At 44.2% G+C, this 72,089-nt stretch overlaps 1 long non-coding RNA gene and 1 pseudogene across 1 annotated transcript in view; both read right to left on the bottom strand.

The window, feature by feature from the left end:
* Positions 1-49,923: 49,923 nt before the first annotated feature.
* LOC125450272 (U2 spliceosomal RNA) lies at positions 49,924-50,083 on the bottom strand (annotated as a pseudogene).
* Positions 50,084-63,406: 13,323 nt separating this feature from the next.
* LOC132207638 (uncharacterized) overlaps positions 63,407-72,089 on the bottom strand; it is a 12,086-nt gene continuing 3,403 nt past the window's right edge. Inside the window, exons 2-3 of the long non-coding RNA XR_009443655.1 lie at positions 66,384-66,497; positions 63,407-64,060 (exon numbers count right to left, since the gene is read on the bottom strand). This is a non-coding gene — a long non-coding RNA (uncharacterized LOC132207638). The remainder of the gene's footprint in view (positions 64,061-66,383; positions 66,498-72,089) is intronic.

The raw sequence follows: 72,089 nt of genomic DNA, 5'->3' as shown, positions 1-72,089 counted from the left end.
TCAATGAACTACCACAGTAAATCTGTACTCCGCAACTTAAAGGGCCCTCGTATCTTTTCTGACCAGAATTGGATGCACTGATTGACTGTGACCTCACCAGATCTTTATCAAGGTTCAGCATCTTTTCCGTGAGTGTGTTCTCATTACCTCTATTATTTCTTAAAGCCAGAGTCATAGAGCCTTCAGACCCTCTAGAAACAGACCCTTCAGTCCAAGCTGAACATAATCCCAAACTGACCTAGTTCTATCTGCCTTTTCCTGACCCTTCAAACTTTTCCCATTCATGTAGCTATCCAAATGCTTTTTCAATATTGTGATTATACTTGCATCCACCACACCCTTATGAAGTTCATTCCACACACAAACCACCCTTTGTGTTTTTAAAAAAAGCCTCGTGACTTTTTAAAATGTTTCTCCTCTCACCTTAAAAGTATGTCCCCTAGTTTTGAAATTCCCCATCTAAAGACAACTACCATCAACTCTATCTATAGCTCTCATTATTTTATAAGCTTCTATCCGATTGCCTTTCAACCTGCTACACTGCAATGAAGAAAGTTCCAGCCTATCTTTATAGTTCAATTGTTCCATGTCAGGCAACATCCTGGTAAGTCTGTTCTGAACAATGTACAGTTTGATAATATCCTTCCTATAACTGGACACAGTATTCCAGAAAAGGCCTCACCAATGTCCTGTACAACCTCCAAGATAACATCCCAACTCTTTATACTCCAAGGGCTGAGCAATGAAAGCAAGAATGCCAAATGCCTTTTAACCACCCTGTGGGTATATGTGATGCAATCTTTTAAAAAGAAATGTACCTGCACCCCTAGGTCCCCTGTTCTCAAACACTACCTAAGGCCCTACCATTAATTGTACATGTCCTGCCCTTGTTTGTTACACCAAAATTCAACACCTCACATTTATTCAGATTGAATACAATATGCCATTTTTTGACCCCATTTGATCAAGATCCCTTTGTAATCTTAGATAACCTTCTTCACTGTCTATTATGCCCCTATTTTGGTGTAACCCATAAACTTACTAACTGTACCTTCTATATTCTCATCCAAATCATTTATATAAAATGACAAAAGAGGATCCAGAATTGATCCTGCTGGTCACAGGCCCCCAGACTGAAAAGCAACCCTCTGCCATTACTCTCTGGCTCCTGCTGTTATGCACACACACACCCCCTTTCTATTGTTCCTACATCACCTAAAACCTAGAACAGTGAGCTGCCGGTTTTGTCCATCTCTCAGACAAGTTTCTGTCATAGCTATGAGTTCATCAGCTTTAACTTTAAGACTCGTTGCATTGAAAAGAAAAGTTCTTCAGAGTTACAACATACTCTGATTCTCTCGTCTTTCTTTTGTAATTGCTGTGCTCTCCTCACATTCAGAACGTTCCTCATCAATCCTTCTGTTTACGCAGGTACGTATAATTCCCCCACTCCCCATCTCTGTCAGTATAAAGTCTCCTTTAATGGAATGAGCAAAGCTCCTTGCTGAGATATTGATCCCTTTCCAGTTTACATTAGACCCATTCTTTGTCTTTTCTACCCCAAAAGACATTCCAATTGTTCAAAAACCTGAATCCCTGAACAATACGCGAGATCTTCACCATCGATTTGTCTCCTTTAACCTTGTTCTCCCTACCTCGTTTGGCATTGGGATTAAACAAGAAAGTATGACTCGTCAAGTTTTTTCTTTAAATATTTTACCTAACCGGTCAAATTCACTTTGTAGTGCTTTTAATCTTTTCCCTAAAAATGTCATGGCTATCAATGTGTACAATAATTTCTGGCCTCTCAGTCTCGCCTTTGACAAGAGATTTGAAATGTTCAGAGACGTCCTTAATCTGAGCACAAGGCAATTAACAAACCATCCTAAATTTACACTCACTGCTATAGAATTTCCTGTTTAAGCCTCTGACAGGAGAGTCCCCTACAAAAATAATTCTATAAAATCTCCTGAAATTCTGCATAACATAAGAATCATTCCAAGTGTCGAAAAAGTGACTGGCCATTGCGTTTTCCTCAGAGAGACCACGTCCTTCAACAGTTCCAAAAGCTGAATATCTGGCAGAGGGATAGCCACCGGAGACATTCTTACTTATCTCCTAACAGTGCTGGGTCGTATAGCCGAACACATGTCGAACTGTGATGAAACTGCAGGTTCCATTAATGAAGCCCAAGATCCCATACAGTCTCCTCAATGCATTTTAGTTATGTTCTCTCTCTGATAAAGATATGTACATAGTAACTTCCCGCTCCCTGCTCTTTGCATCCGTGCCATTCAAATATATATTCCCCTTCCACGTTGTTTCCCTCAAGATGCATAAACTCACTGTGTGTTCTAAAGAAGAGATGTTTACTCAAAATATTAACTGTGGCTCCACTATTCCTGCCACTTGGAAAACAGGACAGTACAGCACCGGAAGAAGCCCTTTGGCCCACCACATCTGTTCTAATATAGATGCCACTCTGAAGTAATACAATCTGCCTGTACATGATCTATATCCCTCTCTTCCCTGCCTGTTCATATGTCTGCCTAAATGCCTCTTAAATGTCGTGATTGATCGTTTCTGCTTCTATCACCTCCCAAGAGAGTACCTTGTGGCCGCCTCTCACTTTCTGTATAAGAAACGTGCCTCATACAACTCTTTTTAACTTTCCCCCTCTAACCTTAATCCATTTGCCCCTAGAATTTGTCATTTTCACCTGAGGAAAAGGGCTGAGTGTCCACTGTCTCCCTTTCAGGTCGCCCCTCAGCCCCTTGCTCTGTGTGGTGATAACGATCCAAGTTTGTCCAAGCCAGGCAAAATCCTGGCAAACCTCTTCTGCAACCTTTCCGAAGCCTCCACGCCCTTCCTGTAATGTAGTGATCGAAACTGCACACATCACTCCAAAGGTGGCCGAATTACAACTTTCTATTCAGCCCCCTGACAGAAGAAAGCCAGCATGCCATAGTCCTCCTTTACCACTTTATGCATAGGTGTTGCCACTATCAGAGACCAATGGACTTGGACCGACAGATCCGTCTGTATATCAGTGCTACTCAGGGTTCTTCCATTCATGGTTTACACTCCCCTTGCAATTGGCCTCCCAGAATGTATCACCTCACAGTTACGTGTGCGTGCGTGTATGGTCTCAGGTCTGATCCTTGTGGGACAGCGCTAGCCCTGACCTTCAGTCAGAAAAAACACACTCCACAACTGTTGACGGGTGAAATATCAAACAGGAGTCTTGTGTTCTGTGTTCAGCAGCACGGGCAACCTTTATGTGGAGCTCCTTAGCAATTCATTGTGGGAGATTTTCTGGTGCTGTCTCTCTTCCCCCCAACCAAGTGTAACATTTTTATGCATTTCACATTACAGCAATGACATGGAATGTTATAATGTAATTGTTAGTCACATTTGCCGAAGCGATACATCCAGTCCAGTAAACACATGGTTAATGGCTCTACAGAACTTGGTGCTCCCACAGTCTGTTGATGTTTACCTGATTCCTTTATTATTTGCCTTTAGAATACCTGTTGTTAAACCACATTTCAATCCTGACAGTTTTATAATCCTTCCCAAACATTTACCAGCTGCACCACATTAATTACGAATAACCTCAATACTCCCTTATCACTGAGGGCTCTTGCAAATTTTGTTGGTCTTTATTTTCGCTGTTAACCCGAATTCATAAGATTAGAAATGATATTAATTTCTACTACTTATTGTAAGTTCTTTAAAATAAACGCTAACGTTACTACAGTTCTGTGACAGCTGACAGATTGGGAACAGCCGCTCTCTCACTTGGCCTGAGAAATCAAACAAACAGTCTCTCTAAATTGCAGTTCCAGTTACAAGCCCCAGCACTCAGATGTGGCCAGTGAGTTTTGAATCAGTATTTAACTCATGGATAAATCTTTACTGCCTCTTCTCGAAACGCTCTGCATCACTAATTTTCTTTATTTAGTGAGACAGCATCAATTAGAATTCCACAGATGAGAGTGAAATTCAATCTCTTCACAAATTTACCAAGTCACTAAAAGAAACTTGTTTATATTCTTCAAATTTCTAGGCGACATAACCGCATCTTCACTCTACTTTGTAATCTGTTTCTGCCACTTTTCCGTTGATCAATGGGTGGTTATACTTCTGCAGTCCTATTTACTGCGTTTTGACATGCCATCTTTTGTCCCCACTCCTGGCTATGTAATGAGAAGGTTACATTGTGAATTGTGTGCAGCACATGACCCTAGGAGTGATAGTGATAGAAATGGGCTTCGTGGCAGTGTGGAAAGGGAAGGGGTGAAGCTGGCTGTGGCAGGCATGCAGCAAACTGAAATAAGAATGAAAGTGAATTGATTAATATGGACCCCAATAGGTATTACATATAATCAAGCCTGAATTATGGGATTAGGACAAAGGCCAGTGAGGTTTGAATATGAATAATTCCAAGCGGGTGATAGCGGTGGTCACCAGCCTGTAAAGAACAGGAACCCAACACAACTTGCCATAAGGGTGAACGATCGTGTTTGGACTTTGTGTAACTTCACTTGGGACCACTGCTTCCACTTTGGCCCCTACTTTTTAAATATCTCCAAGAGTGCATATCTCACTGTAATAATCACCCAGTAGGGTCTGACCCATCGTGGTCACAGTGCCACATGATGGGATAATACTTTCACCAGGACCTGATCTCCTGGATTAGGAATGCCAGCTCGGATGTTGCTATGCTCCCTTTCCCAATCTCTGATTCTCTGTCCGTCTCCAACTTACCCTCTCAGCTCATGCAGCTGTTTTGCCAGTTCTCTCTCAATTGTTTCACCCTATTATTTCCATCGTACATTTCCAGTCGTTCTCCTACCACACCCTCCCGCAGCTGCATAGCCTGTCTAGTCACAAATTCAAAAGGGGGTCAACCTCAGCGGCTTTGCTAGGGTTAACCTCAGTTTCATTAGAATGGTGGGGTGTACTCTAAACCATCCTTGCCTTGTCTCTGTCAGGGTCTCAGACCAGTTTCCAGTGTTCGGTTAATTTGTTCGATGTGAACTTTGGGGCTGGTACGGGAGATGGAATCTCCGTTCAGTACCTAACAGCACACATACTGTTTAATTACTTTCCCTGTAATTGTGTCCCTTTTTCAGAATTTGCAGGGGAATGCTTCCACCCACCCAGTAAATCTCGGGTGAGGCAGCCATGCAAAATTACTGATAGCGTGCGGGGATGTGCAGGCTCAATCGGTTAACCATGGTAGTTGTGGGGTTACAGGGATAGGGTGGAATGGGTCCTTCTTCAAAGGGTCAGTGTGGACTTGATGGGCTGAATGACCCATCCCAAATGTAGGGATTCTACAATCTACGATCTAAGGAAAGACTGGATCAGCTGGGTTAGAGACCGGATCGACTGGGTGTATACTCATTGGAAGTTAGTAGAATGAGGGGGGATGGCATAGAAACATAAAATTCTAATGAGCCTGGATGGGCTAGGTGCAGGAAGAGTATCCCAGATGATGTGGAAATCTCAAACTGGGGGTCACAGTCTAAGAATAAAGCCTTCGGGACTGAGATGCAGAACAATCCCTTCACCAAGAATGTGAACCTGTGGAATTCTCTCCCACAGAAAGCTATTGGGGCCAATTAATTAGATATATTTGAGGGGGAGCTGGTCATTTCCCTTATGGCTAAAGGGAGGAAGGAGTATGGAGAGAGGGTAGGAATGTTCTGCTGAGATTACACAATCAGTCATGACCATACTGAATGGTTGTGCAGGCTCAAAGGGTCAAATAGCCAACTCCTGCATCTACTTTTCTGTTTCTGTATGTTTAGACATTCAGCATTTATTTTTCTGGGGTAGGGAACCCGTTGAATCCATCTGCAATTGTTCCCATGAGCCCCCTGGGTTATGTCTGCTGTCTGCATTTAATCTTTTCCCTGACACTGTGTGTCCAGAGTCTTTGATAACACTTTATTATATCATCCCCTACTCCAGGCCACCACCAGCAATGAGGCATCTGATGTTGAATTTTATACCACCCAGCATGGGCCAGCCGATGGTATGTGGTGGCACTGTCTGATCCTCTGTCTTCCTGATTCCATCTTGTCCTTTCGTTGTCCCACCCTTTTCCCATTCAAATTTCTCGTGTTGTGGGGCTGTTTCTTGAAATGTCTTCAAACTTTCTTCTCTTCCTCCAGTAACTGCTGCCACTGCCACTTCCTCAAATATCTGTACTGTTTCAGTAAGTATTTTAGCTGCCTGACCCACATACTCATTGCCCTGTTGTTGTGGGGTTTCTACTTTCCTGTGAGCTCTAATCTTCATGACTGCTGCTTCAGTCACAAAATTAGCTGCTTCCATCAACTCTTTAATCTGTTCTTCGTGCTGTATGTGGCCCCCAGGCAAGGTGACGTACCCGCGCTGAGGCCAGGCCAATATATGGTCGTGAACTGTACCAAAGACGTCAGGACTGTCTGTGTATATGTTGACTCTCTGGCTCCTGGCTGATGTCAGGGCTTTTAGTCGTTGTGCCAGTTCTGAACATTTTCTGCATAATTCCTACAATAATTAAACAACCCTCAAGTTTGCCTTACTCCTTATACGGTGTGTGACTGGGTAGTTTAAAATCGCATTCTTTTGTGTTTACGGGACTATCCTGTGTCCCTACCTGACTGATATCCCAGACACATCGCTCCCTGTCATTCCAATTTGCTTTCTGTGGTTTAATTTTAAGCCCTGCATGGCAGATGTGTTCAGGGAGGTATAATCAATAGGGAGGCAATCTGAGTCATCAGGCTTCAGTGAATTCGTTTGGGATGCTGTCGGTCTGACCATTACCTGCTTCAACCAATTGTTCATGATCACAATTGCTGCCTCCTCAGCCCCAGCTTTGATGGGGTACTGTTTTTGTGGTGGAATGAGAGGGCCCTTGATCCTTTCCAGGGTTTACAGATAATAGCCCATGTTCCTGCTTGTGATTGGGTCCCAGGTGTAACTTCCCAGATTGCCTGACTGTCCCAGTCTCCCTACAGTGTCGCTACTCTGGACATGCAGCCTGTCGTTTTCTTCCTTCCCATGTCCTGATCGGAGGGTCCCCCGTCGTAGTTCGGGAATCTACAACGTGAGATGCTCCTCATTGTTTTCAGAGATCAACCCCCAGAATGTCACATTCCCAATCTGCATCTGAAAAGGTTCACTTCATCTATCACTGAGTCATCGAGATGTGCCACATGGAAATGGACCCTTCAGTCCAAGTCTTCTATGCCAAGCAAACATCCTAAATTCATTAAGTCCCATGTGTCAGCATTTGGCCCACATCACTTTAAACCGTTCTTGTTCATATACCCATCCAGATGACTTTTAAATGTTGTAATTCCACTTGCATCGACTGCTTCCTCTGGCAGCTCATTACATACATGCACCATCCTCTGTGTGAAAGCATCACCCCTTAAATCCCTTTTAACTCTTTTCCTCTCATCTTAAACCTATACCCTCCAGTTTTGGACTCCTAACCCTGGGAAAAAGTTCTTGACCATTCACCCAATCCATGCCCATCATGACCTAGAAGCCTCCGTAAGCACTGCCTCCCCCTGCCCCTCCACGCACCCCCAACCCCAGCCTACAACATTCCAGGGAAAATAGCCCCAACCTATTCAGCTTCTCCCTTCAGATCAAACCCACCAATCAGGGCAATGTCCTTGGAAATATTTTCTGAACCTTTCAAGTTTCACAACATCCTTCCTGTAACAATGAGATCAGAATTGAATGCACAATTCTAAAAGTGGCGTAAGCAATGCCCAATATGTCTGCAACGTGACGCACTAACTCCTAGATTCAAGACGCTGACCTGTGAAGGCAAACGTACCAAATGCCTTCCTCACTCCCTTGTCTACCTGCAACTCCACTTTCAAGAAACTATGAACTTGCACTCCAAGATCTCTTTGTGCAGCAACACTCCCAGGGCCTTCCCATTAAATCCATAACTTCTGTGCTGATTTGCCTTCCTAAAATGCAACACCTCACATTAATCTAAATTAACCTCCATCTGCCACTCCTCAGCTTGTTGGCCCATGTGGTAAAGGTCCGATTGTATTCTCGAAATAACTTTCTTCACTATCCAGTACACCACTACTTTTGATGTTATCTGCAAACTTTACCTCCTATATTCACATGCAAATCATTTACACAAATGACAAAAAAACAACGTCCTTTTGTCCGACACTGTCTGTCTAAGGTTTAACTTTGATCCACATCCGTGCCATCGGTACTGCCTTCTCATACTTCCAGGTCATCCCAGCCATTGTTGTCCCTCTGCGCATAAGTGAGTGTTTTGTCATCCAACCCATTTGAGTCAGTGTCATCGTCCTTCCCTTCCTATAAACTACCATCATGCCCTTTCGCTTTAAGCCCTCGTGTAAGATCTGCCACCTTTGCTTGTTCCCAATTCTCATTGGTCATATTTCTGATGGAGGCTGTCAGAGTTACAGCTGCCTTCTCATATTGGCATATTTTTCTTGTCCATTCCACCAGGGTCTGCTCTGATTTTAGGGCGCCCAGGTCTTAACCCTTCCTGATCATCTTCATGATCAGTTTCTTTTTGCAATCCAATACAATTTGTAACAACCACCCCTTGAGGCCTTTTTGTTGTTGTTGTTGTCCTTAGATAGGGCCCGTTCAGAATCCGTTTTGGCCGCCTTGGGCTTATGCTTCCCCTCGTGCCCCACTTTTCCACCACGATGTCCTGCTGTGTGGTTCAACCCCTCCCAGGTGTGGCCGAGGTCTGTCAATTGTCCACTGAATTCAGCACAGCTCCCTTCTCCCTCATTGCTCTGATTATATTGCCAAGAGCGATTCTGGGCTTTACTGTCTGCCTAAAGTGTGGTAAATATTGAAGATACTTACGTGATTAGGATCCACAGCTGATCATTGACTGGTTTAATATTCTGCTCACAATGCAGAATGTTGGAGGAGAAACATAAAAGAGGGGTCGAGACGCAATGAGTCGATATTCGTGGTGCCTGTAGAACTGTACAGTGAAATATATTTACTTTGATTCGTGGATTTGATAATAATGAAACATATTCTGTGATTATTAGAATACAGAAGAACAAAGTGTGACATTTTAAACTTCACTTAATAATAACTTGACTTTCATTTTATATATCTACAGAGCTGAAAGTAGACTGATTATTAAAGTGATATTAATGTGATCACAGCAAAAAATATCATTAGGAGCTAACAATAATTAATAGAATAAGCAATATGATTATTTGCACTAATTCTTGTATTGAAAATCCAGCCTTGTTTAATGCTTCTAAAATATTACGCTAGTCATTGTAATTCAAGAATACAGTAGCAATGATGTCAATTAAAAAAGACTTTAATTTTAGCTTCACTGTGATAATGGACCAATGCAATAATTGGATGACTGCACTGTAAACTGGAAAGATATATATCGGCTCTGATGAGAAAAAATAATTTGGTTTACAAGGTGTTCTGTACTCGGAATAATTAGAAATTAATTGTGGTTATGAATGAGCCATTTAAAAGATCATTACTGTAATTGGCTAAAAATATTTACATTTTGCTAAGATAATTGGACCAAGGAGCATACAGGTTGAAAATGTGTTTATTCAACAGAATACACAAGAGAGAGTTTTCCCCAGGAACTAATTGTAAATACACAGCTCAAAGCAGCTTGAAAATGATATAGAAGCCAAATGATCACTGAATTGAGAAAAATTGCGCAGTTATAACTGACAGTTTAAAAGTCCAAGTATTTTGGCTACATGTTCATGTTGTTCATAGAGGCAACATGTGGATCAAAGTTAAACCTGGATGGACAGTCGGGGACAAAAGGACGCTGCTTTTTGTCATTTACATCAATGGTTTGACTGTGAATATCAGAAGTAGGTTTGCAGATGACATTAGAATAAGTGGCAGATTTTCATGTTGGGATTCTTGTCTGTTTAACTATAATCTGTTCTGTTCTCAGTGTAAGAGGCTCTTCTTGTGCATGATGGGCTGTCACTAACAGTGTAATTTCCCTGAGAGTCCTGGGATCAGGTTTCCTTTGCCTGCAAATCAGGCGGCCAGTAAACTATGCACCGGCTTTTCTTTGGTGCAGTAGAGATTCATTTCTCAGTGAATAAGTGTTTGATCACAAAGTTATTTCACTCAGAACGGTTTCTAGCACACACCATCCACCAGTGTATCTGGAAAGTTTTTTTTTCTGAACAATTCCAATCTCTACCTGTCGATCTGATGGTACTTGTCAGTTTTATGAGAATTCAACCCTTTGTTGCCGAGCTATTTTTGTAAATGATTCGGTAAATCTATTGCTTCACTGTGGAGTCTGAAGTCGTTATGAGCCCGTTTCACCAGTTCGCCACACTAACTTACCCCGTCTGTCTGTATTATACTTTTTTTAGCATTATCTTATCAGCAAATTCTTTCATTAAAGTGACGAGGAGTGTTTTTTTTTAAGATGACTATTTTTTCTGCTTAGCATTTTGATTTAAAACATAAGACGATGGCTTGAATTTGTGAGGGGGTGATATTGCTGTGTGCAACAGCCTGTCATTATTGGGATTATGTTCCCTAGAACACAGTGTTCTTTTGTCTCCAAATTACACATGATGTTACTTGAGCACCTGGAAAAAGGATGTTTTCATTGCAGTGTGAATTCCATCAATGCACTTTGTGGAACCTTCTGAAGCCAGAGATACACAAATGTGTGCAGATTTGTTTTCCACACTTCAGGAAGCAATCATTAGCATTTGAGTGATTGTAACACGGGACACCAGACTCATTCTTGCAACTGGAGATTATAATGAGTTGCGACGGAGTAGGCTAGATCTGGATATCCTGTATTGCATTTGAATAAAGAGGTCTTCTCTTTGCACTGTATGTTATTACCAAAGACAGTGACAGGATACATGTTGGCAGCTATCTTTGCTGATAGGAATGTAGCGTAATGGATCAGTCTTAAAGTGGTAGAACAGCCTGAGTGCCTGAGATAAGCAGAAATATCTTCAATCAAGTACCTGTGAATCTGTGATCATTTCCACCTCAAGAAGTGGATCTCTGACTACATTCCAGAAAATGGTTTGCAATGTTTGTGATGCTAAAGGGATCAAAAAATGTTGCAAAAACTGGATGAGTGCTGAGAAGTCACAATGATGTGACTCAAATGAAGTGTGGATGCTGGCAAATTGAAACAAAACAGAAAACGCTGCAGAAACCTCGCCGATCTGGCAGCACATGTGGAGAGAGAAACAGAGTTCAAGTTTCAGGTCTGATGTGACTCTCCTTCGGAACAAACAGTGTTGTTAAACTGCAAGTCAGGCTCCAGGTGTGAAATAATGTAAATCTGACTCAGTCTCTGAAGAAGGGCCCAGGCCCGAACCGTCAGCCTTCCTGCTCCTCTGATGCTGCTGTGTTCATCCAGCTCTACACCTTGTTATCTCTATCTCTGAAATTCTTTTTCAGAGAGACAATCTTGCCGTTTGTTTGATCGTGGCACTGAGAGTGCACTAGTGAAACAGAAAAGACACTTTCTATGTCTTGGGATAAATTAGTGTCTGTTGTTCATCGCTGAGACTGGACGGGAGTTCTGATACTCTGGAATCTTCAATTGAAAATGCTGTTTTTTTTGTTTGAAGATCAGGAAGGCTTTCTCCTACGCAGGGAATCAGGGCATGATAACTGATCCTCACTGACCATGACAGGACTCATACCTAGAGGTTATTTTTGTGATTAACACAGTCAGATGTGCTCGACTGTACTCAAACAGTCCTGTCTTGCCCCACACCCCAGCTTCATGATTCTGAGTAAGAGGATCTCAATGTAAACACATTCCCTATATATGGGACAAACCAGCATAGACCCACTATCCATATTTTCCCTCAGAACACATTCCTGACAAAATATTTAGTTATAGTGAGGTCTAGACTGCTTGAAGTGCCGTCACTGTTCTCGCAGAAGTAATTGAACTGTGTTGTCTGGATTGTTCATTTTAATCATTTATGGATGTGCCTGTAGTTTTCATTTCAAGTGGGCGCTGGAATGTATCAGTCTTTAGAGGTGTTTCTGAGGAAACATGTCACTGTTTTCAGGGAGCTCCTCGGGAAATGTATCAGTGTTTTCTCGGAGTTTGGGGGGGGGAGCGGAAATGTCAGTGTTTACGGGGACGATCAAAATGTGCCTGTGGAAAGGTGTCAGTGTTTATTGAGAATCTCCAGTGAGTGTATGAGCATTAACAGACTGTCTGTGGGGAATGAGTATCGGATTCTGGTTTGCAGAACTTTCCTGATGTCTCGGCGGCTTCCAAACCTGTGATTCTGAACACTGGATTTATTTGTGGGGATGTGAATGAGGAGACTTTAGACAAGTATTTAAGGGTAAAGGAATCTCTTTTTATTTAGTAGCAGAAAGGTAATTAGAATTTAAGAAATGGGTATCTCAGTAAATTCTATGAAGTTAATACAATACACTATGGAAAGAGACCACCACTATTAGACATTATTTACTGACACACAGAAAACAAGCATTTACACTGTCTGCCTGAATTGCTCCCAATAGGGTCCCAATGCACTGCCACCGATGTTGGAATTTGGGATCTCGGGGTTTATGCTCCCATCCCAGAATGTGATTTTTGAAGTCCCGGCGGTCCCTCTGGATTACCACACCTAGAGCCTGGATGAAGACTTAGGAATGTGTGGGTTTGTACGTTTGGGTTGAGTCGGCTGATGCGCAAAGGTGTGTTTTGGTGAGTAGCCATTTCTCTTCACCTTTTGGGTTTTCACCTCAGGTTGTGACTGAGGACTCGTGGCTTCGGTGAAGTCAATGATTGCTTGTGCTAGTCAGTGTCTGGTTTGGATGGCCTGGGTCAGGTTTTTGCCGTTGGTGTTCTCAGTTCAGAAAGTTTGGATCCCGTGTTCGGAAGCTCTTTGTTCAGTTTCCTCCTCCCATAAGATCAGGGCTGGCAGTTATACTGACTGAGAGTCCCATTATCATCACACCATATCTGTAGTTTTCACTCTGCTCTTGATGTTCTTTTCTGAGGTTATTTAGCTTTCCAATGGTTAGAGTGTGTGTGAATGGATTGGAATGTCAAGTATCTCTGTCGGCGCTGTCCCGTCTGTGCTGCATAGCCCGAGGTGTAAAAGCTGTCTTGGATCAGTTCCTTTTGGATCAGGGTCTGTTGGCTTCGGTTAATTGTCCTTTGAGTGAGGAGGTGCAACGTGGGATTCCAGGCCGAACAATAATTTTCTGAAGAAGGCTCTCGGCCCGAAACGTCAGTTTTCCTGCTCCTTTAATGCTGCTTGGCCTGTTGTGTTCATCCAGTTCCACAACTTGTTATCTCAATAAACCCACACAGCAATCTCTGTTCCCAGGCATGATTATTGTGTTGTGTATTTCTCGCAGATTCAGTCCAACTGTCTCTTTGAAAAGTTTGGAAGTCTAGGATTCTGCCTAAAAACGCAGGATTGTTAAAATGTTTTACTATTGGTGATTTTTAAAAATATTATTTATTTTACTGGGTCCTGCTTGAATCAGTACTTGTGCAGGTTTCCCAGTGAGTGTGTCAGTATTCACAGTGAGCCTGTGGTTAATGAGTCAGTATCCATAGACTTTTTCCTGTGATTGTGTGGGGTGCTATTTACAGAATGATCACTTGGAACTATTTCCGTACCCCAAGGAGTTGCTGGGGAGTTTGTCCTCACTGCAGTGAGTGAACGATATTTAAGGTGTCCTTGGGGAGTATGACAGTATTGGCAGTGTGTCTGGGGTATTCATTCAGTATTTACAGTGGGTCCAAAGGGACTTTGTCATTATTTACTTGGGGTGCCTGGTAGTGTATCACTATTTACAGGGGGGTGTTCGTTGAGATTCTGATGTTAATACAGTATCCCTGGGGAGTGCGTCAGTATTTACTGGGAATCGTTACAGCATTTTGATGGATCCCATGCAGAGCAGATTGAGGGGTAACCCAACAGGTTTAAAAGTCCTGAGCGGTATTGATAAAGTGAATGGCAGATTGCAATTCAAGAGGGTGGGGATTTCAATGCTGGGTCACACTCTCCAGGGGAGAGGAGAAAGATTTTAATAAATGCATGGAATTTTATTTTTGTTTACACAGGGTTCATGTATGGGATGGCCTTTCGGAGGAAGTACTGGGTGCGGGTACAGTTACCGCATTTAAAAGGCAGTTGGGTAAGTACACGAATAAGAAATATTTGGAGGGGCATGTCTCACCTTCCTGTGCTTGGCCCCAGTTCAGTTTGGGTTTGTGGTCGGCTTGGACTGAAGGATCTGATTCTGGGCGATGTGGCTCTGTATCTCGAAAAGCAGTATCCACAGAGAATCCAGGATCTGTGCGTTAATATTTACAGGGGTTCCAGAGGGGATGCATCAGTATTTACAGCATGTCCTGGGAGGATTTTCAGCATTTCCTGGGTGTTTCTGGGGAGGGCGTTAATATTTAAAGTGCATTCCTGAGAAGTGTGACGGACTTTTACAGGAAATCCCAGGAGAGTGCATTAATATTTACAACAAATCCATTGGGAGTGTGTTAACATTTTCTGGGAACCTGACTGGGAGTGTTTCAGTGTTTACAGGAGGACTGGGGAGTGAGTAATGTTGACAGGGAATTCGTGCACGATATGTTAGTATGTTGAGGGGTCTCTGGGCAGTATATCAGTATCTGCAGCGAATCCAAAGGGAGCGTGTCAATAATTACTGGGTGTTCCAGAGGGAATACAACAGTATCTGCAGTGCATCTCCAGGGAAGTCTGTCAGCATTTACAGCCGGTCTAGAGTGACTCTGGTGATAACACGATGTGAGGCTAGATGAACACAGCAGGCCAAGCAGCATCCGAGGAGCAGGAAAGCTTGATGTTTCAGGTTGGGACCCTTCTTCTGATGTTGTTTACTTGAGTTCAGTGGGACTGTCAGTATTTTAAAAAGTGTTCCAATGTAATGAGGTAGAGTTCACAAGGAATCACCAAGAAGTGTGTCAGTTTGTTGAGGCTTCTCACAAGGAAATTGTTAGTATTCGCCAGGATTCTCTCAGGGTGTATTTCACAGAATGTTGTTGACAGTGTGTCATCATTTACATAAGATGGTGTCCACGTTTGCATGGGTCCGGGGGTGGTGTGTCTGTGCAACAGACTTGCACAGTGAGTCTCCAGTGACTGACCATAATTTTGAGATGAGTCCAAGGACAGTTTCAGGAATTTGTGCCTTTGGGAGTGTGTTCATAATTATAAAGGATTTGTGGGGTAATGAGTCAGTGTGTATAGAGACTCCCCAGTGAGCGTGTTCGTATTTAAACTGGGTGCAGGTGCAGCAGGGGTTGAAGAAGGCAAATGGTATGTTGGCCTTCATAGGGAGAGGATTCTGGGAGATCTTGCTGTATTTGTGCAGGGCCATTGTGAGACTGTATCTGGAGTATTATGTACAGTTTTGACTTCTGTTATCTGAAGAAGGATGCCCTGACCATAGAGGCAATGCTTACCAGACTGAGATCAGGTTGGACTGACATATGAAGAGACGTTGGATTGATGAGGAGAGCATTCACTGTCATTTATGAAAATGAGGGTGGATCTCATGAAAATGTATAAAATTCTAACAGGTCTAGACATAATAACAGTAAGAGCAATATTCCCGGTGACTAAAGAACCTGGAAGCAGGGCTTCCAGTCTGAGGACACAGGATAGGCCACTGAGAACTGAAATGAGGAAAAATGTCTTTGCCAGAGATTTTTTTTTCACTCATTCATGGGATGAAGACGTCTCTGGCTAGGCAGCATTTATTGCTCATCCCTAATTGCCCAAAGGGCAGTTAAGAGTCAACCACATTGTTGTGGCTGTGGAATCACATGTAGGCCAGCACAGTTCTCCCAGGGCAGAAATGGCTAGCACGGGGGGTCATAGTTTTAAGCTGGTTGGTGGAAAGTACAGAGGGGATGTCAGAGGCAGGTTCTTTACGCAGAGAGTTGTGAGAGCATGGAATGCGTTGCCAGCAGCAGTTGTGGAAGCAAGGGCATTGGGGTCATTTAAGAGACTGCTGGACATGTATATGGTCACAGAAATTTGAGGGTGCATACATGAGGATCAGTGTTCGGCACAACATTGTGGGCTGAAGGGCCTGTTCTGTGCTGTACTGTTCTATGTTCTAAGTAAGGATGGCAGTGTCCTCCCTGAAGGACATTAATGAACCTGATGGGTTTTTTCAATGATCAACACTGGACTCATAGTCTTCATTAAACCCCAAATTCCAGGTATTTGTTGAATTCGAATTCCACCCTGTGCCATGGTGGGATTTGAATCCAGGTCCCCAGAACCCATATTCCCCAGAATATTATCTGGGTCTGTTGTTTAATAGTCCAGTAATAACGCCACTCGGCCATCGCCTCTGAGTCTGTGGAATTCACTGCCACTGAAAGTGGTTGAGGCCAAACCATTGAATGTTTCCAAGAAGAAGTTTAATCTAGTTACAGGAATAAAGAGAGCACATGATACAGGGAGTCAGCTAGATCAGAGGACTGAGTTTGAGAACCAGTCATGGTCATAGTTATTGGTAGCACAAGTTTTGAGTGGGCAGATATCTTCTACTTGTGCTCCTCATTCATATTTATGTTCTTACATATGTTTAGGGGCCTCAGTGAGCCGGCCAGGATGTAAAAGGGACCATGGGGAATGTGTTAGTATTTACGGTGGGTCCCATGGTGTCCTGGGGATTGCATCAGTTTTTACTGTGGGTCTCAGGTCGTGCGTTGGTGTTTCCATTGGGTTCCAGGGGTCCTGGGCATTGCATCAGTATTTATGGCGGGTTCCAGGGGATGCATCGGTCTTTCATGGGTATGTACAGAGTGTAGCACCATGTTGGATGAACTGAAGCTGTTTCCACTTTTTCAAGGGTCTCAGCTCGTGGTAGGTGGGTGTAGTGTATGACTTTAAAAAGGTTATTTTGTCGTTTTTTTTTGAAGATTGCTTGTAAAGGCAGAAGTGCGAAGTGTTCAGGGGTTTTAGGAGGCCTTTGGGTTTTTTGTTTTAAAAGCAACTTAACAATGGAAGAGGAGTGGCCAGTTCAGGCTCTCTAGTTATATTTCAGCTGTAGCAGCCATGAGATTTGTGCGTCCAGAAGGTTTGCAAGCTTCAATAAATAATTCGTAACTGGCTTTCTCGGAAATCTCTCTCTGGATGTTGTTCCCTCCTGCCTTTAAGAATCTGTGTTTGAAATTACCTTTTAGCCAACGGGTGTGTTTATGGGATGTGACAAGATTGGAACAGTTAATTCGTAATAGTTACTGTATTGGGTGTATTAGGCTTTCCGATATTTTGTTATTCTAAATTCCACTTTCTTCTGTTCATGTTTTAATTGTTGTGTTTAAATAAATTTGTTTTGCTTCAAACCAAGTGCATCATACCTAGAACACCCACATGACATTTGCCTCTTAAAATAAAAAAGTTAGGGTCGAAAGGTAAGTGTGGAGTTGGAAGAACACAGCAGGACAGGCAACATCAGAGGAGCAGAAAAGTTGGCATTTCAGGTTGGAATAATGGGAACTGCAGATGCTGGAGAATCCAAGATAGCCAAGTGTGGGGCTGGATGAACACAGCAGGCCAAGCAGCACCTTAGGAGCACAAAAGCTGACGTTTTGGGCCTCGACCCTTCATCAGAAACGGCCCCTTTTCTGATGAAGTTTCTTGTCCTGAAACGTCAGCTTTTGTGCTCCGAAGATGCTGCTTGGCCTGCTGTGTTCATCCAGCCCCACACTTGGTTATCTTTCAGGTTGGGACCCTTCTGACTATCTCAAAATTAGGGTCCAGGCTACTTTGTTAAAATCTTGTGAGGAAATTCCCGCCTGGCCCATAACAGATTGGGCGCTCTTGCCACAATAATTCTACAATTCCACTTTGGGTTTCGGGTTAATTGACTCCAAGGTGGTGAGTGGTTGTTGTTAGTGTCTTTTGGTTCGGGTGTTGCATTCCCTTGGTTTAAACAGGGTGTGCCTTGTGTAGGAATGGCTCTTTCAGTCATCACTCAGATTTCTGGGGGTGGAAGCAGTGACTTCGGCGTCTTTGCAAAAAGTGACCACGGCAAAGCTGTTGGAATTGGCAGACAGGCTGGAGTTGGGGTTACCCTCGTCTGTGAGGAAAGGAAAGGGACTGACAACACTGTTTCGAAATGGCTAGGATTCAGTATTTACTGTGGAGAAAAACATAGCACCTCAGGAACTTGGTGAAATAAATAGTGAAGACTAGCAAAGAGTCCACAATTGAGACAATGAGGTGTTAGGAGTCTTAAAGTGCACAAAGGCAGATAAATCCTCAGGCCTTGATCAGGTTTATCCCAGGTCATTCTGGAAGGCTCGGTAAGAAATTGTGAGCTGCTCCAGCAAGATATTTATATCATCAACAGCCACAGTGAGATGTCAGAAGACTGGAGGGTGGGTAATGTTGTTGCATCACTCAAGGGGCTGCAAGGCCAAGCCTGGAAACTACAAACCAGTGACACTGACGTCAGTGGTGGGTAGTTTGTTGGGGGAGATCCTGAGAGATTGGATCTTCATGCTTTTGGAAAGGCAAGGCTTGATTAGGGCTCGTCAGCACAGCTTTGTGTGTGGAAAATTGTGGCTTTGAAAGTTGATTGATTTTGCTTTGAGGAGGTAGCCAGGAGATAGATGAAGGCAGAGTGGTACTTGGTTCTCAGAAAGTTTAGATCACATGGCATCCGATGAAAGCTTGCCAGTTGTGTACAAGATTGGCTTGACAGTGGGTGCTGGCAGAGGTTTGTTGTTCTTCCTGGAGGCCGATGCGTGTGCCACCAGGTTCGGTTATGTTATGTGTCATTTATATTGATGATTTGAATGAGAATATAGGAGTCATGTTTAGTAAGTTTGTGGGTGACAGTAAAATTGGTGGTATCATGGACAGTGAAGGAGGTTATCTAAGAATTCAGTGAGATCATGATCTATCAGGTTGATGGGATGAGTAATAGCAGATGGAGATTGAGGTGGATAAATGTGAAGTGTTGAATCATGCAAAAACAAACCAGTGCAGAACACACACAGCTAATGTTAAGGCCCCAGATGGTGTTGTCAAGCAGGAGACTTAGGGGTGCAGATACATAGTTCCCTGAAAGCGGTGTCACAGATAGATGGGGTGATGAAGGTGACATTTGGCATGCTTGCTTTCATTGGCCAGAGCATTGGGAATAGGAGATTGGGATATCATGCTGTGGCTGGACAGGATATTCATGAGGCCACCATAAAAGCATTCTTAATTATCAGGAAAAACTTAACTGATTCACTTGTGTCCTTTAGTGAAGGACATCTGACATTCTTAGCTGCTCTAGCCGACATGTGATTTCAGACCCACAGCAATATGGCTGACTCTGAGCTGTGCTATGGCAGTTAGTGATGGGCTATGATTGCTCGACCAGCTGGTGACATCCTCATGCCATGAATGATTTAAATAAAAGTACATATTTCCGTCCCTACCTCTACAGACACCTCCAGATCTGCAATTCCTCCTGGATTTGTAACATTGTTCAGGTCCTTGCCACTTTCCATAACACAGTCATCACCTCCAGCACCTTCAACTTTCCCTGTTCCTATCATCTCAATAAATCCCGACAATGTTTCATGTTCCTACTGCATTCCTCTGCTAGGAAATCCCTTTAATACCTGTGTCCATACTTTGGTAGCCCTCTTTTGCTGAACAGTCTCTTTCTTCTGATTTTGTTCTGTTTTTTTTGTCGTCTTCTAGGACTCTTTCAATTGAATATATTCCTCTACACCCTGAGTGAGACACAGCTAGGAATTTCTTGCTAAGCTTTTGTCAATGGAATGCCCTTTTAGTTGGATATTTTACAATGTTCTTTCAAATGTTTTCCACTGTTCATTTGCATTTCAGTTAGTTTACTCTGTCTACACTGGTCACTTCCCCTCTCAATGTCATACAATTGGCTTTGTTTCTGTTTCTAATTGTTGCTTGTTCTTTGTCTGGTCACATTAAAACTTCATTATACCTTTGAATTCCACTTTTTTTCATAATTTCCCTTTGGATCTCTGTGTGACATGACTCATTTATTCAGCTTCATCACATGTCCCTAGCCAGTTGCACAACATGTTATTCAAAGAAACACTGACAAAAATATTCTCCAAGCTCCTCTTCGAATGCCACCATTTTATTGCACATACTTTGAACATTCCAAAAAGTAACATTATCATGTACTTTATACTACAATTTCCTGTCACAAACTGATGTATAGTTTCTGTGAAGCTCTGTGCTTCCTGTCCCTTTCTGCTTGTCTTCAGCCACATCACCATGCTGTTCCAATCACATTTTCTGTTTGGATTTGGACATCTCCTTTCCCCTGAACCCTGTCCCTGCATCCTCTCTGTCAGTTTAAAGCCCTGTCCATAAACATTATAACATGATTGCCAGAACACTGGTCCCAGCACGGTTCCAGTTATTATTTATTCACTTGTGAGATGTGGGTGTCTCTGGCTGGCCAGCATTTATTACCCACCCCGAGCTACCCTTGAACTGAATGGCTTGCTGTGCCATTTCAGAGGCTGGTTGTGAGTCAACCACATTCCTGTGGGTCTGAAGTCACATGTAGGCTTGACCAAGTGAAGGTGGCAGATTTTCTCCCCTAGTTACAATCGGAATCAATCACTCATCATCGTGGGAGGCCTACTTTCAGCTTTGTGATACTGTACCTTCTGAAGACGACAGAGGAAGTTCACAGTTATCAATCCAGGCCTGTGCTGTCTTTGTGAGGATCAGCCCAACAGAAGTGAAAGCAATTCTCCCACGATAGGGCGGTAATGCTGTCTCTGATCTTCCTGTGCTGTGCTGTGCTTTCCCTCCATGACTGAGTCTGTGTCATGTCTTGTGTCTGTGAAAGGCATCACAGATTGCCTTTCAGATTGAAGATTGAATGATCTTCAATCATTCTAACTCCTATTTCTATCACCACCTCTCCTCTCTGCAATCCCTCCATAAATTTGAGACATATTCCAATCCTGACCACCATCCTGATCCCTGTAAATTGCTTCAGTCTGTGCAATATGCCTTATCTCAGGTGTCTCCTCCTCCAGTAACTGGAGTCATTGAGTTGTGAAGCACGGAAAGAGTCCCTTTGGCCCAACTCGTCCATGCTGACCGGGTTTCCCGAACTGAACAAGTCACATTTGCCTGCATTTGGCCTGCATCCTTACAAACCTTTCCTGTCTGTGTGCCTGCCCCAATGTCTTTTCACTGTTGTAACTGTACATACCTCCACCACTCCCTCGGCACATCATTCCATATTTGCACCATTCTCTGTGTGGAAAACGTTACCCCTCAGGTCTGTTTTAAAACTTTCCCCTCTCACTTCAAGCCGATACTCTGTACTTTTGGACTCCCCTACCCTGGGAGCAAAGACCTGTCTATTCATCTTTTATATGCTGTTCAGGCATTCATGAACCTCGAAAAGGTCACTCCACAGCCTCGTCTGCTTGGGGGACATATCTATGCCTGGGTTCCCACAAATTCAGCCCTGGTTTCCCAAACGTCCTCAGATACACTTCATCAAGCTTTTCTTGACCTCCAGCAGCACTCTTCTGTCGTGTGGACTCTTTCAAGGCATTGCTCTTTATTTCCCTGAATTTACTAGTCCTTCCGTCTCGATAAGGCAGAGGGTGGTGGGTGCCTGGAACGTGTTGCCAGCGGAGGTGGTAGACGCAGACACGTTAGCGTCTTTTAAGATATATTTGTACAGGTACATGGATGGGCAGGGAGCAAATGGACACAGACCGTTAGAAAATAGATGACAGGTTAGACAGAGGATCTTGATCGGCGCAGGCTTGGAGGGCCGAAGGGCCTGTTCCTGTGCTGTAGGTTTGTTTGTTTCTTTATGCACAGTAAGTACTGATGAGAAACTGTTTAGAATCTCAAACACCTTGCTTCTCCATATCTGTTCTGGGACCTGTGCACTTTATGAATGACTTGAGTGAGGAAGTGGAAGGGTGGGTTAGTCAGTTTGTCGATGATACGAAGGTTGGTGGAGTTGTGGACAGCATCGAGGGCTGTTGGAGGTTGTAACAGGACATTGACAGGATGCAGAGCTGGACAAAGAAGTAGCAGATGGGATTCAATCCAGAAAAGTACAAAGTGATTCATTTTTAAGGTCGAATTTGAATGCAGAGTGCAGAATACAGGCCAAATGGCAGGATTCTCGGCAGTGTGGGGGCATAGAGGGATCTTTGGGTCCATGTCCATAGATCCCCCAAAGTGGCTACCCAAGTTGATAAGGTTGTAAAGGTGACATATAGAGTGTTGGCTTTCATTGAGCTTAAGAACCGTGACGTTAAACGGCAGGTCGATAAATCTCTGGTTAGACTACACTTGGAATATGGTGTTCAGTTCCGGTCACCTCATCAGTGGAAAGGTGTGGAAGCTTCAGAGAGGGTGCAGAGGAGAATTCAGCATTCTGCCTGGACTGGAGGCCAGGTCACATGAGGAAGGATTGATGGAGCTACGGCTGTTATCATTGGCGTGAAGAAGGATGAGAGGTGACTTGATAGAAGTGTGCAAGATGATGAGAGGCAAGAGAGAGAATGGATAGTCAGAGACTTTTCCCCAAGGCAGAAATGACTATTATGAGGGGGCATGATTTTAAGGTGATTGGAGGAAGGTATAGGGGAGATGTCAGAGGTAGATTCTTCACACAGAGTGTGGTGGGTGTGTACAATGCGCTGCTGGCAATGGTCGTGGAGTCAGATAATTTAGAGACTGTTCAGTGACTCTTGGATAGGCTCATGGAGGATTGTAAAATGTAGGATATGCAGGGGAGATTGATCTTAGTTGGATAACAGGTTGGCACAACATTGTTATCTCGTGTCCCGTTTTTGCCCTCCGGATTTCCTTCATAAAGTGTATTTCTAAACTTACATACTCCTCAAGGGATGCATTGATCCAGTTGTGTCCCCTCTTTCTTGACCACAGCGCCTCTATCACTAGTCATCCAGTGTTTCCTATTTCTGTCAGCATTGTCCATCACACTAACCAGAACATGCTGGCCCTGATCTCTCGTTTTATCTCACTTTTTAAAAGCTTCCAACTTGCCAGATGTCCCTTTTATCTGCCAATAGCCTCCCCAATCATCTTTTGAAACTTCTTGTCAAATACCATCAAGATTGGTCTAACCCCAGCTTATAACTTTAGCTTGTGGACCAGGCCAATCATTTTCCATAGCTATTTTCAAATTGATAAAATTGTGGTCAGTTTCCAAAGTGTTTCCCTAATAACACCACAGCCCTTGCCCGACCGTGTTTCACACGTACAGGTCAGGTTTTGTCCCTTCTCCAATCGGGCCATCTACTTATTGTTTGAGAGAGTTTTCTTGAACACGCTTAACAAATTCCTCCCATCGAAGCTCTTCACACTTTGGCAGTACCAGTCTAGGTTTAGAAAATTCAGAATCCGTGACCATTACACCCTTATTATTCTCACAATTATCTAAGATCTCTCAACATATTTGCTCCTCAATTTCTCACCGACTGTTGGGGGCCTGTAGGACAATTGCATCAAAGCGATCACCCGTTCTAATTTTTCTGTTTGCTCGTATAGCTCCACTGGGTAAACCCCAGGAATATTCTCTAAGCACTGTCATCATGTTTTCCTGATTCCTCCTATCTTGCCTCTTCTTCTATCCTTCCTGTAGCGTCTGTCCCCTGTAGCATTGAGCTGCTTGTCCTTTCTTTCTTTCCCTCAGCTGTGTTTCTGTAATATATTTGATAACCCAGCCCCATGTCCTCATCCGTGCCCTTAGTTGATCTGCCTTACCTGTCAGGTCCATTGTGTTGATATAAATGCAGTTTAATTCATCAATTTTCCCTCATATCCTGCCCTGCTCTTCCCTACCTTGTCTATTTAAATTGCTGTGTTGAACGTCTGTGCCAACCTCTGTTTTGCCTCACTGCTGTTTAGGGTCCCACACCCCTGACAGACTGGTTTCAATACTTTCAATGCCTCACACTATTCACCTTTCCAGAACATGTGATCCCCGAACCCCTGTACAGGGGCTTTCACCATCAACCCTCCCGTCTATCTGTGCTGACACCTTCAGTGATCTCTGGACTTATGTGCCAAGGTCCTTTTTGTTTTTCACTATTCTGTGTGTACCTACGGCCCATTATGTATGTCCTTCACTGAGCATACCTCCCACAGTGTATTACCTCACGCTTCTTAGAAGTAATGTCCATCTACCATTACTGTGCTCAGTTTATCAGTTGATCAATATCAGACTGTAGTCAGAGACCATTCACCTCACTCTGGACAACACCCCCAACTTTTGTCTGAACACGTTCTCGATCCTCAGCATCCTAACTGAAATCCACGGCTACAACATGTTTCTCCTTTGTGAGCACAGATGAGAAGTGTTCATTCAAGACCTCACCTACTTCTTCTGACTCTATGACAATTTGCCCCTTTGGTTTCTATAAGGCTCCACTCTCCTTGGTAATTCTCTTACTCTAAGTATATGTATAAAATACCTTGTGGCTTTTTTCCTGAACAGTACCTGCCAAAGACATTTCATGGCCATGGTTTGCTCTGCAATTTTAAGGACCTCATTTTGCAAACTGTATAATTTTGAAGGGCTTTACCCTTTTTCATTGTGCTATATTTTCTTTATGAAACTCATGATATCGCTGCCTTTGTCATTCATGCTCATTCATCCTCATGCCATTCATTCATGGAACACAGTGACCCTGAATTCCCATTGTATCTCTTGAAAATAGCCTCACTTTCCAAAATAGAATCACTGCAAACAGTTCCTCCCCTAGTCTATATGTGCCAGCTCTTGCCTCGTGTGATAATGTCAAGTGATAGAAGTGGTGTAATGATAGGGGGCTTTCCTCAAATTTAGACACTTCTGCTCTATCCTTGTCGCTTTCCATAATGACATTCAAACTTCGAGTTATTATCTCTATCCCCAAAAAAATTGGAGGTAGGAGAAAACTTTATATGACTTTTAAAATGCATCTTAACAGGGTCCCACTGAAGAAGCAAATCAGCATATTTGACCACATGGACTTGGAAGTGATGTGCTGGCATGCGTTGAGAATTGTTTAACAGACAGAAAAGCACATGCTAATAAATTGTTGATTTGTGAATTTGCAGGTTGTACTTTGTGAATTTGAGGAAGGATTCATGTTTGGGCTCCAGCTATTCATAATCTCTCGACCAATGAGATGTACAGATCAAAACTAATGTTTCTGTGTTTATTGATGGCCACACCATAGATGGGATTGTGAGCTGTGCAGATAATGCGAAGAGCATGAAGGGGGACATGAATTGCCTGTGTTTCGGCACACATTCATGCATGTGATGTGGACATAAGTGGCTTGGCCAACATTTACTTCCCATCTCTAATTGCCTGGAGAAGGTGGTGGTGCTTCTGAGCAATGTTAACTTTGGTTTCTTTTCACATGTTGAGCTTTTCCAGCAACTTCTGTTTTTAGTTGTGAGCTGCCTTGATTGACCCACTGCAATGTGTTGGGAGTGCGGACAGCCACAGAGCTGGTAGGAAGGAGCATGGCTTGGAGGAGCCCTTGGAAATACTGCTCATGTCATACACCTGTTGTTTTTCTTCCAGGTTGTTTGTGGTCTTGTGAAAAGCTGCAGCTACTGAACCTTGTAGATTGTAGCCACTGCTGCCACGGTGTGTTACGAGTGAAGTGAGTAAATATCATTCCAAACATGAGGCTGCTTTGTGCTGGATAGTGTCAAGCTCATTGAGTATTGTTGGAGCTGCATTCACCCAGGCAGGGGGAGCATATTCTTTGACATTGATGTCCTGTCCACTGTAGATGGGCAGCGTACATTCTATGAAATGTTGTTGTTTCTAAAATTCCTTTTCATTGCAAAATATCAGTCCTGTGTTTGGGAAGATTTATTTTATCCTGTGAATGATGAATGGCCAGTTCTGTACACGGAGCAGTCTGTTATTTTCTTGTGGATTGTGAGTGCCCAGGTCTCTGCATGTTCAGTTGTGATTGTTTTCATTCTGTGGACTGCCAGCAGTTGTTCAAGTGTGAAGTGTTACTTCTTTTTTTTGTTTGAAAGAAGTATTTGGAGAGCGAACAGTTCATTCCCTGAGCGGAGCAAGTTTTTTTTAGTCCTGTACACTGATTTTTTCACCCTTGTGTGTCTGCAGACTGCATATGGTCAGTCCTGCGTGAGGACTTGTTTCCAACCTGTGGGCTGCCATTGGTCAGTCCTGTGTTGTAAACTGCTTTTGTGTGTATCCGAGCCTTTGGCATTGATCTTTAACTCGTCATTGTCTACAGGAACAGTGCCAGATGAATGGAGGATAGCAAATGTGATTCCCCTGTTCAAGAAGGGGAGTAGAGACACCCCTGGTAATTATAGACCAGTGAGTCTTACCTCAGTTGTTGGTAAAGTGTTGGAAAAGGTTATAAGGGATAGGATTTATAATCATCTAGAAAAGAATAAATTGATTAGGGATAGTCAGCACGGTTTTGTGAAGGGAAGGTCGTGCCTCACAAACCTTATTGAGTTCTTTGAGAAGGTAACCAAACCGGTTGATGTTATGTATATGGATTTCAGCAAGGCGTTCGATAAGGTTCCCCACAAAAGGCTATTGTACAAAATGCAGAGGAATGGAATTGTGGGAGATATAGCAGTTTGGATCGGAAATTGGCTTGCTGAAAGAAGACATAGGATGGTAGTTGATGGGAAATGTTCATCCTGGGGACCAGTTACTAGTGGTGTACCGCAAGGGTCGGTGCTGGGTCCACTGCTATTTGTCATTTTTATAAATAACCTGGATGAGGGCGTAGAAGGATGGGTTAGCAAATTTGCAGACGACAGAGGTTGGTGGAGTTGTGGATAGTGACGAAGGATACTGTAGGTTGCAGAGAGACATAGATAAGCTGCAGAGCTGGGCTGAGGTGGCAAATGGAGTTTAATGCAGACAAGTGTGAGGTGATGCACTTTGGAGTAACCGGAAGGCAAAGTACTGGGCTAATGGTAAGATTCTTAGTTGTGTAGATGAGCAGAGAGATCTCGGTGTCCGTGTACACAGATACTTGAAAGTTGCCACCCAGGTTGACAGGGCAGTTAAGAAGGCCGTGTTTTGGCTTTTATTAATAGAGGGATTGAGTTCTGGGACCAAGAGGTTATAGTGAAGCTGTACAAAACTCTGGTGCGGCCGCACTTTGGAGTATTGTGTACTGTTCTGGTCACCGCATTATAAGAAGGATGTGGAAGCTTTGGAAAGGGTGCAGAGGAGATTTACTAGGATGTTGCCTGGTATGGAGCGAAGGTCTTATGAGGAAAGGCTGAGGGGCTTGAGGCTGTTTTCATTAGAGAGAAGAAGGTTGAGAGGTGACCTATTTGAAACATAAAATAATCAGAGGGTTAGATCGCGTGGATAGGGCGAGCCTTTTTCCCAGAATGGTAACGGCGAGCACGAGGGGGCATAGCTTTAAATTGAGGGGTGAAAGATACAGGACAGATGTCTGAGGTAGTTTCTTTACTCAGAGTAGTAAGGGAATGGAATGCTTTGCCTGCAAGTGTAGTAGATTCGCCAACTTTAGGTACATTGAAGTAGTCATTGGGCAAGCATATGGACGTACATGGAATTGTGTAGGTTAGATGGGCTTGACATCGGTATGACAGGTTGGCACAACATCGAGGTCCGAAGGACCTGTACTGTGCTGTTATGTTCTATGTTCTATATAACTGCACCAAGGCTGGTATGCCATCACTAAGTCACCCTTTATTTACTCCTGCACAGAACTTTGCCTATGCCCAGCCAGCTCTCAGTCATTGTCCAGCACTCAGGAGATTATAAAAACGCTGTTTTCTTTTTGCTATCATTTTTTCTTTTTGTATTTCTTCTTCGTTTGTTTTCCCCAACACGGCAGAAGTGGGGAGTGGGTTCACACCAACAAATTGTGTTTGGCTAATTGTGTCTCGGGTTTGGGTTTAATTCCTGGATTTTGAATGGTTAGGTGGATCAATTACTCTGGTTCTCAACTGGTGGCCTGAGAATGGTCAATACTGTCTGGGAAGCTTTTATTTATCTTGCGGACTGTAAGCAGATCGTCTTGTGTATGGCATTGGTTAATCCTACACATTGTAAATGGTCAGTTCTGTGTGTAGAGCTTGATTTTATTCAGTGGACTGTGGTCATTTCTGTCTGAAGGCTGCAATTGATCTTGTGGACTCTGGTCAGTTGTGTGTGCAGAGCTGGTTTTAATTTCTCTGCGGGGAACTGAGTTTATTCTTTGTTTTTCTTTTATGGCTGGATGTGTCTGTGCGTGTGTGCATCTTTGTGTCTCTCTCATTTCTGAAGAGCTCAGTTCTCTACACAGACGCTGTCAACCTACGTACTTTGTGCACCAACTTCTGTTCTGTTTCAGATCTTCACATTTCGCAGTTCTTTGTTTAATTTTAAAGCTTTAATTTCACCTGTTAGGGCATAGGGCATACAACAGTCATGAACCAGAGCAGGTCCTTCAGCCCGTCATTTCTGCGATGACCATGATACTATTCGAACTGATGCTATCTGGCTGCACATAATCCATATCCCGCTCTTCCCTGCCCATTGATGTATCTGCCCAAATGCCTCTTAAATGTCGCTCTCATCTCTGCTTTGACCAAATACCCTGGCAATCTGTTCCAGGCACTCACTCACCATGAGAGTAAAAACTCTCATGCCTGCTTTAAACTTGCCCCTCTCAGCCTAAACTTATGACCGTTGTGTTTGATATTTTTCACCTGAGGGAAGAGACTCCAATTATTCACTATCCTTACTTCTCAGTTTTATATATTTCAACAAGTTGCCCGCTCAGCCACTGACCCTCAAGCAGAAACAATCCAAGTCTGTCCAACCTGTTCTTTTCACTCATACACTCTCACCCATTTAACGTCTCATTAAGCTCTTCCCTCCTCTTTAAAGCCTCCCCATCCTTTCACGCCTGCGTCTCGGTAATTCTGTGTGGACTGCTGGTTCATATGTTGTGAATTACAAATTGTCCGTGAACTGTGGGGAGCTTTTATTTATCCGGTGGACTTCAAATGGCCAGTTATTTATGATCTAATTTTCATCAAATGAATTGTAAATAGTCAGTGTTGTGTGGAGAGCAGGTTTTATGCTGTGGAGTTTTGAGTAGTAAGATCACACACAACTGACATGAATGTGGAGCTGATCTTTATTGTGATTATTCGTATGTGTGGTCTTTGTGTGCTCGGTGAATGTTCCATTTTTGTACTTGTGTTGGCACCTCTTCCTCAAATAACAAACACACCCTTATTACTGTGACTTCATCCAGTCCCTACAGCATTCCTTATGTCTGGAAATGACAGAAGCCGGAACATCCTCCTGTTGTGATATCTCCTGACAATATTGAACCTGTTTAATCACCACCTGCCCTGTTGGTCTCTGGTATATCTCATACTGCTTTGACAGTTTCCACTTTTGAAGCCTGTTATGGATTACACAACGTGCTTTGCAGTTGTAATGGTCTCCATGTTCTGTAACACTCCATGTCACTTCAACCAACTCCAACATGGGGTCGGCCACAGTCTAGTGATAATACCACTGGGCTGTTCATCCAGCGACATAGATAATGTTCTGGGGACCTGGGCAGATTGTGGAATTAGAATTCAATAAAAATAATCACGAATGGTATGTCCGTTGTTGATCATCTTTTATTTTAAAAGAAAAAATAATCTCCACTCAATCACGAATGCCCTTTGGGGAACAGCATCTGAACAGGCCTGGTCGACATGTGACTGCAGACCCACAACAAAATGGCTGACTCTTCACTCAAAAGTGCAATAGGCACTGAATACTGGCTCATCCAGTGATAGCCGAGTCCCAGGAATGAAGAAATAAGAGGGTGTATTTCCCTCCACACCCTTTGCAAACAGTGCAGCAATTCGTACTGGGTTTGTGACATTGTTCAGGCCCTTGCCAAACCCTGCAGCGCTTTCACTACCTTCAACACTCCTTGATCCTGCCATCTCACGGAACCCCAACAATGATCCACTTCCTACCACGTTCCTCCTCCGAAGAGACCCCTTACAATCTGTTTAACACCGACTTCTATACTTTGGTAGTCTGCTGTCATTTTTTTGATCCACTTTGTTCCTCTTCAGAATTTTAGGTTATTTTTTTCGTTGTGTTCTCAGCCTGTATGAATTGCATCTGCTCATTTACTCCGAGTGACGTGCACATAGGAATTTCTTGCTGAGGTTTTGCCTGTTTCAGTGGAATATCTTTTTTTAAAATATTTTACACTGTTCCTTCAAATGTTTTTCTGTGTTCATTTGCGGCCATACATGACAGTCTCTTTACACTGTTTAACTTGGCCGGTTCTTCCCCCCCGCCGCTCCCCAAACTCATGTAATTGGCCTTGTTTCTTTTTGTTTGTAATTTGTATGATCACTTCAAAACTTCATACTTCCTTTGAATTCCACTTTTTCATAATTTCCCTGAGGATCTCTCAGTGTGACATTACTCATTTACTCAGCCTCATGATACAGTGGTCGATCTGGGACAGCTACGTCCCTGGCCTGTTGCACAACGTGTTATTCAAAGGAACACTGACAAAAACAATCTCCGAGCTCCTCTTCGAATGACACTATCTTACTGCATATACCTTGCCCTTCCCAAAAGGAACATTGTAAGGTACATTTTACCAAAATTCCCCGACACATACCGGTTCACAAATGTACAGTTTTAGTGAAACCCTGTTGCTTCCTGTCCCGATCTGCATGTCTTCACCAACATCACTGTGCTGCTATAATTCTTCAGCTTTTGCTTTGGTCTGGGAATCTCCTTTCACCTGACCCCAGTCTCAGCATCCTCTCTGTCAGTTTACAGGCCTGTCCATAAACCTGCTGACTTGATTGATCAGGACAGTGGTTCCAGTTATTATTTATTCACTCATGAGATGTGCGTGTCTCTGCCTGGAGAGCACTTATTACCCAGCCTAAACTGCTTTGAACTGAATGAAATGGTACAACAAGCCAGAAGGTAGTTGAGAGTCTGCCACATTCCTGTGGGTCTGACCTGACCAAGTGAGAATGGCAGACTTCTTTCCCTAATTGCTGAGCCAAACTCGTTCACTACTGTCATGGGAGGCCTACTTTATGCATTTTTGTACTATGCCTTCCAAAGATAGCATAGGAAGTTCAGTTATCATTGCAGGCCTGTGCTGTCTTTGTGAGGATCAACATAAAAGTGAAAGCAAATCTCCAACAAGAGGGCAGTAATGCTGCCTCTGATCTTTCTGCTCTGTGTTCCTCCTCCATGGCTGTGTCTATGTGGTCAAATGTAGACTCTTGTGGACCAAAGTCTTCAACTGTTCCAACTCCTCTAACTGCTCCTATTTCTGTAACCACCTCCCCGCTCGACAGTCCCTCCATATATTTGAAATATACTCCAATCCTGACTACCATCCCTATCTCTATATCTTGCTTCAATGTCTGCAACTTGTCTCGTCTTAGTCGCCTCTTTCTCCAGTAATTGGAGTTATAGAATTTTGCAGCACAGAAACAGACTATGTGACCCAATTCATCCATAAGGCCCAAGTTTCCTGAATGGAATAAGTCACATTTGCCTGAGTTTGGCCCATATCCTTTCAAAACTTTGCTGTCTATGTACCTGCCCCATTATCTTTTCAATATTGTAGCTTTCTCTGGCAGCTCGTTCCATATATGCACCATTCCCTGTGTGGCAAATGTTACCTCTCATGTCTCCTTAAACCTTTCCCCTCTCTCCTCAAACCTATGGCCTCTAGTTTTGGACGCCCCTCCCCTGGGGTAGAGATGTTGGCTATTCATCTTATTGATGCTCCTCAGGCATTAATTGACTTGTAAAAGGTCACCCTACAACCTCCTGTGCTTGAGTGAAATATCTCTGCTCGGGGTCCAACAGATTCGTTCCTGGTTCCCCAAAAGTCATCAGGTACACTTGATCAAGCTTTTCAAGACATCTAACATCACTGTTCTGTCATGTAGACTCTTTTCTGGATATTACTCTTTATTTACCTGAATTTACTGGTTTTTCCCCACCGAGTACTGATATGAAATGTTGTTTAGCGTCTCACCCATCTCCTGTGGTTGCCCATGTTGGTGGCCTCTTTGATCTGTATGAATCCCCATTTTCTGCCCAGTCGCTCTTTTGCCCTTAATATCCTTATTGAATCTCTTTGGATTCTCCTTAACCTTATCGGCCAAAGTTATCTCATGCCCCATCTTTGCTCTCTCGATTTCCTTCATAAAGTTTATTCCTACACTCCCATAGTCCTCAAGGGATTCATTTGATCCAGCAATGTCCCATTTTTCTTGATCAGAGCCTCTATATCATGAGTCATTCAGAGTTTCCTACTTCTGTCACTATCGTCCATCACACTAACAGAAATATGCCGGCTCTGACCTCTCGTTTTTGAAAGCTTCCAACTTGCCAGATGCCCCTGCAAATAGCCTCCCCAACCGTCTTTTGAAAATTCCCGTCAAATACCATCATAATTGCTCTTGACCTACTTTATAACTTTATTTTGTGGACCAGGCCAATCTTTTTCCATAGCTGTTTTCAAACTAATAAAATTGTGATCTTTTTGCCAAAGTGCTGCCTCAATACCACATCAGTCCCTTGCCCGACCTTGTTTCACACGTGGAGGTCAGGGTCTGCCCCTTCTTCAGTTGGGCTGTCTACGTGTTGTTTGAGGGAGTTATTTTTAAACACACTTAACAAATTCTTCCCATTGAAAGTGCATAACACTGTGCGGTATCAGTCTCTGTTTGGAAAATTATAATTCCCTACCATTACACCCCAATAGATAGCTCAGACCTCTGAACATATTTGCTCTTCAATTTCTCACCAATTGTTTGGTTGTCCAATTATATCAAAGCAATCGCCCACCCTTATTTCTCAGTTCCACAAAAATAGTTTTGCTGGGCAAACCCCAGGAATATTCTCCCTAATCGCTGCCGTCATGCTTCTCCAATTCAAAAATACCTCTTCCCCTCCTAACTTGCCTCTCCTTCGAACCTTCCTGTGGTGTCTGTACCCTGGTACATTGAGCTGCTCGCCCTTTCTTTCCCTCAGCTGTTTTTTTTTTTCTGTAATACGTTAGCTGTCCCAATCCCATGTCCTCATCCATGCTCTGAGTTTATCTGCCTTTCCTGTCAGGTCCATTGCATGGAAATAAGTACAGTTCAATTAATCACTTTTACTTCATTTTTTGCCTGCCTTGTCTGTTTAAATTGCTGTCTTCAACGTCTTTGCCAGTCTCTGCTGTTTCGGATCCAACACCCCTGCTTGGCTGGATAGATCCTTTCGGGTACATCTACTGATTCACCTTGTGAGGACGTGGCCCCAGTTCATGTGTCTTCACCACCCTGTCTATCTGTGCTGATGCCTTCAGGGATCTATGGACTTGTGTACCAAGGTCCTTTTGTTTCTCAGTACTCTGCCTGTACCTACCGTTCATTATGTATGTCCTTCACTTGCCGTAACTCGCGCAGTGTATTATTTCAAACTTATTAGAAATAAGTTCCATCTGCCATTGCGCTGCTCGGTTTATCAACTGATCAATATGGGACCGTCGTCTGAGACCATCCACCTCACGATGGACAACGCGTCCAACTTTTGTCATCTACAAACCTACTGATGATACCATCTACTTTCACAACCAAGACATTAATGTACAGAATAAACAGTAATGGGCCTTGCAGTGATCCCTGCAGTCTGCTGATGGTCAAAGGCTGTCATTCACAAAAAAATACTCTCCACCAGTTTAGGATCTATTTTTGCCGACTTGTCTCAATCTCATGGGTTCCTACCTTTTGAATCAGCCTTCCATGTTCAACATTGTCAAAGGCTTCACTGATTTTCATGCAAACCATTTCATTTGCACTGACCTCATCAATAATTTTTGACACAATTAGAAAGAACTCAACTGAATTCATCAGACAGGATCTCTCGACCAAATCTCTGCTGATTAGCCCAATGAGTCCTTCCTTTGCAAGTGTTGATTTGTCCTTTCCCTCAGAATTTCTTCCAATAATTTTGTTGCGACCGATATCAGGCTATCTCTTCTCCAATTACCTGGCCAATCTTTGCTCCCCGTCTTGAACAAATTAAACACATTAACTATCCTCCAGTCATTCAGCACTACACATGTGGCCACTAAGCGATTAAATATATCTGCAAGGCCTCTGCAATCTCCTTTCTTGCCTCTTATAGTAGCCTGGGATAAATTTCAATGGGCGCTGGTAATTTATCCACCAGTATGCCTGAAAAGCATTTAATTCTTGCTCCTTATTAATCGGAACATGTTGGAGATCCTCACCATCCTGAGCCACAACAATGCCACCTGAAGGCGGCAGGAACTGTACCTCATATTTTGCTTGGTAACCCCGCAGCCCAATGGTCTCAGTGTGGACTTTGCAAGCTTAAAAATCTCCCCACCTCTGACCTCATCCCAAAACCAGCGAAGCTTGTCCCCTCTTCCTTGACCTCTCCGTCCTTTCTCCCAACTTTCTTCTCCTTCAACCTCACTGACCACTACCCACTCCCACCTCCTCCCTACCAGCCGCATCCACGCCTCTGTGACCTGTCCATCTTCCCTCAACTGACCGTCCCCATCCCAACTCCCTGCTGACACTCACCTTGACTGGCTCCAGATCTGCCTCCATGGCCTGTCCATCTTCTCTCCACTAATCTGCTTTTTTAGCCACCTTCCACCACCACCTCCCCCCAATTTATTTCAGAATCCCCTTCCTCTCCCCCTTTTCTGAAGAAGGTTCCAGACTCAAAACGCCAGCTTTCCTTTCCTATGATGCTCCCTGGCCTGCTGTGTTCATCGAGCCCTACACCTTGTTATTTTATCATGCATTCTCATTATATCACTTTATAACAGTCCAACTTTCCGAATATAGACTCAAATGCAAGTAGTTCCTCCCCCTATCTATATGTGCCAGGTCCTGTCTAATGAAAGTGATAATGCCTAGTGGTAGAGGCAGTCTAATAATAAGCTGCATTCCTCAAAGTTAGATACTTAACTTCGGTACTAAATTGTCATTTTCCATTATGACATCCAAACATAGAATTATTATATGTGTCTCCAAAAAAATGATGGTAGGAGGAAACTTTATTTGCTTTTTCAGATGAATATTAACAGGTTCCCACTGAAAAAGCAAATTAACAAATTTGGACCACATGGACTTGGAGGTGATGTGGTGGCATGTGTTGAAAATTGTTTAACAGATGGTAAAGCACGTGCTTATAAATTTGTTCATTTGTGAGTTTGCAGGCTGTACCTTGTGAGTTAGAGGAAGGGTTCATGTTTGGGCTCCAGCTATTCACAGTATCTATCGATCAGTTAGGTGCACAGATCAAATAAAATTTTTCCATGTTTGTTGATGGCATAAACATAGGATTGTGAGTTGCATAGAGAATACAAAGATGTTGAAGGGACATGAATTATCCCTGAGTTTCATCGCATGTTCATGCATGTGATGTGGCCATTATTTACTTCCCATCTTCTATTGCTGAAGAAGGTTCTGGTGGTTCTAAGCAATGTAAACCTTGGTTTCTCTTCACAGATGTTGACCTTTTCCAGTAACTTTTTTTTTGTGAGCTGCCTTCCTTGACCCACTGTGATCCTTTGGGTGCAAGACAGCCACAGTTCTATCAGGAAGGAGCGTGGCTTGGATGGGACCTTGTAAATGCTGCTGGTGTCATACACCTGCTGCTGTTTTCCTTCCAGGTTGTTTACGGTGTTGTTAAATGCTGCTGCTGCTGATCCTCGTAGATTGTGGACACTGCTGTCACGGTGCGTTAGAAGTGAAGTGAGTTAATATCGTTCCAAACATGAGGCTGCTTTGTGCTGGATGGTGTCAAGCTTATTGAATATTGTTGGAGCTGCATTCACCCAGACAAGTGAAGAGAATTCCAAGACAATGCTGACCTGTGCAGTGCAGATGGACAGCATGTATTCTGTGGGATGCTGTTGTTTTTAAAACTCCTTTTCATTGCAAAATATCGGTTTGGTGTTTAGGAACATTTATTTTGTCCTGTCAATGATGAATGGCCAGTTCTGGACAGAGAACTGTGCTTTATGTTCTTGCAGATTGAGAGTGGCCAGGCCTCTGCATGTTCAGTTGTGATTGTTTTCAATCTGTGTTCTCCCAGCAATTGCTAACGTGTGCAATGAGAGCAAACAGTCAGTTTCCTGAGTGGAACGAGTCTTTTTTTAAAATGTTCTGTGGACTGTGATTGCTCACAATTGTATGTGTGCAAACTGCACTTGCTCAGCCCTGTGTGAGGAGTTGTTCCCAGCCTGTGACCTGCAGTTGGTCAATCCTGTGTTGCAAACTGCTTTTGTCTGTGTACATGTGAGATAACTGCACAGAGGCCGGTATCCTATCATCAAATCACCCTTTACTTACCCTTGCTCAGTGCACTGCCTATGGCCAACCAGCTCCAAGTCATTCCCCTGAACTGAGGAGATTGTCAATCCACTGTTTTCTTTTCCCTTTCGAATCCCACTGTGGCAGATAGTGGAATTAGAATTCAATAAAATTAATCTGTAATGATGTGTCCATTGTTGATTATCAGTTGAAAAACAAAATCCCAACTCCTTCACGAATGTCCCTGAGGGAAGGAAATCTGACCACGTCTGACCAAAATGTGACTCCAGACCCACAACAAAATGGTTGACTCGTAACTGTCCCTTAGCAATTGCCCAGTGCAATTATCAGTGGGCACTAAATTCTGGTCCTTCCAGTGACACCCTCATTCCACGAATGAAGAAATAATAGGGTATATTTCCCTTCCCACCCTCTGCAAGCATTGCAGCAATTCGTACTGGTTTTGTAACATCATTCAAGCTCTTGCCACTCTCTAACGCTCTCACCACCTCCAGCTCCTTCAACTCTCCCTGGTCCTGTCATCTCATTGAGCCCCAACAATGTTTCCTCTTAACGAAACTCCTCTTGCAAGGAGCCCATCTGCAGTCCCTTTACCACCTTCCATATATGATTGCCCGTTGTCATTAACTGAAACACATTCCTTCACTTCAAAATTTTTTTTCTTTGCTTCTTTCTTTGGTTTTCTTTGAATCCAATACTTGGTTCCCTGAGTGAGAGAGAATGGGAATTTCTTGCTGAGGTTTTGTCTGTTCCAATGGAATGTCCTTTTGTTGAATGTTTTACACAGTTCCGTGATTATTTATTCACTTGGGATGTGGGTGTTTCAAGCCGGCCAGCACTTATTTGCCACCCAAGCTGCCTTTGAACTGAGTGCCTTGCTGGGCCTTTTCAGAGGGAGTTGGGTGTCAGGCATGTTGCTCTGTGTCTGAAGTCACATGTCGGCCAGACCAGGTGAGCAGAGCAGATGTCCTTCCCTGAAGGATATCATGGAACCAGATGGGTATTTCAGACATTGTCATTAATTTATGGATTAATAGTCTAGCGAGAGGAACACACGGCCATCGCCTGTCCCACTTGAAGCTCGTGTATCCCTGAGTACTGATACCAGTGCACCATGAATCAAAACTCCTTCTTCCTGACCATTGGGTGATCCTGACACCTTCCTGGTGATATCAGCCAGTATCTCTTCATACAGTAACTGTCACAGTGTGGATCTAATGATTGCCGCTACAATGAGATCCTGAGCCAGCAGAATTCTCCACTCCAGAGATGTGGCAGCAGAGGCCAAGGATGGAGATGGGGATTGTCCAGATGTCTGCAGTGCTCAGCCCTCTTCCACTTCTGTAATCCTCACTGCATCAGTCTAATTTCTCAGTCTGTTTATGCTTCCGTCTTCGGCAGCTACTGAAAGCTGCTGACTGAGCAGAATTCCTGGCTCCAGTCTCGTCCATCACCATGTTGAAGTCAACTGGTCAATTCAAGCGACAACGGACAGGGAGATCTGGAGCGTTCATCAGATCCTGCAGTCAGGTAAGATACTCATAGTGAGCAGAGCAGAAGGCGTAAAACATTGACCCATGAGATATGATGTAGCTACAGTGCAGAAGGGGGCGCACAGTGCAGAAAGACCCCAGACTCAATCACAACCCTGCTGATGTTGTCGGCTTGCTCACCGAGCCAGTACCAGGTAGACCAACATATAGGCTAGCCAAAGAACAATAACGGAAACTGAAATACTTCATGGACAACACTATCCACCCAATACACTCTTCCCTAGAATTCCTCAACATCGTCAAGGACACCAGAATAGAAGAGGAGCTGATGATGATATTCTTTGATATTACAGCACGATTTACATCCATAAACACTGACCGAGCCAAAGAGAAAATGGCCACTCTGCTGGATGAACCAGGATGGCAGGCGCTCCAAACTAACAGAATCAACAAGAACAGCATCCTGAAAATGCTGGATATGTGTCTCACCTCCATATATTCAAACAAATCAATGGAACACCATTGGGATCCCCGATATCAGGACTGATAGCAGAAGTGGTAATGCAAAGATGAGAATGGAGAACGGTCCCCACTATCTAACCCAAACTCTGGGTCCCGTGTGGTAGATGACACCTTGATGATCACATCTAGAAGACGAGAAGAAACCCACTGACAGATGAACAACATCCTCACTAGAATAAAATTCATAAAAGAAGAGGACAATAACCCTTCCTCAGCTATGGTGGAATGTAAGAGCAACAGGGAACTCCATATCATTTTGTACAGAATGTGTACAGCCCATATGCACCAGATACTTTATCACACCAGCAACTATCCACCAATACCTGTAAACGGAGGTACATCAGGACATAATTCAAACGAGCCACAACACACTGCAGCAACCTGGAACTGCTCATAGCAGACGTGGAGCACTTATACGGAGTTTTTAAAGGAAATGGATACCCAAAAGGCACAATCCACTGTTACCCACAGGACAGACCACAACAATGAGGCACAATACAGCCAGACACACCAGTAGTCCTACTGCAAATCAGAGACCTATCAGCGGTGACCACAAGACTATTCAGATCCTGAGGTACCAGGCTCGCCCACAAACCAACAACTACCTACGACTGCTCTTGACAAATGTCTGGGACCCCACACCCAAAACCAATACAAAATACCATGCAAGGACAGTGAGAAACATTATGCAGGCCAAACTGGAAGAAAACTGACAACAAGGATGCACAAATACCAACTATCCACCAAAAGACATGACCAGTTCTCACTGATGTCAGTACACACTGACAAAGAAAGACACCAATTTGACTGGGACAACACATCCACAATAGTACAAAGCAAACAGAGACATGCTAGGAAATTCCTGGAGGCCTGGTATTCCAACTGGAAATCCATCAACAAATAGATTGATCTGGACCCGATATACAAACCACCGGAAAACAAAACCGGAAGTGATGCCAACCACCCCAGCAAACCGAGGCACATAAATAACAAGTGGGACAGAACACCAGCCCTTCACTGGAGGCACACTGACAACGTTACCTAGCAGGGTGATGAAACATCTGCAATCAAACACACTGTCTCAGCGAGCAAGTCTAAAACATCATCCACAACCTGAGCTGCAAATCTTCTCAAAAACTTCACCACCCTACTTGCAGCTCTGTTGCACTGAACTTTCCGAGGACTGCATCGGGAGTCCATAATTCTCAATCCAGGCCTGTGCTGTCTTAGTGAGGATAAGAGCAGCAGAATTAAAAGCAGGCCTCTCAAGACAGTGGCATTGAACCCTGGGATGTTTCCGTTCCGTGTTCTCTCTCCAACAGTCAGTCATACAGCAAGTCTACAGATCCTTTGTTGCAACTCATCGTCATCAGTGCATTGAATCCTTCTAACTCCTTGAACATTAGGTGTCACTGGCTCTTCCAGTCCTCGCTAAAATCTCTCTGTATTTAAAACCTCTGCCAATTCTGACTCCCCTTCCCATCTTTGCAAATTGCTCCAGTCTTGACAACGTGTCCAATCCTGGTATTGTCCTCCTCCTCAAGTCATAACAATAATTTTGACACTTGTCATCTTATCCACTACTTACAGTCCACCACGTCTCTGTGATATCCTCCAGCCCCGACTCACCTCCCCATCTGGACATATATCATCCTCATGCCCCTGCAACACATCATATCACTGTAACTTTCTCCAGTCCCAAGAACACTCCTGCCTCCCGTAACACAGCACCACATGACCTCTGTGACAATTGACCATTCCTACAGACCTTCCTATCTCTCTAAATTTCTCCAGTCTGATAGCTGTTCCTGCCTGTGTAAACTGCTCGAATATATTGCATTCTGAAGCCATTTTAATCCTCCTCATGTTTGCAACCTCGTTCAGAGTGTGCAATCTCTCCTATCGCTACAATGCTTCTCATTCTCCATCCTTCAGGCATTAATTAGTCTTCCTAACTCTTTAACCTCTTGAAGCCACTAAAACCATCCATGTACCTGTAAAATCCTCTTGATTGCCTTCTCTAACTCCAGCCCCGACACCTCTCTTTCTTTCTCTAACGTCCTGCAGTCTGAAGATCCATGCGAACTGTCACCTCATCCAGTGTCTACAATACTTTGTATTACTAACTTCATCCAATTGCAAAAAACATCCTGAACTCTGTAAATTGCAACATGTGAATCCCTCCCTATCTCTGGAATTGGTTGCAGCCCCCATAGCCCTTCACATTGCTGGAACCTTCTTTTGTTCTTGTAACCTTATCCCATTCCAAACCTCAACTTATCTGTATCCTCCTCCTCCTCCTATAACCCTTGTGAACTTCTAGATCTTGTCCAAACTTTGTAATGCTCTGTATGTTGCATCATCTTCCAAAGCTGTCAACTGTCTTTCTCTCTCAAACCTTATGTAGTTGCTGCTCGTCGCCCTCTCTCTGTCAAGTCCCTCGGTCTCCAAAGTGCTACTTGCCAATGTAAACTTCTGCTGTCTAAACAAAGGGCCATATGACTGTCACCTCCTTTTTGCCACTGAAGTTCTCCGTGAATGTTACCTTCTCCATTCGTTATAGCATTCCCTTTCACAGTTACCTCCTCCAGCCCTGAGAACCATTCCTGTCTGTGTAAACTCATATTGCCTGTACAAACCTCTCTTGTACTGTAACCTCCACAGATCCTCTCTATGTCAATTGTGCCAATTGATCACAATCAGTGCCCCCCATCCTTACAACACCAACCGTCTTTGTAACCTCTTCCCCACCCTACAACCCTCCCTTTGTCTGTAATCCCCTCTAGACCCTGTAATCCTTGGCTCTGTTCATAATCATCTTTAGTCCGTAGAATGCATAGTGTCTCTGTCAGTTTCTTCAATCCCTAACATTGTCTGTACCAGTGTAACCTTCTCATGGAGAGAGACAGGGTGAGTTCTATACAAACCCCTACATATCACCCAGGTACTGAAGTGACTCATGAATGCGAGGCAGGTAACCAAGACACAAAACTAAGAAATGGCCCGACAACATTCCCTATCCCTGCGGCTTCTCCCATCAACACAACCCTCCATGCCTGTGTATTCGCTTTGACTCCTTAAACCCTCTCGATCCTTGTAACCTTCACCAGCTCCATTGACTCTCCATATCTGTGAAAAAATCCAGTCGCTTGAACCATCGCCATCCATGTAGTCTCTTCCATTCAGGAGAAACCTCTCTACCTTGAGAACTTTTTTTCATCCCTTGACCCCCTCGCTATTGATGTAACCATCCCCCATCACCACAAACTCACTATTGCCATCACCTGTTGCAGCTCCTCCCTATCTCTGTACACCATCAAGTCTCTACTACCCTTGCGATCATGTCGTTTCATCACTACAACCCTCACAATCACAATAAACTCAACACACTCATCAGTGACAACACACTCCATCTTCCTCCACCCTTCCTTGTGCAAGTAATCTCCTGAGTCATTCAAAACCTTTGTCTGTTATCTCTTTCAAAAACAAAGATGATAATTACTTTTATAACCAAGAAAAGCTTCTACCATCCTCCCTGTCACAGTAACTTCCTCTAACCCCTACATGCCTCCAGTTTTGTCACCTCTTTCAGCCTGTACACCTCTGTGTAACATTGTAATCTTCTCCAGGCTGAATGACTCTCCCTGTGTCTTTAACTTCGACAGTGCTCCACAGTCCTCTTTATCTCTGTAACTTCCTCCAGTCACTCCAACGCTCCCGATCATTGTAGATTGCTCCAGTCATGACAGTTTCCATATGGGGAGAAAGCAGGAAGAGGGAACTGAGCTAAATGATCAGTCGTGATCTGATTGAAGAGTGGAGGAGGCCCATGGGGCTGAATAGTCTACACCTAACCCATTTTCCTATGTTTCTGTGTAACACTGCCTCTCTCCATAACCACCTCTGGCTCCTGCTATCCTCCCTATGTGTAACTTACACAGCCTCTTATCACTGGAACTTTCTTACGCTGCAGAATATTGCCTATATCTCAAACCTGCTCCAGTACCTGCAGTACTCACCGTTTGTTTCTTCCTGCAGCCCAATAGCCTTCCATGTATTCTTTACCTTTAGATGCTGGAATTCTCCCTATTGTGTAACATTATATCCTCCAGTGTCCCGTTCTCCGTGTGCTCCTCCAATCCCTATAGCCACCCCTGCCTCTGTGACCTCGTCCCACACGCTCATACCTCTTACAACATTGAAACTTTCCCTATCTCTGTTACCTTTTCCTGCTCCTTTAAACCTGTCTGATGCTCTGTAGCTCATCAGCCCACGCTGTGTATGCAATCTGAACCAGCCTCTGTTGCGCTCCTTTATATCTGTAAACTCCTCATTTTCCTGCAAACATCTATCTCCAGTAAAGTCCTCCAGCCCCTGTCTCACTCCCCATCTGTCAGGCCTCCTCCAGTCCCTGCAAACTCTGCAGCCCACAGTCTTTCGAACCTCCCCCAGGCCCAATAAATCTCCCTACACTCTGTACACTTTTTGTAGCCGTTGCAATGTTCCATTTCTCTGTTTGCTCCTCCCCTGCCTAGAGCCCTGCCATTCTTTGTAAACCAGCATCTCAAACACTGTCTCTTTGTGTAATGCTGCAATGTGTTCCCTATTACTGTAGCTTAAAAATGTCCCCCTCTCTGTAAATAGCTCTGCAAATTTCACCCATCCCTACAACTCTGTGTCTCAGGAACCCATCCAGTTTGTTCAATGCTACTTTATCTGTATAACTGTCTCCAGCCCCTATTGCTGTTTCTGTCTCTTTGAAGACACTTTTGGACTCCAGCCGTCCCATCTAAGTCTTGCTTCATCTCTACATTGCATTTCTTCAGTCGCTACAGGTGTCCATTTCTGTTTTGGATCCTATTTTCTGTGTACAATGCACCATTCCATAAAACAATCCCTGTTTTTGTAAAGCACCCCCATCCTGTAAGCGTCCTTATCTCTGCAAACTGCTCCAGCCCTCCTAACCTCCCCCTCTCGATGAACTCGTGCAGCCCCTACATCTCTTTTTCTTGATGTGAACTCCTCTTAGTTCTAAGATCCTGTCTACCTATGAAATCTCGTCCACTTAGCACAGCCCTCCCAACCTTGACATCTATTGACGTCTGTGTAATCTCCTCTACTCCTGACAACCCTTCCTATTTGTATTACCGCATTCAGTTAAAATATAAAACGTATACATTTTATATAAATTTCCAAGTTCTAAGTTGGAGTAAGGCCAACTTTGACCCTATTGGGCAAGAACTTCCAAAAGATGATCAGGAGAGGTAATTCACAGTTAATGGGATGCTTGGAAGGTGGGAGGCCTTCAAAAATGAAATAAGGAGAGTCCAAAAACAGCATGTTCCTGTTCATGTGAAGGGCAAGGCTGGTAAATGTAGGGGATACTCGTTGACTGGAGAAATTGAGGATCTGGTCAAGAAAAAGAAGGCAGCACATGTCGGGTATTGACAGCAGGAATTGGGTCAGTCCCTCGACGTATAAGGGCAGGAGAAGTACACTCAAGGGAAATTGAGAGGGTGTAAAACAGACATGAGCCATCTTTGGCAAATAGGGTTAAGGGGAGTCCCAAGAGATTCTGAAACTACATTTGGGACAAAAAAGCAACGAGGGAGAAAATAGGGCCCCTTTAAAGATCAACAAGGCTGTCTGTGTGGAACTGCAGGCTGAGATAGTGAATGAGTATTTCACATTAGTCCTTACTGCAGAGAAGGATATGGAAGTGAGAGAACTTGGAAACATAAATCATGAAATTGTCCATATTACACAGGATTAGGAGGTGGACATCTTAAAATGCATAAAGGTAGTAGATAGGTCCCTGGCATCTGATCAGGTGTTATCCACAAACTCAGGGAGAGGCGAGGGAAATAATTGCTGGGCCCTGTGCTGAGATATTTGTATCACTGATAGACACTGGAGAGGTGCCAGAAGACTGCCTGGCGAATGTGTTGCTGTTCTTTAAGAAAGGTGGTAAGGAAAAGCCAGGGAACTATCGACCCCTGAGCCTGATGTCAGTGGTGGGTAAATTGTTGGAGGGGATTCTGAGGGACAGGATTTGTATGCGTTTGGAAAAGCAAGGACTGCTTAGGGATAGTTAACATGGCTTTGTGAGTCAGAAATCTTGTCTCACTAACAATATTGAGGTGTTTTTTTTTGATGAAGTGACAAAGATTGCTGAAGGCAAAGCAGTGGACATTGTCTGTCTGGCTTCAGCAAGGCATTCACCAAAGCTCCACATGACAGACTAGTTATCAAGCTTCGATCAAATGGAATCCAGGGAGAGTTAGCTATTTGAAACAAAATTGGTTTGAAGGCAGGAGACAAGATCATGGTGGGGGGGCGGGGGGGTGGTCTATTTTTGGTCTCGAGGACTATGAACAGCAGAGTGCTGCAGGGATTGGTGCTGGTTCCACTGCTTTTTTTGTCATTGATACAAATCATGTGGAATGAATATTGGAGGAATGGTTAGTAAGTGTGCAGATGACTCTAAAATTGTTGTTGTAGTAGACAGCAAAGAAGTTTACCTCCAAGTACAATGGGAATTTAATCAGATGGGCAATGGGCCAAGGAGTGCCAGAAGTGAAAATCAGGGCAGGGCTTAATCACTTAATGAGGAGGCCCTGGGAACTGTTATGCAACAGGGGCTCCTTGGTGCATGTGCACAGTTCCTTGAAGGTGGATTGCAGGTCTACAAGGTAGTGAAGATGATATTTGCTATACTTGCATTTATTGGCCAGTACATTGAGTGTTGGAGTTGGGAGGTCATGTTATAGGCTGAACAAGGCATTGATTATGCTGCTTTGGGAATACTGTGTACAGTTCTGGTCTCTCTGCAATAGGAATGATGCTGTTGAACTGGGCAGGCTGCAGAAAAGATTTACGAGCATGTTGGAAGTTTCGAGCTACAGGGAGAGGCTGAATATGCTGGGGCTATTTTCCCTGGAGCATTGAGGGCTGAGAGGTGACCTTCTAAAAGTTAATAAAATTATGGTGGGCAGAGAGTGAATAACTCAGGTTGTTTTCCCAGTGTAGGGGAGATGAGAACTAAAAACTGGTTTAAGCTGAGAGGGAATGTTTTAAAAGGGAAAGCGGGTGGTGCCTGTATAGAATAAGCTGCTAGAGGAACTGGTGGAACCTTGTCAATTACCCATCCAGATATCTTTTAATGTTGTATGTCAATAGGGAGGGTTTAGAGGAATATGGGTCAAATGCTTGCAAATGGGATTAGATTAATTTAGGATATCTGGTCAGCATGGACAACAGGGATTGTTCCATGCTGTACAACTCGGACTAAGCATTTTTGTGTTTTCATTTCAGATTTCCACAATTTTACTTCTGCACTGTTCTTAACCTTTCAATCCCTCTGAAAGACTGAGTTACAGATTTATACAATGCCTGTTCTTCCTCCCTGGCTCTCCCACCTCTCTTTCGGTAATTTTGTGCAAACACTGACTTGAATACCTTACCTGGAGGATACTTATGAATGGATTTGTTCTATTGATAATCCAACATATTCCCCAAGTGTCGCTCCACAAATGTCCAGAGGACTTCTCAGTTTCACAGTCTGTTTTCTCTTCTGGTTTCTCACTCATTGCATTTACTTTCTGTTTGAAAGCTTAGCCTGCAGTTAGAGAATTCAAACTGTTCCACATCCAGGTCTGACAGTCACTTTATTTATCACAACCCAATTATCTCAGGATTTTGAACATTGAAGGAGAAAGCAGCACTCACACTTGGAGAAATGCAAATGATTTGTGTGTCAAAGAGTCTGTGAAGATTCATCTGAAATGTCCTAACACCAGCGCAGTGACACTGGGGAGAGACTGTGGAAATGGACAGATTGCAGGAAGGAATTTCTTCATCCATCCCAGCTGGAAACTGACCACCAGAGTCACACTGGAGAGAAACCATTCACCTGCTCTGATTGTGGAATGTGATTCACTCAGTCATCTAACCTGCTTAAACACCAGGGAGTTCACACTGGAGAGAAACCATTCACTTGCTTGGAATGTGGGAAAGCATTCACTCAGACAACTCAGCTGCTGATACACCAGCAAATTCACACTGGAGAGAGACCATTGGCCTGTTCTGTGTGTGGGAAAGTTTTTCTGACTCGAATTCCCCTCTGACACACCAGCAAGTTCACTCTGGGGAGAGACCATTCGTGAGCTCTGACTGGGAAAGCATTCACTTAGTCATCCAAACAGTCACAAAGAACCACAGTTGAAGCATTTTGCTATCACTCTCATGATCAAATGAACCTTAGTTTTGGGCTGTTTGTACTGATGTTACTAATTTACTGCTCAATTAAAGGTGCTGGTATTGTGAATAAAAGGTTAATAACAGTTGTCTATCTGTCAGGTGGAGCTTGGAAATAGTCACGTCATGACACATTGACACATTCACACTGACTAAAGACTATCCACCAGCACATTATGTGAAAAGGGATTTCCTGGTTCATCAGGATTGGTTAACTAGTAGCAAACTTGAGTAACTGTTGGTTTTTTTTGATTCTGCTGTTAGCTATCTCCAAACCAGGTATTTTTGGGCTTGTTTCTGGAGATCATAGAATCCCTCCAGTGTGGAAGCAAATGACTTGGCCCATCAAGTCCACACTGAACCTATGAAGAGTGTCTTACCCAGACCCTGTCTGCGTCAGTTTCCTCCCACAGTCCATAAATGTGCAAAATAGGTAGATTGACTACGCTAAATTGCCCTTAGTGTCTTGTGTGCAAAATGCAAGGACAGAGTAGGGTGTGAGACTGGATGGGATGCTCTTTAGAGAGTTTGTGTGGACTCAATGGACAGAATGGCCATCTTCCACACTGTAGGAATTCTATGATGATCTCGATGGCCCTTTATTTATTAGTTATGTCTGCACACCTTTTACAATTACAGATCCTATTGTTCTCCAGACACGTTTCAACTTTTAATAGGTATTTGTTGATTTGGAAACAATGGTAATGTTTCCTTTTGATTTTTGCCCACAAAATGAAAGTTTTAAGTCTAAACAAAAGATTGGGAGGAGTCCAGTACTATATCCCCGATTGCATTTTCCCAATCGGCTATGAAGCCTGGTGACCATTGTGACTCTGTTCGCGGGGGGCGGGGAATGCAGTCTCTTCAGATCTTTACCTGTTGTCCATAGCAGTGATGGATTTCATGATGAATACGTATACACAAGATATCACACAATGTCTTGGTTTATTTTCTGTTTAGTCTGTTGTACTTTAATGGTCAAGGGCTGGTCAGCAGCTATGGCAACAAACATGTGTTTTGACCAAATGGTCACGTCTCAAAGTCTCAGGGAAACAGTTTTTCAGTCAGGGCAAGGGAGACAGGATTAAGTCAGGAGATCCTGATAATGGTATGGGGACGTAGGTTTGAATCCCACCATTCCAGATGGTGGAATTTGAGTTTTAAAAAAAATCTGGAAATAAGAATCTAACGATGACCGTGAATCCGTTGTCATTGTTGGAAAAACCTATGTCCTTTAGGGAAGGAAACTGCCATTCTTATCCAGTAATATCATGATCCCATGAATGATTTTTAAAAAAATTCAAAAAAATCTCCTGCAAATACATTTTTCTCTGTCTTAATTTATTTGACAACTGCCAGTTCAAACTGGTTGATGGTCACTTTCACATTTGATCAACTTGTGTCCATTTCATGGTTGAAACAAAAAAAAATGCATGAATGGAAGCATAGTTGTTCTCGTAGGAACAATGCTTGCTCTGACATATTTCGAAAAAAAAACCTCATCTCACTTATGAGCCAGATATGAAAGCTGACCAGATCCTGATGCTGTGGACTGTGAAAGTGAAATTCTTCACCGTCTTATCCACTAGTGTTGCTATTTCAGGGAGCTATGAACCTCCCAAACTCCTGAACACCTTTGAGAATTTCATCAAACTGACCCCCAATGGCAGGAATGGACAGGGTCAGCTTGGATTGATGAACATAGTTCAGGCTCAACAAGTCTATTGGAGCATTTTGAGAATGTAATTAGGAGTGAGTGTGGCCACCTCTCTGTACTGTAGTGATACAGATCCTCTGATCCGCTTGCCCCAAATGGCTGATATTGATTGATTCCTTGGACATGCTGTGTCAGGATCTCCTGACTTAATCCTGTCTCCCTTGCCCTGACTGAGAACTGTTTCCCTGAGACTTTGAGACGTGACCATTTGGTCAAAACACATGTTTGTTGCCATAGCTGCTGACCAGCCCTTGACTGACTGCTGATAATAACAGTGATAAGCTGCCTGGCTTATGCCTGTGATAAACAACCAGGCAAGACAGGAGCACTGTGAAACATTAAGTTCTAGTTGAGATATCAAAGTGCAAAAATGCCAGGGAAAGGCAGAGATATTGTGGCAGAACACGTCTCAGGTGCTGAAAAGCTTGCAGAGTTCTTACCGAAAGCATGTACTTTGTGGACAGGCAATTCTGTATCTTGATGTAGCATTTTTATTTAACTTCTGGCTCATCTTGCTAGATTTGCAAATATCTCCTGGTCTGGCTAATGTGAGAATTGGCTTGGTCATTTGCAGTTGTGTCCCATGTCAGTGAATTGGTAATCTGATTAAACTCACAGGCCGTGACTTGAGAAAAATAAAGCACACGTTTGATTGGTTGCTGTTGCACTCAAATGAAAAACGTGCATTGTATATGCCATATCCTTTCCTGGCTCAGTGTTTACAAAATCTCTAGTTCAATACATCCCAAGTCGTCACCATCAAAGTCAAAACTAGTGAATACTTCGATTGCTTCATCTTTTGTTTTTTTTTGAAATGCTATTTGTCATGAGGTAGTATTGGCAGGCAATTTTCTTTTACTTCTGATGCCATGTGTGAATATTCAGGGATGGTGTTGGTGGGAAGATGCGACATGCACCACGGATGAGGCACAAACATTCAGAGCAAGTGCTGAGCACGCAGAAAAGGAGAGATTAACGGTTACCTTGGAAAAAGCAGATTTGGAGAAAGTTGGGTGAGAGTGTTGAGAGTAAGCACGTTGGTTGCATGGTGGCTCTGTGTTTAGCACTGCTGCCTCACAGCACCAGGACACGTGTTTGATTCCAGCCTTAGGTGACTGCCTGTGTGGAATTTGCACATTCTCTCTGTGTCTGTGTGGGTTTCCTCAGCGTGCTCCCACAGTCCAAAGATGTGCAGGCTAGGTGGATTAGCCATGTTAAATTACCTGTAGTGTTAAGGGAGAGGTCGATTAGGTGGGGTTTAGGTCTGGCTGGGATGCTCTGAGGTTTGATGTGGACTTGTTGGGCTGAAGGACTGTTATGGTTCCAGAGTGCTGAGCTGCTGGAGATAACAAGGTCTAGAACTGGATGAACACAGCAAGCCAAGCAGCAAAGGAGCAGGAAGTCCGATGCCTCAGGCCTAGATACCCTTCTTCAGTTTTTGATCAGGCTGTTTTTAAAATTGGTTTAACGAGACTGCACCATTCCTAGAAACACTGCAATACCAGGATGATGCATGGAGAGGACAGAGCAAGCTCCTGTTCCAAAAATCGGTTTAATATAGGGTCCTTAAGTAAAGAACATATCTGATATTAAAGCTGATAAGAACTCTTTTTTATTTGAAAAAATATACTTTATTCATAAGATGTACAAAAAAAACACATTCATACACCTACCCAGTCATGCAAGCTGCTCTGGGTTTCCCAGGGCGTACGTACACCAACTAAAGGGGGAAAAAAAACAAAGCAAGAGAATATACACCGGCAGTGTTCACCCCGCACAGTCCCTGTTGGCCCCCTGACCAGTTGGGGAAGGCGCCAGCTGGGCCCAGTTACCAGATCGGGCACTTTTTTCTGTTCTGGACGAGGGGTTTCTTAGGGTGGTCCTTCCCCACCGCGCCATTGGTGGTGGCTGCCCCAGGCTTTAGTGCCTCCCTCACCACGTAGTCCAGGACCTTGGAGTGCGCCAGTCTGCAACATGCGGTCGGGGTCAGTTCTTTCAACTGACAGACCAGCAAGTTGCGGGCAGACCAAAGAGCGTCTTTCACCGCATTGATGGTCCTCCAGGCACAGTTGATGTTGGTCTCGGTGTGCCTCCCAGGAAACAGCCCGGAGAGCATGGACTCCCGTGTCACGGAGTTGCTCGGGATGAACCTCGACAAATACCAGTGCATCCCCCTCCAGATCTCCTGTGCGTAGGCACACTCCAGAAGGAGGTGATAGACAGTCTCGCCGCCCACCCCGCCACAGCTGCGTCGAGGGCAGCGTGCAGTGGCGCAGAGATTCCGGGCGTGCATAAAGGATCTCACTGGCAGAGCCCCTCTCACCGCCAGCCAAGCAACGTCCTTGTGCTTGTTTGAAAGTTCTGGCGATGAGGCATTCTGCCAAATGACTTTGGTAGTCTGCGTGGGGAACCACATGACAGGATCCACCCTCTCCTTTTCCCGAAGGGTCTTGAGGATACTACGTGCTGACCACTGCCAGATGGCCTTATGGTCAAAGGTGTTTCCTTTCAAAAATTTCTCCATGAACGACAGGTGCTACAGGACGGTCCAACGACTCGGAGCATTCTGCGGCAATGAGGCCAGGCGCATCCTTCGCAACACCGGGGACAGGTAGAACCTCAGTAAGTAGTGACACTTGCTGTTTGCGTACTGAGGATCAACGCACAGCTTGATGCAGCCACACACAAAGGTAGCCATCAGGGTGAGGGTGGCGTTCTGTACGCCCTTTCTCCCCATTTTCCAGGTCTTTGTACATGGTGTCCCTGCGGATCTGGTCCATCCTCGATCCCCAAATGAAGTGGAAGATGGCCCAGGTGACCACAGCGGCGCAGGTCCAGGGAATAGGCCAGGCCTGCGCCACATACAACAGTACCGAAAGCCCCTCGCACCTGACAACCAGGTTCTTACTCGTGATGGAGAGGGACCGGAACGTCCACCTGCCCAGCTCCTGCTTCAGTTTGGTGATACGCTCCTCCCAATTCTTAGTGCACGCCCCAGCTCCACCGAACCAAACACCCAGCACCTTCAGGTAGTCTGTCCTGATGGTGAAGGGGATGAAGGAGCAGTCGTCCCAGTACCTGAAGAACATGGCCTCGCTCTTACCCCTCTTGACTTTGGCCGCAGATGTCCAACAGCCTACTCACCGACCGATGATCTGTGCAGAAGACGGCGACGTGGTCCATGTACAGGGAAGTCTTGACCTGAAGGCCTCCGCTGCCTGGGATAGTCACGCCCTTCAGGCTCACGTCCTTCCTGATGGATGCAGCGAAGGGCTCCACACAGCACATGAACAAGGCAGGAGAGCGCGGGCAGCCACGCCTGACTCCAGATCTGACGGGAAAACTGTCCGATTCCCACCCGTTGATCGAGACTGCGCTAACGAAGTTTGTGTAGAGCAGCCAGATCCAATTGCGGATGCCCTCCCCGAACCCCAATTTGGAGAGGACGTTCCTCGTAAGCATGAGGCCCCCTGTTGAAGGCCTTCTCCTGGTCCAGTCTGACGAGGCAGGTGTCCACCCGCCTGTCCTGCACGTAGTCGATTGTATCCCTGATGAATGCGAGGCCCTCGGCGATCTTCCTGCCCGGCACAGCACAGGTTTTGTCAGTGTGAATCAGCAACTCCAGGACAGACCTGACCCGGTTGGCTATGACCTGGGCCAGGATTTTGTAGTCCACGTTCAATAGTGAAATGGGACACCAATGCTTAATTTCTTCCCTCTCCCCCTTCCTTTTGTAAATGAGGGTTATGAAGCCCTTCCCCATGGACTTGCACATTTCCCCTGCCTGAAGCGCATGATCGTACACCTCCAGCAGGTCCTAGCCGACCAGGTCCCACAGAGCGGAATAGCGCTCGACCGGTAAGCCGTCGCTCCTGGGAGTCTTATTCCTCTCCAAGTACTTGAGGGCTCTGGTCAGCTCGTCCAGGGATGTCTGCCGGTCCAGCCACTCCCTCGTTTGCCGTCTAAGACCTCCGTGATAGACAACAGGAGCAACTCGGAGGCCGTGCTGGCCGTGGGCTTCGCATCATACGGTCTGGCATAGAAGGATCTGCTAATCCTCAAAATGTCGGGCCGAGACGATGTCACCGAGCCGTCGTCCTCCTTCAGCCAGCTGAGCACAGAGTTCTCTTTGTGCACCTTCTGAAAGAAGAAGCGCGAGCACATCCTGTCCTGCTCCACGGAGCGGACCCTGGACTGGAAGATTACTCTGGAGGACTCCGCGGCGAAGAGCGAAGCTTGCTGGCACCTCACCTTGCGGAGGTCCTCCGTGACATCGACCCCCATCGACTGCAGAAGGAGCAGGTTCTGCGTCCTTTCCTGGAGTCGCGACAGCTTTCCCCGCCTCTCTCTCACCTTCCGAACACCCTTGAGCACAAATAACCTCTTGATGTTCTCCTCCACTGTCTCCCACCCGTCGCCCAGAGACTCAAGGAGGGGTTTCATGGTTCTCCAACCAGCGTACTCCCTCTTAAGCTCCTTGACGTTCTCTGGGGTCAAAAGAATCGTGTTGAGGTTCCACACCCCCTTGCCGGCCTGCTGGTCATCCTGTAAGTGACAGTTGGCCAGCAGGAGGCAGTGGTCAGAGAACAATACTTTGAGCGGATAGACCCGTGTGGCTGCGACCAGGTGTATCTCTGCTGCGCTCCGTCTGCAGGGGTGCTGAAGACATTGAGCAGCTTGGCGTCCTTCACTGTGCCCAGCAGGAATCTGGACGTGGCGTCCAGTTTACTCTCCCCACCCGCAGTCCCCACGCTGGATCTTCCATCTGCATCGATGATGCAGCTGAAGTCTCCACCGAGAATGACTGGCGTGGATGTAGCCAGCAGGGGTGGAAGCTGCTGCAGGATGGCCAACTGCTCACTCTGTACCGCTGGGGCCCACCAGCACGCTTTCCTCCTTGCCTTCCGGACTGTTGTCCACTCCCCTGGATCAACTGTGCCTCGTCCATCGACTCCGGGTTGTCAGGGGTGGGGGAAAGCGGGGCCTGCAGGGGCGCTTTGCTGGCCTCGAGTCCATCCTGCGTGGCTGGTCCCTCCTGCACGACCTGGCCCTCCTGCACAGTAGGACAAAGGTCTTTGCATGGGCCTGGTGCCTGCCTCTCCTCCCGGTGGGTGGTGGCTTGCCCCACATTGCCCCTGCTAACGAACTGGGCGTAGGTGGTCCCCCGCTGCGGTCACGGCCGGTAGCTGTAGCCCGCTTCCCTGCAAAGGTTGCAGCTTTTTTCCTTTGGGCAATCCTTTGCAAGGTGTTCCTCCTCCTTGCAGTTCCTGCAGATGGTGACTTTGCAGTCGGCCGCCACGTGACCTGACCTACCACAGGCATGGCAGACTTTGGGTTGCCCTGCATAGGTCAGGTAGTCCTTGCTCTGACCAATTGCGAAGCTGGCCGGTGGGTGTATGATGTTCCCGTCCACGCCCATCCTTGGCATCACCGTGACCTGCCTCTTACTTGTCCAGATCGTGAAGGGGTCCAGGATGTTGGTCAGGTCCCGTTCCACCTTCACGTACCTTCCAAGGAAGGTCAGGACATCAGCTGCTGGCACATGCGGGTTGTACGTGTGTACAGTCACCATACGTCTCCTCTGCGCTGGCATCACGAACAGTGGGACAGCGGTCAATGCAGAGAGGGGGCCCTCACCTCCTTTCTCCTTGAAAACCTCCAGGAAGTGCTCACAAAGCTTGGCGCTCCTGAAGGTTACATCGTAAAATCCTCCTCCAGGGAAATCCTGCAGGCAGTAAATGTCCACAGCAGCAAACCCACAACAGTCCAACAGGACCCTCTTCACACAGAAGGTGTGGTCCACAGGTGCACCTTCATCCACCTTCTTTGCGGAAACGTGGATGGTGTTCCGGACCCCCTGACCCAGGGCATGAGCACTTGCTGCAGCCTTCACTGCAGGTTTGCTGCTCCCCTGAACCAGCATTAGGCCAAAGCCAGCATTAAGATCCACCGGTTACAAGGGTGCACAATCAACCTGACATCTTCCTTCCACCTCCTACACAGGCACTCTCTCCTCTTCTCAGTCCACAATGATAAGAACAGGTATAAACACACCCTTGATCTTAGCCAATAACGGCCAACAAGCAATGCCATTGTAATACTGGACTACCTTAGGTCCCAGTTACCTTCCATATTTCCCATCAGCCTGACTGAGTGCAAAGACTTGTAAATCACTGCTGACAGTTTTTACTGTTGTTCCCGTACTCCTGGGTTTCCTAACCGGGGAAAACCGACAGTCGGTTTACACCAGTACTTTTTCAAGACCTTTTCTATAAAAATCTCTTCGCAATGAATGTAGATCATTGGAAATGTACCAATCAGATGAGGTGGGGCATGTCACTAACAAGCCCCATCAACCAACTCCGTGACGACCGGAGGGTCAGTGAGATTGCAGCAACAATCGGTACAGAACCGCACACTCAGAGAATGACCCAGCACAGAGGAAGGTACTTCAGCCTGTCACTGTCTGCATCAGCAGACTTCACCAGTCCCACCCACCATGGTCTTACCGATGCCCTATAAATCTCTCATCATTCAACTCTCTCCTGAGGCTCACAAATGATTCTGCTTCCAGCGCCCTCTCAGGCAGTGCACAGCCGGCAGGAACCACTCGCTGAAGACATTGGGTCTATCTCCCTCGATAAATATGACTCTTCATTGCAAAAAAGGCAAATCACCACCCCTTCCCTCCAAACCCATCCCACCCCATCTGTTTCTTTGGAATGTGTAACTGCCTGCAGTGTCAATGTGCCTGCAGTTGTAAAAGGGTCTGATTTTGTGCTGTTCAATTATGCGCACTAAACAAACTGAACTGTTAGCCATGCAAAAAATGCCTGCCTCTTCCCAAATCAAATTGAAGCAAATACTTGAAACAAATTCTAATTCTGATCAAGTAATATCACTGTCAGGAAGTACTGGATCACAATTATAAACATAATTTCTTAGACTAATCCATCTGATCTGGAATATATTGAACTCTGGTTCCCAAGCCACTCCAACATCCCTCACATCACTCCCATCCCTTCATGGATGGTGGATATTAAGTTCAGTGCATTGAATAAGTCACAAATGGTTTGGCTTCGACTCCAAACATTCCAATTACAATCTGGTAATTTAGAATTGCAAATTAAGATCCAAGAGCTGGAGAGATATAAAGGATGGAAACAGACTGATTGCTGCAACTTAATGAAGTGTGAAGCTGGATGAACACAGCAGGCCAAGTAGCATCTCAGGTGCACTAAAAGCTGACGTTTCGGGCTTAGACCCTTCATCAGAGAGGAGGATGGGGAGAGGGTTCTGGAATAAATAGTGAGAGAGGGGGAGGTGGACCGAAGATGGAGAGAAAAGAAGATAGGTGGAGAGGAGAGTATAGTTGGGGAGGTAGGGAGGGGATAGGTCAGTCCAGGGAAGACGGACAGGTCAAGGAGGTGGGATGAGGTTCGTGGGTAGGAAATGGAGGTGCGGTTTGGGGTGGGAGGAAGGGATGGGTGAGAGGAAGAACAGGTTAGGGAGGCAGAGACAGGCTGGGCTGGTTTTGGGATGCAGTGGGGGGAGGGGAAGAGCTGGGCACATCCCCTCCCCCCGCTGCAACCAGCCCCGCTCATCCCCTCCCCCCACTGCATCCCAAAACCATCCCAGCCTGTCTCTGCCTCCCTAACCTGTTCTTCCTCTCACCCATCCCTTCCTCCCACCTCAAGCCGCACCTCCATTTCCTATCCACTAACCTCATCCCACCTCATTGACCTGTCCATCTTCCCTGGACTGACCTATCCCCTCCCTACCTCCCCACCTATACTCTCTCCACCTATCTTCTTTTCTCTCCATCTTCAGTCCACCTCCCCCTCTCTCCCTATTTATTCCAGAACCCTCTCCCCATCCCCCTCTCTGATGAAAGGTCCAGGCCTGAAACGTCAGCTTTTAGTGCTCCTGAGATGCTACTCGGCCTGCTGTGTTCATCCAGCTTCACACTTTATTATCTTGGATTCTCCAGCATCTGCAGTTCCCATTATCTCTGATTGCTGTAACTTGTCTATTCGGACCAGATATCCTAAATTATTTTACTCCCATTTGCCAGCATTGGGCCCGTATCCCTCTGTCCCCTTCCTATTCATTTACCAATCCTGATGCTCTTTAAAAGCTGGGATTGTACCGCCTCCTCCATACATGCAGCATTCTCTAAATGTAAAACTGTCCCTCAGGTCCCTTTTAAATCTTTCGCCTCTCAACTTAAACCCTTGCTGTCAGGTTTGGATTTCTTTCCCTGAGGAAAAGATATTGGCAATTCACCCCATCCAAGTCCTTCATGATTTTATAAACCTCTATAAGGTCACGCCTCAGCCTTTGACGTTCCAGGGAATCAGCCCCGGCCTATTCAGCCTCCATTCCCTGTAGCTCAAACCATTCAATCCAAGCAGCACCCTTGTAAATCTGTTTTTTTTCTGAAACCTTTCAACTAAACAACTTAACTGTAGCAGGGATATTATAACTGAGTGCAGTATTCTAAAAGTGGCAATGTTCTATACATCTGCATCGTAACATCCAAACTCCTATACTGAACACATTGATCAATAAAAGCAAGCATGCCAAATGCCTTCTTCGCCACCCTGTCTAACTGTGGCTCCGCTTTCAAGGAACTATGCATCTGCACACCAATGTCTCTGTTTGGTGACACTCCCCAAGGCCCTACCATTAAGTTATAAGTACTGCCCTACCAGTTTGCCTTACCAAGTTGCAACACCTCACATTTATCTAAGCTCTATCTGCCTCTCCTTGGCCCATTGGCCCATCTGATCAAGGTCCCGTTGTATTCTTGAGATAACATTCTTCACTGTCCCGAACAACATGAATTTTGGGGCCATCTGCAAACTTACTAACCATCCCTCCTATGCTTCTATCTAAATGATTTATATAAAATTATGGATAAGCAGTGTCCCAGCACTGATTCTTGTGACACACCCCAGGTCACAGGTCTCCAGTCCGATATATAACACTCCACCATCATTCTGTGCCTCCTGCCTTCAAGCCAGTTTTTGATCCAAACCACTAACTTCCACTGGATTCCATGTGATCTAAGCATTCTACCACGAGGAACCTTTTCAAACACCTTTCCGAAGTGCATCCTAACAATGTTTACCCTCTCTGCCTTCATCAACTTTCTTTGTCACCTCTGCAAAATCCTCAAGTTAATGGGACATGATTTACACCACACCAACACCAGAATCAGATAATTGAGAACAGCACGTGAAGCAAAATATGTACATGAGATAACAAAGCGTGGAGCTGGATGAACACAGCAGGCCAAAAAGCCCACAGCCTCCACAGCCAGCAGCCCCAGAGGAGACAGCCACGCTGAGTCCTGCCGAGTTTGCACCATCCCCCCTAGACCTCCCCCTCACTGAGGTCAAATGGTCAGTCCTCAAGAGGGGGCTCACCTTTATCCCCCTCCACACACACATCAATGAATACCACTCACGTTTGGACATCGAGCAGTTTTTCGGCTGCCTTCACCGCTCCAACTATTTTCTCCTCTCTCCCTCTTTGATCCGCCTCTCCCTATTTATTTCAGAACCCTCTCCCCATTCCCCTTTTCTGATGAAGGGACTAGGCCCGAAACATCAGGGTTCGTGCTCCTAAGCTGCTGCTTGGCCTGCTGTGTTCATCCAGCTCCACACTTTGTTATCTCGGATTCTCCAGCATCTGCAGTTCCCATTATCTCTGATACAAAATGTGTACATTACTGGTTAAAAATACTGAAATAATTTCATTGTCTTCAACTTTAAAATCAAATGCTGGAGTCTGCAGCTCAAAAGATATCAGTACAACTGGGGTCAGAGGAAACCCACAGTTCATGAAATGCCCATGAATTAAGGTGATGCCACTAAGCAATTGCCTGTGTGTGATAACATCTCTCACTTGAACACAGAGCATTCGGGTCTGCACAAACAGCTGGTGTGCACAAAGGACGTGAGGGTCTGTGCCGATTGAAAGGAGATTGATCAGAATGACTCAAGAACTGAGGGATATTAGTTGTAAGCTCAGGTTGGAGAAAATGAAGTGTTCTGCACAACGTAAAGGAGACTGAGATGATCTTTGACAAAGGTGTCTAGGTTTATGACAGATTTAGATAAGGTAGGTAAATAGCAGCTGTTCCTCTTCACTGATCGTAAAAAAAAATTAGAAACAGAGATTTGAGATATTGGGCAATAGTTACTGGGAGATGAAAGGAAGGAACTTAACATTACTTTTATTTGACTCAATTACTGACATTCAAAGACCAATAATATCCAGTGCTGATCTGCAAATCCTTTTCTAACACTCTGAAGCTCTGAACTTCATTTCCTTCATCTGCTCAAACACTGTACTGCAAAACAAAAACTTTGCTCCTTATTGAAACATGCAGGTTTTTTGGAGGATTAACAGGTTGCTTGCAGAAAGATTGGTTCCCTTCTCGGACAGTCTAGGACCAGAATACCTCATATCAGAGTGGGGTTTCATATTTAAACCAGAGATGAGGAAGAAATTATTCTCTCAGACAGTTGTGAATTGGTGGAATTCTTTGCAGCAGAGGTTTGTTGTGGCTGGGTCAATAAGTATATTTAAGGCTGAGATCGACAGATCTTTAAGCAATAAAGGTATCAAGGATTATGGGGAAAGACAACAAAGTGCAGATCAGATTGAATCTCATTGAATGGTAGAGCAGAGGTGATGGTCTGAATGGTTTCTTTCTGTTTGTAAACTCAATGGTCTTGAAATGAGGCTGCAAAACTCTCCGCAGTAAAATGTGCAAAATGAAAAATGCATGGAACCCTTCAGAAAGCTGAACCAAGGTGAGACATGGAAAGGGCAACACAAATGATAGTCAATGTGGCTGATTGATCCGGAGTGATCTGTTTACCACGGTAAACAGGAAAACTGGTCTTCAGCTCTCACATTGAGCTCGACTCAAAGTTTTGGCAAAGATCTATAGCTCAGTTTGTGGGTGAGTTGTTGACTTGTTCGCCGAGCTGGCTTGTTCTTGCTCAGATGTTTCATCACCATGCTAAGTGACATCATCAGGAGAGCCTCCGTTGAAGCAGTGTTTTTCTCCTCTGCTTGGAATTTATACTGTTTGCTCCGTTATGGTGAGTAGTGTCATTTCTGGTTTTGATCTGTGTGGGTTTGTATAGGTGTCCAATTCTTTATGTTTGCTGATTGCATGATGGCTGGAGAACGATGCCTCTAAGAATTCCTGTGCATGTCTATGTTTGGCTTGGGCTACTATGGTGACCTTGTCCCAGTTGAACTAATGGCCTTCATTGTCTGAGTGTCTCGATATGAAGGAGAGTTTGTCATTCCATTTTGCTGCTGGTTGAAGTTTTTGAATTCCAGTGTCTAGTTTCATTCCTGTCTGTCCGATGTAATGTTTACAGTCGTAATTGCATGGTATTTTGTAAACCACATTGGTTCTGCATGTTGTGGGAATGGGATCTTTAATTCTTTTAAGTTATTGTCATTGAGTGGCTGTGGGCATGTCGGCCACCATGATTCTGAGTGGGCTGCGGGGTCTTGTCGTCACTTGCAATATATTCTTGATGTATGACAGTGTGGCCAGTGTGTGAGGGCGTACTGTGTCCTTCTATTGTTGTCTGTTTAACATCGGCAGCCTCACCAAAATTCCCTCACACAAGGTATTGCTGCAGAAGACCAGATAATCCCAGTTCCCAGGCCTGGAATCAGAGCCTCAGTAGCCCAGCCGCGAAGATACAACGGGAAATGAGGGATGGCAATGAGCGCACAGGGCTACTCTGTAGTCCCTATTACACAATCGGTGAGTGTGTCGTCCTTCTACGATGGTACAGAGGTGCGTAAAATGCCGAGGCTGTGAGCTTCAACCTCACCCAGAGATGCTTTTATTGACACGGAGCAGGGATTATTGGGTCATTGGGCTGTGGGAAATATCACAGAGCAATATTGGTCAAAACAGAATTTGAAAAAGGACGAACTTCTTTTGTTGGATCTTGAACTGTCCCAGAGAAATGGCTCAATTATCAACCATATTAGAGATTGCTCTCCCATCCGCTGAGAGACTCCCCCTGCCTGTTAAACTCAATATTTGTATGTCTATCTCTGTGTCTTTTAAAATTTGATTTTTATTTCATATCCACGACCTTTTCATTGGAACCAGTTGAATTTTCATGTGTTTGACACCATTATGGAGAGGAAGTGAAAAAACCTAACAGCTGTGGGTTGTGACAATGGAAGGCAGAAGGGTGAGAAAAGGATGATCAAGAGAGTGGGGAACGATGATAGCCTTCAGATGAATTTGAATGTCATAGTTCACAATCCAGGGAAAGTTATCACCCACAGATAAATAACAATGAGAAATATAACAAAGACAGAATTTGCTGGTGAAACTCAGTAAGTCTGACGGCATCTGCGGAGAGAAAGCAGGGTTAATGTTCCCAGTTCAGTGACCCTTCTTTGGAATGAGGGAAGTAACTGTTGGTTTAGCGTTTACCAAAAGTTCAGTCAAATTATGCGTCTGCCCACCTGTGTGGGTTGCTGGTCTGCTTGGCCCCTTTGACATTGTGTGCCTGTTAGTCATACATTTGTGTGCGCTTGTGGGGGCGGGGGGTGGTGTAGAGGGAGCATGCTGGGCCCATTACCCAGATGGTCACTGGATTGAAACCATTCTCTGCTGCTTACAACAAATTGATGTTTGTTAACAGCTAAGTTAATTTTGCTCACATTGTCTCTGCATCAGCTTCTTGCTGTCAGTAACCACTTCAATCTACATTTAAAACGCGTTTATCCTGACATGGACACACACTGTAAATGTTACAAACATGCACCAGCTGGTACTTTTTCCTTTCACTCAATCCCTTTCTCAACAGGAACCAACACCGGTGTGATGGTCCAAATGGCCTTCTCCTGTTCTCTGTCACTCTGGGATGATCTGAACAGTGAAAGTTATTCTCTACAGTAAGGCAATACAGCGAAGAGATAGCAGTGCAGTGGTGATAATCCCTGGGGACTGAGACACAGCAGCTGCTGGAGTTTGAATTCAATGAATAAAATCTGGAAAGTAAACATGAATTTCAGGAATAGAGGCCGTGACTTTAATTTCCTGAAATCCTATTCATTCATGTCCCTTTGGAAGGGAAGTCCTTGCATGGTCTGGCATACAAGTGACTTGAGGCCCACAACAACATGGTTGATCCCTATCTGCTGTCTGACATCAGTTCAAGGTAAATTAGGGATGAACAACAAATGCTGTCCTGACCAGTGATACCCACCTCCTATGGGAGAATAAGGAAGAACAAAAACACATTCACAACAAGAAAAAAATAGGCCTTCTCTCTGCATTGACTTGAATTCACCTGATCGCCCAATCTGGACAGAGACAAGGACACCCACAGCACAGAGAAATCGGGGAACTGTGCGGACTGAGGGAAGGATTCAATTACCCACTGAGGTGGAAACTCATTTACTCAGGTGTACTGGGGCGAGGTTGTTCACCAGTCCCATGTGTGGGAGGGGATCATTCAGAAAAATAAAATCTGGAGCCACCCACAAATTCACATATGGTTATACTCTGCTGTTATAGCTGCTGCGAATTCCCACCTAAGAAGGAACCATATCTGGATACCTGTTTCGAGTGGAAATCTGAGGGTTACTCGACCTGAAAGATTATCTCTGTTTTCTCTCCACAGATGCTGCCAGTTCTACTGACCTTTCCAGTAATTTCTGTTTTTTATTTGTTTCTGATTTACAGCAATTGCAGTCCTTTCAGATTTTAATACGGTGGAGGTCCATTGTTTTCTGATGTACAACCATCATTAAAACCTAGTTGTAGAACCCATAATTTAGAATAAATATTAATGTAGTTGTCCATGATGAAGAAAACCGTGGACTGCAGGGAGTTATCAATTAAGTGGAAAGATAAAATGGTGAACGGAATTGAATCCGGAGAAGTGAGTGATAATGAATTCAGGGAGACTGAACTATGAAAGTGAGGAATAGTTAGTGGTGTAGAGGAACAAACAGACCTTGGAGTGAACATTCACAAATCCCTGAACATGGTTGAACAGGAAGATCAGGTGGTTGAGAGGGTTTGACGTATTTTGTATGCACATTATTCTGCTGATAGTTCCAATTCAGTTTCTCATCAATATTAGCACCCAGGATGATAATAGTGGGAAGTTCCATAAAGATAAACCCAGTGAATGTCACTTGGCTGTGGTTAGATTCTCATTTCTCAGATTTGGTCATTATTTGTTGGTACTTGTTGGTGCAAATGTTCTTTGTCACATGGCAGGCTCACTTCAATGTTGTCCAGGCATACTGCATTTAGATATCTACTGCATCAGTATCCATGGAGCCACAAATGGTGCTAAAGTATTACACAATCATCAGCAAACATTCCCATTTCTGACCTTATGGCGCAGGGAAGGTCATTGATGAAACAGCTGAAGGCGGTTGGGACTAGAACCTGATCCTGAGGAACTCCTGCAGCTGAGACGATTGCCTTCCCACAATCACAAGCCTCCCCTTCTGTATTCAGTATTATCAAACCAGGGTGAAGTAGAGTGAGGAGGGTAAGAGAATGTACATTGGAAACAGAGAAGGAAAAGGAGCAGAACTTTAAAACACAGAACAAGTAGAAAATAAACGTGTCCCAGCAGTGCAGCACAAGGTAACTGTCAAATACAACCTGAGAAGGTCAGAGTTATTGTTGCTCCGACAGTTTAACTGCAGGTCCATAACAGTGAACCATCAACAGTTACTTAGGGCTCAGAAACTATCTGTATGGCTTAAGATAGTCACGTAAGTATTACTCACCCAGCTGTGAGCTGACGCTGGGATAGAGAAGCACTGAAGATAATGTGGAAGTGGAAGTTCTGTTGAAATTAGAGAACTCAGAACTTTGTCAGAAACTGAACAGCAACCTGTTTTTGTAGTAAGTAACTGACAATTTATTTTATATCAATGTTACATGCAACCACTCTGACGTGAAAATGCCTTCATATGCTGTTTTGAGCTGTAAAAGGTGTCGAGTCTCCGAGCTAGACTTAGAGAACTCTTCCGCATGTATGTGGCACAAGTCTGATTAAATTCACCTTGTTTCGATTTACTGAAATCTGAAGATGCAAGCTTTTCAAAAACCAGCTATCAAAGGAAGAATAATATTTTCTGGTTCCTATTGAACTTAGCATTGTCATGACTCCTTAATACAATGCTCTGTCAAATGGAGCCTTAAGATAGGGGATAGTCCCTCTCACATTTGGAATTCAGCTGTTTGGTCCATGTTTGCACTAAGAATGTCGGGAGGACAGGAGATGAGTGGCCCTTGCTTAACTCAAAATGAGATCCATGACTATGACATTATAAAGCAAGAGCTGTTTGATGTTATGGTTGTCACCCTGTTTTGACTGCATTTACATACTGACAGGCCAGACAATTGACTGAAGGCTTGTCCACATAGACCACATGTATGGTTTCTCTTTACTGTGAATGACACTTGCTCCTTCCATGTTCAAAGCTCTTGAGAATTAAGTGTTCCTGGCAGTTCTTGATCCAGTGTTTGAGTTGAGCTGCCTGTCAGTAAATGCGCCCTTTCCAAATCCCTGGAAAAATAAATTTAAAACAGTTACAAGTAGAATGACAGCTGCTGGATTGTCACCTGGATCATTAAAAAACTGCAGAAGCTGTAAATCAGGAACGAAAAATAAGTTTGCTGGTAAAGCTCAGAAGGTCTGGCAACATCTGTGAATGAAAAAAACAGAGTGAATGTTTCGGGTCTGGTGACCCTTTCTCAAGTTCAAAGGAAGGGTCACTGGACCCGAAACATTAACGCTATTTTTTTCTTCACAGATGCTGTCAGACCTGCTGAGCTATTCCACTTGGATCACTTGATATTTTTGAAAGGACAGAAGATGAAAAATACAGGACAAATCAGGCTGTGGGAACTGGCTTAAGAGCCAGTCATTATTTGTGCAGAGCCACGGGAGTGGGAGTTTGAGTGAGACCACAACAATGCTGTCGGTGTAACAATACAAACTGTACAATGATCTGACCATAACCTGTGTCAGTCTGTAACTGGATACGTGTAAATAACCTAAGCTTGCTGAAAATGCATTCCTGCAAGCAGGTGGGAATTCACGGGCCACCTTCAGATAATTAATTCCCCCATTTGCACTGGTGAGATTTGTATTTGGAATATCGTGTTCAGTTCTGGTCACCCTACTTAAAGAAGGTTGTTATGAAACATTTCAGGGCAGATTCAGTGGACAAAAACCTGGAATAAGTGGATTGCCATAAAAGGAAAATCTAGAGGAAAATCTAGACATTTTCGGCCTGTATCCTCTGGAGTTTTGAAAAGAAAGAGGAGACTAAATTGAAACATGAAAGATCCTGAGGGGACATGACCAGATGCATGGTGAAAACGTGGTCCCTCTTCTGGGAGGATCTCGAACTGAGGGTCATTGTTTAAAGGTAAGTGTGAGTCCATTTGAAATAGTGAGGAACATTTCTTTTCTCTGAGGGCTGAGACCTTTGTGATTCCCTTCATCAAAAGGCAGTGGATGCAGAATCTTTCTATTTAAAAAAAGGCAGATTCTTGCTGACCAAGACGATGAAAAATATTCTGAGATATGCAGGCACATAGCGCTGAGGTTGAAATTAGATCAGCAGTGATTTTATTGAGTCGCAGAGCAGGTTTGAGGGGCCGAGTGGCCGACACTTGTTCCTCGTGCCTTTGTTTGAATAAACCGCAGGACAAAGAAACTTGAGTCTTGTCTGATTCCTGTGGGTGAGGGGGGTTCAGGGTTTGAGCTCCCACTTCACTCACCCAGTGGATTAGTTCCTCTCTACACCCCAAACAGCTTCAATTAACATTATTTTTTTTTCAATCACATGAGCTGTCATCCTTCTAACTTTCAGGGAATACATCATTCCTAGTGGGATGATGCATTTTAAATCGGAGGAGAGAACACACAAATTAGGAATCAAGAGTTGTCCATTCTGCCCCTCGAGCCTCAAAAAGGTCAAAGCTGATCTATTTATGCTTCGATTCCACATTAGCACTTTGCCTCAATAGTTTTTTTTTAAAAAAAACATCCTGTGGGCATTGCTGGCTGAGTTTAGTTGTCATGGAGAAGGTGGCAGCGATCTGCCTTCATGAACCACTATAGTCCATGAATGGTAGGTGGACACATAATGCTGTTAGGGAGAGAATTCAGGATTTTGACCCAGCAATACATTTCCAAGTCAGGATAGTGAGTGGCATGGAGGGAATTCACACCCAACACAGAGTCTACAGCACGGAAAAAGGCTCTGCTGGCTCTATCTGATCTTGACACTATCTTGCAAGTACTCTGTTATTCCATCTTTTATAGCTGACCCTAACATATTTTGCCAACCAACAATTTTATGCAAATTCCCTGTTTTCTTTCTGACTCCCTTCTTACATATTGGGGTTACATTAGCTATCCTCCAATCCATAAAAACTGACATTCTATAGAATTTGGAGGATAACCGCTCGTGCATCTGCTGTTTCTACTGCCACTTCCTAAGGTACTTTGAGATGAAGGCTATCAGTCTCTGGGGATTTATCTGCCTGTTATCACATGAGATTTCAAAATATAATTTTCCTACTAATACTGATTCCACCTTCCCATTAGACCCTGAGATCCCCTTAATTTTGGGACATTATTTGTATCCTCCTTATTGAAAACCTCAGACATATCTAATTGGTCTGCCATGTCTTTGTACCCCATTATAAATTCACTGTTTCTGCTTGTAAGGAGAGCCCATATTCTTCGTGACCAGTCTTTCACCACCAATCTTCAACTAAGAGTTTAATGATGATCATGAAACCGTTGTTGATCATCAGGAAAAAAAAAGTCTGGCTCACAAATACCCTTCAGGGAAAGGAACTGTTATCCTTACCTGGTTTGGTCTGTGTGTGACTCCAGCCGTACAGCAATGCAGTTGACACCTGATAGTCCTCTGGGCAATCACAGATGGGCAATAAATTCTGGACAAGCCAGCAAAGTCCGCATCCTGTGAATGAATATAAAACAAAATTCTATTGGGTGTATGGTCCCTGCAGCATGCACTCATGTTCTGTTTTCTCACTCTTATTAAATCCCTTTGTTTCCCTTTGCAGAAACCTAAACTGCTCCCAATCCTGTTGTCAGTTGTTTTATTCGCCTAATTGTGTATGCTGCTTCCTTAAATTTAATACTGGTTCATTTCCCTTTCTGTGCTGTGGTTTGATCATGTTTCCCATTTTGTTCTTATGCCAGGCTGCGATGAGTAACTTCCACAGCTTGCCCACGTCCTCTTTCAACATTTGCCATTATCCATTTCCCATCATCCATTTAAACACGATTCACCATTTATCACAAATAGCTCATGTCTCATATCATTTTAACTTCTTTCATTTAATTACAGGGCCCAAGACTCAGAAACAACAATATCACTCTAGCGTTGTGAAGAATTCTATACTATTGTGGGCTCTCATCCTTAAGGGCCCATACTCAACGAGATTGTCAATTATTCCATCCTCATTATACAATATCCATCTGCTTCTTCAACATGTTGATTCATAAAATTGTACCATACAGACGCTAAGGAATTTTCCTGCACTGCATTGTTACAGTTGTGATTTGGGCAATTTATAAGTAGGTTGCAGTCACCTTATGCCTCATATCTCTCAATTCCACCCTGATGCCTTGCCTAAAATTACTGCAGCTTGGGGTCCATATGCAACACTAAGGTCATTTTCTGTCCATTGGTGTTTCTCAGCTCAACCCAAACAGACTCCACTTCACTACACCCTATATCCTGGCTCACATCAGTTTCCTGTTTTAATCAGCAGCTCCTGACAAATCCTTTTCCCTCTTTCCTGCCCAATCCATCTTCCTCAGACAACCCACTGATTCCAGGTTTCAATCTCCTAAACCTCCTCTGAGCCACTTTGAAAAAAAGAACGGAAGGCCAAAACCTGCATACAGTATTCAAGATTTGGTCTGACCCCTTCCTTGTACAAATGAAGCAGAACATCTTTTCATTGATTATTATTTGTTGTCATAACAAGGGAGATGGCTTCGTAGCTTTCTGGGTTTCAGACAGGTCTTAATCAATTGGGGCAATGGGCTGAGGAATGGGAGATTGAATTTTATTTTGATAAATGTTTGTTTTACCACAACGCAATACTTCACAAAGGCAGGACTTACACAATTAATGGTTGGACTCTGGGTAGTGTCGTAGAGCAGAAAAAAACCTAGGGTTTCAGGTACATCATTCTTTGAAATTTGCATCATAGGTAGACAGGGTGGTTAGGAAGGCATTTAACACACTTGTCTTCATTGCTCAGGCCTTTTGAGGACAGGAGTTGGGAAGTGATGTTGGCGAGTCCTCTTCTGGAGGACAGTGTGCTGCTCTGGTCGTTCTGTTGTGGGAAGAATATTGTTAAACTGGAGTGGGTTTGGAAAAAAAAAACTTACCAGGATATTGCCAGGAATGGAGGGGTTAAGTTATAAAAATACACTGGATTGGCGGGAACTTCTTTCATGGGAAGGCAAGAGGTTGAGGGATGATCTTATGTAGGTTTAATAAAATAATGAGAGACACAGATAAGGAATAGCAAAAGTCTTTTCCCTCAGGTGGGGGATTTCAAAACCAGGGGCATATTTTTTGAAATGAGAGGAGAAAGATTTTTTAAAAAGGCATGACGGGCATCTTTTTGTTTTATATAGAGTGTTCAGTATGTGGAATGAATTGCCAGAGGAAGTGATGGATGTGGGTAGTTACGATGTTTGAAAAACATTTAGATAAGGACATGAATTTGAATGGTTTGGAGCGAATATGGGCCAATAGCAGGAATTTTTTTAAATAAGGAAAACATTGCTGCTATCACTAGAAGAGATGTTTCTGAAAAATCATCCCATGAAAACATATGTTGAAATTAGAAATAAGAAATAAGGAAGGAACAATCACCTGATGGGATTGTACCACAGGCTTCCTCATTGTCAGAGGGAAACTGAGGAATAAATATGCAGAGAGATCTCAGATATGTGTAAGAATAGCAAGGTTATAATAGTTGGTGATTTTCAGTTTCCAAACATTTACTGGGACTGCCATTGTGTTAAAGGTTTAGATGGTGAGTATTTTGTGAAATGTGTTCAAGAAACTTTTCTTTATCAATAAATCGATGTTCCTATGGAAAAAGTAAGGCGTAGCAAGTGACTGAAGAGACAGTACAGGGAAAGTCTGAGTCTTATGACAGAATTACTATCAGTTTTAAAACAATTATGGAACAAAATATGCCTTCCAGAAAAAGTAAAAGCTTTAATTGGAGTAAGGCAAATTTTAATGCTGTAAGAAAAGAACTTTCAACACTTCTGAGGAAGGATTAACAGACCCGCAACATTAACTCTGATTTGTCCTTCACAGATGCTGCCAGACCTGCTAAGCTTTTCCAGCAGCTTCTGTTTTTATAACTTTCAAAAGTTGACATGAGTAGACGGCAGGCATAAGGGTGTCTGATAAGTGGGGGGGGGGGGGCTTTCAAAAATGTGACAATTCAGATTCATTATGTCTCTGTCAGAGTGAAAGGTAAGGTTGGTAGGATTTGAGAACAATGGGTGAGAAAAGATACTCAGGTTTTAGTCAAGAATAAAAAAAATATAAATTAGTAGATATAAAAAAAAACTTGGCTCAAATGAATCTCTTGAAAGTATAAACAGTGTTAGCGGCATTCTTAAACAGGAGATCAGGATGGCAAAAAGGCAACATGAAACTGCCATCGTTGATAAGCTTAAGAATAATTCAAAGAGTTTGTACAAGTGCATTAAAAGCAAGAGAGCACCGAGAGAGCAAGCAGGGCTCCATGAAGATGAAAGAGGTCAACTCTGTGTTCAGCATCAGGAGAGGAGAGAGATTTGAAAGGAATATATTGCATCAGGTTTTACTGTTGAGAAAGAAATGGAGGGGGGACAAGTCAGTGGTAGAAATATTTTGGACTGAAAACAGTTCACGGAGATGGGGGAAGATTTTTAATGAATATTTCTCCTCAGTGTTTACTAATCAGAGAATCATGGATGCTAAGGAAACAAGGGAAGCAAGTAGGGATGTTTTGGACCATTGAGGTGGCGTTTGCAGCCTTAAAGCACATTAAGGTTGATAATTCCACTGGATCTGATAAAGTCCATCTTTGGACACTGTGGGAGGCTGGGAAAGAAATTGCAGAGACCCTTGCAGAGATTTTTCCTTCATCTTTTCTCACGACTGAAATTCCAGAAGACTGGAGGGTGGCTAATGTTGTCCCATTGGTTAAGAAAGGTAACAAAGACCAGCCAGGGAACTACAGGCCAGTGAACCAGTGGTAGACAAGGAATTGAAGATGATATTCAGGGAGTGGATCAACCAAAGCTGGGATATTCAAAATCTGGTTAGGGATAGTCAGCTTGGATTTGTGCACAGGAATCATGTCTGACAATCTATTCAAGTTTTTTGAGGAGGTGAGCAAGAGGATTGATGAGGTTAGGGCAGCGAATGCTGTCTATATGGACTTTAGTAAGGCCTTTAACAAGGTCCCATATGGCAGCCTAGTCATGAAGGTTCGGTTGTGTGGGATCCAGGGAGAGCTAGCTCATGGGATTCGAAATTGGGTCGATGGTAGATAGCATAGCGTGATGGCTGAACTTTGGTTCTCGGACTGGGCGGCTGTGGCTAATGGTGTGCCACGGGGGTCGATACTGGGATCTTTGTTATTTGTCCCTTACATAAATGATCTGGATGTGAATGTCAATGGCATGATTAGTAATTTTGTATCATCTGCAAACTTAAGAGGTATCGTTGAGGTATCAAAAATTACAGGGGATTGTGATCAGATGGGGCAGTGGGCTGAGGATTGCCAAATGAAATTCAATACAGCTAAGCGTGAGGTGTTGGCATTTGGAAAGTTAAACCAAGGTAGGAGTTATACAGTGAATGGTAAGGTTCTGAGGAACATTGTGGAGCAGGGAAACCAAGAAGCACAAGTGCATAGTTGGTTGAAAGCAGCACAGGTAGACAGGGTGGTGAAGAAAGCTTTTGGCATGCTGGTCTTCTTCAGTCGATGCATTGCATTTAAGAGTTGGGATGTTATGTTAAAGATGGACAGATCATTGGTGAGGTCACACTTGCAGTGTGGTGTCCAGTTTTGGTCACCCTGTTACAGGAAAGGCATAGTTAAACTGGAAAGTGTGCAAAGAAGAGTTACTAGGATTTTGCTAGGAATTGTACGCAAGTTGTAAGGAGAGGTTGGCCAGGATTGGACTTTATTCCTTGGAATGGAGGAGAATGAGGGCTGACCTTACTGAGGTGAATAAAATCATGACAGGCATAGATAGGATGAATGCATGCAGTCTTTTTCCCTGGGATGGGGAATGGAAAACTAGAGTGTATAGATTTAAGGTGAGAGGGCGCAGATTTAAGGAGGATGTGAGGGGCAACTTCTTCACACAGACGGTGGTGCATATTTGGAATGGGCTGCCAGATAAAGTGATTGAGACAGGTACAATAGCAACGTTTAAAACACATCTGGGTAGGTACACAGATGGAACGTGTTTGGAGGGGGATATGGACCAAATACAGGCAGTTAGAAATTGCTGAGTGGGCACCATAGTCAGCACAGACCAGTTTGGGCCGAAGGGCCTGTTTCCATGCTGTATTACACTGACTTTGAACCTCCAGGTCCTGCTCTGGTGCATCAAATCATGTTGTGGGAAGTTAAAGAGAAAACACGGGGCCCCTTTGCAGAAATATTTGTATCATCTATAATTACGCGCGAGGTGCCAGATGACTGGAGAGTGGCTAAAACTGTGCCTTTGTTTAAGGGACATAAGGAGAAGCCTGGGAGATGTAGACCTGAGTCTGACTTTGGTCTTGGGTACGTAGTTGAAGGTAATTGTGAAATGCAGGAGTTATGTGTTTGGAGAGTCAAGGAATGATTAGTTGATTGAGTTTTTTGGAGAAGTAGCAAAGAAGATTATTGAGGGTGGAGTGTTGGATGTAGTTTATTTCGACAAGACTAAAGCCTTTGACAAGGTTCCACAAGGTGGACTAAGTAGTAAAATTCGATCATATGGGATTCAGGGGGAGCTTGTCAACTGGATACAAATATGGTTTAGTGACAGGACACAGGGACTGGTGGTGGAGGGTTGTTTATCAGACCGGATGCCTGCTCCCAGAAGTGTTCCACAGGGGTCAGTGCTCGCTCCAATTTTGTTTAGCTATATATAAAAAAAGCGATTTAGATGAGAATAGTGGAGACATGGGCAGTAGGTTTGCAGATGACACCAAAATAGGTAGGATAGTGGACAGCGAAGTAGGCTGTCCAAGATTACAAAGAGATCTTTATTTATAGGGTTAAGAGGCTGAGGAATGGCAAGTGGTGTTTAATTTGGATAAAAGCGAGGTATTTCATTTTGGTAAAACAAACAAGATCAGTACTTGTACAATTAAATGTAGGGCCTTGGGGTTAGTGTTGTCGAACAGAGAGACCTCAGGGTTCAGGCCCTTAATTCTTTGAGGTTGGCGTCACATGTAGAAAGGGTGGTTAAGTTGGTGTTTAGACTGCTTGCCTTCACTGCTCAGACCTTTTGA

This window comes from Stegostoma tigrinum, unplaced genomic scaffold (assembly GCF_030684315.1).
Source record: "Stegostoma tigrinum isolate sSteTig4 unplaced genomic scaffold, sSteTig4.hap1 scaffold_116, whole genome shotgun sequence".
NCBI lineage: Eukaryota > Metazoa > Chordata > Chondrichthyes > Orectolobiformes > Stegostomatidae > Stegostoma > Stegostoma tigrinum.
This window is presented reverse-complemented; position numbering and strand designations above follow the sequence as displayed.